The sequence below is a fragment of the Amblyomma mixtum genome, chromosome 2 (genome assembly GCF_055824585.1).
Source record: "Amblyomma mixtum isolate Tamu chromosome 2, ASM5582458v1, whole genome shotgun sequence".
In the NCBI taxonomy this organism is placed as follows: Eukaryota; Metazoa; Arthropoda; class Arachnida; order Ixodida; family Ixodidae; genus Amblyomma; species Amblyomma mixtum.
Window position 1 is genome coordinate 44,763,152 of NC_143013.1, and position 56,533 is coordinate 44,819,684.

At 50.5% G+C, this 56,533-nt stretch overlaps 1 protein-coding gene across 3 annotated transcripts; it reads right to left on the reverse strand.

Moving 5' to 3' along the window:
- Positions 1 to 8,059: 8,059 nt before the first annotated feature.
- On the reverse strand, positions 8,060 to 35,459 carry LOC149359177 (uncharacterized). 3 transcript variants are annotated; one of them, XM_089571423.1, is made up of 5 exons: positions 35,346 to 35,459; positions 17,179 to 17,291; positions 12,627 to 12,679; positions 9,546 to 12,278; positions 8,060 to 8,997 (listed from the first exon to the last, which is right to left on the reverse strand). In XM_089571423.1, the coding sequence occupies exons 2-5, from the start codon at positions 17,201 to 17,203 to the stop codon at positions 8,743 to 8,745; spliced, it is 3,066 nt and encodes a 1,021-aa protein (XP_089427549.1). In that variant the 5' UTR covers positions 17,204 to 17,291; positions 35,346 to 35,459; the 3' UTR covers positions 8,060 to 8,742. The 3 variants fall into 3 exon arrangements, with proteins under 3 accessions (XP_089427549.1, XP_089427550.1, XP_089427551.1); XM_089571424.1 differs by lacking the exon at positions 35,346 to 35,459 and adding an exon at positions 18,455 to 18,639; XM_089571425.1 differs by lacking the exon at positions 35,346 to 35,459 and adding an exon at positions 17,368 to 17,432.
- Positions 35,460 to 56,533: the final 21,074 nt, after the last annotated feature.

Consider the following 56,533-nt stretch of genomic DNA (forward strand, 5'->3'; position numbering starts at 1 on the left):
GCTTGCTTTTGGGAATTTGGTTCTCGGCCCTTGGCCACAAGTTCAGTCGGGACAAGGTTCCTGCAGCTCACCTCTGTGCATTCATGTGCCAACAACGGTGACGCAAGTTGTCTGCTTTTGCTCAGCTCATTGCAGCTTCTTTCGTTTAAGCAATATATCTACACTCAAGTTCGCTAGTTTATCAACGTACACTTTTGAGCCTTGAATCGGGGCGAAACAAGTATACGGCGATAGGAAGTCCAGCAAAGAGAAGTAGGCCTACGTCTATTAATTGCATAATGGTCATAGGGCTTGCTTTTGGGAATTTGGTTCTGGGCCCTTGGCCACAAGTTCAGTTGGGACAAGGTTCCTGCAGGTCACCTCTGTGCATTCTTGTGCCAACAACGGTGACGCAAGTTGTCTGCTTTTGCTCAGCTCATTGCAGCTTCTTTCGTTTAAGCAATATATCTACACTCAAGTTCGCTAGTTTATCAACGTACACTTTTGAGCCTTGAATCGGGGCGAAACAAGTATACGGCGATAGGAAGTCCAGCAAAGAGAAGTAGGCGTACGTCTATTAATTGCATAATGGTCATAGGGCTTGCTTTTGGGAATGTGGTTCTGTGCACTTGGCCACAAGTTCAGTCGGGACAAGGTTCCTGCAGGTCACCTCTGTGCATTCATGTGCCAACAACGGTGACGCAAGTTGTCTGCTTTTGCTCAGCTCATTACAGCTTCTTTCGTTTAAGCAATATATCTACACTGAAGTTCGCTAGTTTATCAACGTACACTTTTGAGCCGTGAATCGGGGCGAAACAAGTATACGGCGATAGGAAGTCCAGCAAAGAGAAGTAGGCCTACGTCTATTAATTGCGCCACTCCAATTCCAATACACCCGTTAGCCTGCTGTAGAGCCACTGAGCTTAAGACCGCCACGCAGCAGCCGAAATACGAGGTCTGTTAGAAAAGTATCCGACTTTATTTTTTTTTTTTTTGCGAACACCTGATGGATATGAAACAAGTGCGCTTGCGTCAGCTGACCTTGAACCTTCGTGCGCAAGCACGAATTTTTTCCCGGCTGCCGATAACGTGAGTCGCTGAGACGCAGCGTTTGAGTGAGGCAGTGCGCAGTGCTCTCGTCGGTTTTTTATTGCAAGGAAAATGGCGGAGCGACAAAAGCAGCGCTACAACCTCAAATTTTGCCAGAAACTTGGCGATAGCCAAGTGGAAACCATTAGAAATATTCAGACGGCTTTCGGTGATGATGCTATGAGCAGCACACAGATTAAGCAGTGGTACAATTGGTTTAAAGACGGCCGCACATCGGTGGAGAGAGAGCCACGCTCCGGTCGGCTATCAACATGCCGAAATGACCAGGACATTGCCGAAGTGAAAGCTGTGGTGATGCGGGACCCTAGTGTGACTATCCGAGAAATTGCGGAAGAGGTGGACATCAGCAATTTTTCTGCACATTGCATTATCACCGGAGATTTAGCCATGGAGAGAGTTGCGGCGAAATTCGTGCCGAAGCTGCTGACGGCGGAGCAAAAGCGGCTTCGTGTTGAAGTCTCGCTGGACGTGCTGGATTCCACAAACAGTGACACCGACTTCAACGACACCATAATCACTGGTGACTAGTCTTGGGTGTACGGGTACGACCCGGAAACCAAATCCCGGTCGTCACAGTGGAAGCATTTCACGTCACCAAGACCAAAGAAGGCCCGCTAAGTGCGCAGCAATGTCAGAGTGATGCTGACTGCTTTCTTTGACTCCCTCTGTGTAGCACACCACGCGTACACACCCCACAAAGTAAACATTGAACAAAAGAATACTACAGGGATGTCCTCCGTCGCCTGCGTGGTGCTGTGCGGCGCAAGAGGCCGAAGTTGAGGTCAACAGGAAATTGGCGCATCCATCACGACATTCCTCGCACTAAATTCACACTTTTTTCGCGAAAAACCAGACTGCTGTAGTTCAACAGACTCCTTACTCTCCTGATATGGCCTTCTGTGACTTCTGGCTGTTTCCCAAAGTCAAGAGGCCATTGAAAGGAGCGCGATTTCAGACAAGAGAGGACATTATGGCAGCAACGACAGCTGAGCTAAACTCCATACCGAAAGGGGCCTGTTCGGAATACTTCCATCATTGGCACCACCGCTGAGAGAGGTGTGTGGAGTCCCAAGGAGACTACTTTGAAGGTGAATAGGTTTTTAACGCTCCAGTTATGCCAGTTTTTTTTCTTCTGCCAAAGGTCGGATACTTTTCTAACAGACCTCGTATATGTGTTCCCGCCGGCCTGAAAGAAGTTTGTCGACACGGTCGCGCCGACGAGTGCTCGCGCCGAGGAGCTAGCCGGGTACGCATTACGCTAGTTACAGCGCGCCGGCAGTCTCGTCTCGGTCCCGTTGGAGGATCCCTGCCGCGGGAAACCCTAGACGTCACTTTTACCCACACCGCTTTTCGGAGGAGCGCTCCTTTTTCTTTTGTTTGTGCGCGTGTGTGCCAACTCCGCGTATTCACCGTGAGGAAAACGGCGCCGCTTCTGGGCGACGCGCGGGAAGCCGGGGACACGGATTGTGCCTGGTCGGTGTCAGTGGCGCGCTTTCCGAACGCTGGCCTTTAGGTTCCTTTTTCTTTAAGGCAACGGGCGGCTTCGGCGGCGGCATGCCATAGTTCCTGAGCTGCGCGAAAAGATATACGCCTCAGCTACGCTCATTGCCCGAACTTGCAGCCTAACGGCGGCGCCGAGACGATTTTTTTTTCTTTTGTCAATGCGTTCTTGTTGCTGCTGTCTGGCGCCGTTTCGAGGAACAGAGGGGAAATTACGGTTCTGTGTGCGTGTGCGTGTGTGTTGCTTGTTTTGTGTCTTATATCAGTCACGTGGGTCTCGCTGGAAGTACTGTGGGCCCGCCTAAATACACGGCCACAGGCAACTGCTACGTCACGAGGGGGCCGGCCCAATCAGCGATGAGCTGAGGGGTTAAGAAGAGATGTTGCGGGAATCTGGGGGTTCTCGCCAGGAGCTTTTGACCGGGAGAGCTCTGGCGGCTCCACTGTGTTGTTGCTCTCCCTTTGTTCGATTTTGTCTTCACTGTACCATCTATGCTAATCTCATATGTATAAAGTTTTTTTTTGTTTCTCCAATGAAAATCGTCGTCATCATCCTTCGCGCTAATGCCAATCAGAAGACCGGGCCGTAACGGCAACGAGACGGCCTGACCTCGCTACGCAACAGCAAGCGAGAAGAAAAGTAAAAAAAACCTCTACTCCCGCGATCATACCGTTAACTATTTTCCGCCAATTCTTTAGCACTTCAGGTGCAGGATCAGGAACTTGAAACCTTGAGAGCTTAGGCCGTTGTGCTGCTTCACGTCCATCAAAATCAGGAGCTTGCGCGTACTCGAATAGTTCTTAGAATATACGTCAAGGTAAATACGGTTACTGAAGATTAATTAAGGCCTTACTGGAGCCCATATTGTAATGAGGATTGGCGATAGTTATGACTGAGGGCTATCTCGCTTCTGAACATTTTTTCAACCCATTTCAGCTGCAATGTTGACCTCTGTCTCCACATTACGCAAAATAGCGACACGTAGAATGACAGACATTTTAGCAGTTCATCTGAAGTCAAATAATCTCGAACTCAGGTCCTAGCTATCTTTAAGGCACCTGTCTTCGTGTAAACCTATCTTGGCCCGCAAGTTATATGCACATTTCAAACATTTAAGGGGTAACTTACGTAGTTGCTCCTCTTTTCAGTTTTCCTGGCTCACTCAAGATAACCTCGTTCATTCCAACTCTTGGCTACTCTCTGGTGTATACTAATTATTGCCTAATTATATAATTATATCAATTAATTAGTATCCTAATCAATTAAGACAAGCTCAGTTAAAAAATTAAAAAATGAAAAATGGCCGCCGTTGCGGCTCAGTGGTCATGGCGCTCGGCGGCTGTCCAGAAAGATACGATCGAGTTCGATCCCGGCCGTGGCGATTGAATTTCGATGGAGGCGAAATTCTAGAGGCCCGTGCACTTTAGTGCACGTTAAAGAACCCCAGGTGGTCGAAATTTCCGGAGCCCTTCACTACGGCGTCCCTCGTAGCCTTAGTCGATTTGGGACGCCAAACCCCCATAAACCAAACCAAACCTAATTATTGCATGCTCCAATATCAAAGCGCGTAAGTAAGTTCGTGCACAACATTTGATATAGTTACTTGCGCCTATGTAGGCTATACCTGTAGGTTTACTGCATGGTCTCCGTTAAAAACTGAATTAGCAAATCGCTCACAGCTCGAATGAATTTGGCACACATTTTTCGCTTACACATATGCTGCAAAAGAAAAAAAAAACGCTACAAGGAAGAGAAAAGTTCCATTCGCTTTCGGTCCCCTCATTGCGGGCTCTCCTTGGCGGCAATCGCCTCGGGCGCGTAACAAGCCCGCATATAACATGGCAGTTTCGTCAGGCTTCGTATTTCTAGACGTAAAATGAAAAACCCACTTACTTCAAACCTCACGACCGTCAGGTTTGTTATAATTGGGCTCGACTGTATTTGGAAACATGTAGACAACGTGTAGTAAATTTTCATGAAGTGGAAATAACTAAAATGGTACTACTGAGCCTTCAAGCCCGAGATGAATTTTCACGCGGGACTTCCTGTGAGCTGTCAACAGACGAGTTTCAAAGAGGTGTCAGCATGGAACCAACATCCTGAGCGTCGCCACGGCGGCGGCGTCAACAGCGGAAGGGTCTACCTTGTTCCGGTGAAAAGAGTCCGCCCGCTGCGTTGCGTGTCCACTCGGGACTAATTGTGTCGTCGGGGGGAAGAAGCCCCCCCCCCCTCCCCCCCCCCCCCCCTCCATGCGAAACGTCGGCAGCAAATGGGCACGGTAATCCGACCTATCTGGGAACAAAACCTCCCTCTTCCCTAAGTGACTAAAGACGGCGGCAATCCCCTCTCATACCCGCGAAGCGCCGGGGTTCGAACTTGGTGGCCCTGCGGGACGCGGACTTCTAGATATACCTAGGTCAGCATTGCACACTGCCACGTTTTAGATAATACATACAGTTGTTTCCACGGATTTACCGCACGACAGCACATGTGGCATCATCCTGGTTAACATTCTTTTCACAGCTTCGCGTTCTATAAAACACCGTGATCTCACGTCAAACAGCATGGCGCTGCCTCTTGAGTTACCATAACGATTTCTTTCTGACTTTCCTTACACATTTTCTGTACTAGTCCAGAGTCTGCTTTCGTTTCATTGGAATAATCTACCTTCATCTTCTGCCTTTTTTCATCTGGCGCTAAAAGCTATTTTTTTCTCCGTCCTTGTTTCCTGCAGACTTACTGGTTAGTTTTCTAGTCTTTTCCCTCCAATCTGAGCCGCCGCTCTCTCTGTACAAGCAATTACATACTTTAAATGTTCACCTCTTTTCCTCCAGTTTCCTCGGGCGTTCTTGATACAATATTTTACCCGGTGTTTCCCGCATTTCAAACGATTCCCAGTCGATGTCCCATTGTACTGCTTCGTGGTTTTACCATAAGCACCCAATGCTAATTTGCTCACCGCTGTTTGGTTTATTTCTAGGCCCGACTGAACCTCTGCCCTTAGGCACAGCACTGCATTCCCAAAAGTAAGCCCTGGTACCATTAATCTTTTCCAAATACCTCTCAGTACTCCACACTTGTTGTTCCCCAATAATGCCCTATGCTTCATTATTGAGACGTCGGTTCGCCCTTTCACCCTGCCTGTCCATACTTTTACATGTACACCTCCTCGTTCTCCCTATAGGTATCTGGTGGCCTTTGTAAGCACCTGATCAGTGGTATCATTGAATGTCATCAATCCTGAATTATTTGCATTAGAAGTGGAGCCCAGCGTTCTCTTCGTCTCCGCAAATATTATAACCAGAGTCTGTAAATCTCACTGGCTATCAGCTAATACTACAACACCGTCCGCATAAATAAAACCCGGAAACCGCTGCTCTACGAACATTCCGCCTAATTTGTTCGGAAGATTATGCTTGGACAACTTCCTTGTATTTTTCTTTTCATATTTATAATATAAATCATGAAACGCTACGGTGATAAAGGACAACCCGGCCTTAGTTCTTTGTGTACCTCAACTGTTGTTGCACAACTCATCTACTGCCACGCAATTTCTACTCTATTATTTCATTTTCTTTATTTCTTTCTTTATTTCATTTCATTTTCTCATAACAGAGAAAAAAGGAGCAGGAGCTAAAGGCTCATAGCCTGACAGAGGCTCCTGCCCCGGGTAGCACAATTCGGCATTTCAGTGCATACTTAATAAAAAGCAAAGATAGAAAGATATCTCGATCACCTTAGTTTGTTAATTATATTAATTCATGAGCGATACCTTCACCCTCAGGTATGCTTTGAGCTCCCTAGCTGTTTACGTCGTCGTGCGCACCGCTGTTGTCAAGGAAGGCTAAATACATAGGTATGTTCTCCACCCTAGCCATTTTTATGCATTGTGTAAGCACGAAGCAGGATGTCGTCTAAGCGCCTACCACTTCTGAACCCGTTCTGAAGTTCTCCCAGTATCTTATTACTTTCAGTCCACGTCTGCATTTTATGCGATAGCATATCCCGCACCCGCCGCCGTTATCACAATTTGCCACCTGTAACGTGTCAAGTGGCACCTCGGCGGATAGCTCTCGCCACCTGCCAAGACTGGTACGCGGAAGGGCGAGCTGCCATCTTACACCTGCCACGGTTGGCAGGTGCCAAAGTGAGGAGATGGAACTTTCCCTCTCTACTTGCACGGTATATGTGGTTGTGCATGGCAGCTCACAATCAGGTTATTATGCTATTACATTCACAGCTACTCCCAATTAGTTTTTAGTAAGTTTTCTTTAAATTTTACTGCCTGCATTACCAGCCTATAAGTAACTGATGACATCGTAGTCCGTCTGAAGGATATAATGTTTGCTTCATACCCTTTACCTGTCTACATCAAATTAATTGTACTCTGTCGCCAGGGGCCCAGAATTTGCATATGGCTGTTTTAAGTTTTAACATGTTTTTAACAGCGCTTCTTTATTGTTTGGACAGGTTAACTGATTAGATTGAATGTAATTTTTTCATCCCTCCCGCTGTGCATTCGGGGATATTTGCCTCTCTTCAGTTAACATTGTTCCAATCTAAGCTCCTTTCGGTTATGTTATCTCGTGCTGCTTCTCCAATCAGGAGGATGGAGAACCTCGAAAGAAGCTCGAACAGAATCTCGAAATGGGCGCCACTGAGCGGCACCAAATGGCTGTAGTGGACGCAACAGCGGCAAAAGCAAATACACACATGGCTGCTCTTTCATAGAGCTTTTTGTGCCTCTTTGTCACTCGCTCGTATTCCCGCAAACTTCTTAATCTTATCCGCCCACCTAACCTTCTGCCGCCCATTGCCACGCTTGCCTTCTCTTGGAATCCACTCCGTTACCATTAAGGACCATCGGTTATCTTGTCTTCGCACTACATGCCCTGCCAAAGTCCATTTCTTCCTTTTTATTTCGATTAGGATGTCATTAACCTGGATCTGTTTTCTCGCCAACTCCTCCCGCTTCCGATCTCTTAACGTTACACCTATCATTTTTGCTTTCCATAGCTCGCTGGGTTGTTAAGTTTTCGTTAGCTTCCACGTTTCTGCCCCATAGGTGAGTACCGGTAAGATGCAGCTGTTGTATACTTTTCTCTTGAAGGACATTGGCAAACTGCCATTCATGATGAACCTGCCATATGCGCTCTACCCCATTCTTATTCTTCTTGTTATTTCCCTCTCATGATCCGGATCAGGATCTCATCATCTGTTAGGATCGAGGTGGTCCAGAGCAGAGACAGTCCAGAGGCGGTTCTGCTTGCTTGATTTTATGATTTGATTCCTATCGCATTATGCTTCTTTCATCTTTGCAGAACGTGCCAACTTTACCATGTATTCATGTTGGTGCCGCCTGTGCCGTGAAGCATCTCGCCGACACCTGGCAACCGATTATTAAACACTTCAGGCTTCAACCAACAAACAAAACGACAAATCTTTATTGAAGTTTCAAGCAACTGCTCTTTTTCTTTCACACGTATATCTGCTTTCAAGGTGCATGCCGCGTGCACAGTTTTCTTCCTTTATATATACCTTAACGGGTGGGGTGCCTACACGTGTTCTATCCTTCTTCGGGCGTTTCGCACCGGCTTGAACAGTCACAGAGCCCTTGGAATGACGTTGAAGTGAGATAAATGAAATGTTCATGAATTATCTAAATAATGCAATGCAGCACGTTAGAACACACCCTGAATGCGCCCAGCTATAGACAGTGACCTTCAGGTAAAAATGATGGAAAGTGGTTTCCTTGCATTGTCTTCAAGCACAGCGCGCATTCTTATCCTCGCGCATAATTGACAGATAATCTGGAGTAGTCTCGCTCGAATAAACTCTTGTGCGTCCATAGGTAGGCCATGCTTCTACGAAACCGAGTTGTCCGGAGAGCAGCCTTGTACGCATGGAGGGAAGATCTTGTATGCATGAAATCTGTTCTGTTTCTTCTTTTTGTTTCTTTTTTTTCACGGGTGACGTATTTTCTACTCAACTTTACTAGTGCTCGGTCGTCCTGCGCGCCTTTCATCCGTTTCATAGCCTGGTAAAGTCACCTGCCTCTTCAACATGCAGTCCCGACCTATATGTTTCCTTTTTCTCTGCTTTCTTTTCCGGGAATGTAAGTGATTATATAATGGCAATGACAAGAGCTAAAGCTAGAAAGACCGGGGCCGGCCAGAATCTGATCGGCTGTCGACGTCACGGCGGTCTGCGTCTAGCTGGCTGTCCCGCGTTTTGGGCCTCGGTGTGGTGGTGGTGTACATCTCCGCGTTGAGGTGGAAGTACTTGGATGACGAGTCGCAGTCCACGTTGTACCACCAGTCACACGTGAACAGCTCTTGCTTGAATATGGTTCCGTTGGGGCAGAGGAAGCTCTTCTGTCGGTTGCTGTTGTCACATGAGTGGAACACCTGGGAGTTTTAAGGACAAGGACAAAAACGGTCAGCTGGATAATGGAGGGACACATGTGAAGATGTGGCAGAATTCGGCGTGTAATAGTTTTCGCTGACATCTCGCCCGTACAAGCGCATCATTTGAAACTGTGCCACGCAAAACGTGCAAAGATAGAAAAGAACAGAAGTTCATGGCAGAGCAACGTTTTTAATAACCTGCACCGATGCGACTTCAACCAGAGCACTCGGCACGTTTTCCTTTGCGCCCTCACACTGAGTTAGGCAAGTGCTCGCGACATGTGAGTTTCTCTCTCTCTCGCTCTTTTTGTGCAGAGAAAGCTAAAGACTCCGCACTTGGGAACCACAAGCTAAGTGCTCATATAAGAGACAGACAGAAAAAACGCAATGTGCGGAACTCTTTCCGCAGGAGGTTTCCTATCCTGCATGCTGTTGAGTGCAGTGGACAAAACATTCCGGGCAAAAGTTATTACTTACATCGTTTTTCGAGCGTGCCGGCTAAACATGCTGTGTAGAAAGCTATATGAGAAAGTTCTGGCCTCACCCACCTGACAACCAGCTTCGACGTCGGCGAACATCCCGGAGGTGCTTTGCTCCGAGCACTTGAAGTTGGTGAAAGGGACCTCACTGTAGGTCGGATAGTCGGAGCCCGCTAATCCCGGGAGCTTAGACCGGTACGGGTCCGGCCGCCTTGTGGGTGTCACGCCGAAATTTCCTGGAATGAATACGACCCGGTTTGTCTTCCTCCTGGTCGCTGCGTTGGCGGACTGCGAAGACGACCGGAAGCTCTGGCTGGTTGTTGTCCTTCCACCGCTGTCATTACCATCCACGGGCGAAGCCGTCGTTGCTGAAAACGCTCTCTGTCGAAGCGCGATCTGGAAGTCGTTGCGGAATGGCTCGAGAGTATCTTGCGGGTTCGAGTTGTCGTTGCTCTGTGGGGGGGTCCTCACTGCCGGTGGAGAGGGCACCGGCGACTGCAGACGAGGCGGCGACTGCGGACGCGGCAGAGGAACGTTCTGGAAGCTGTTCTGTGGTCTTCCACGCGGAGGGTCCTGGAGGCGCTGGCTCACCTGACTCCTATCACGCGAAGACTGGTCCGCCCCCGAGAAGCTGTCCTGGGGCCTCGGCTGATTTGTGGAAAATGTGTTCTGATTGCCTTGGAAGAAGCCTGACGGCCTCTGGTTCACCGCAAACCCGTTTTGGGAGCGAGGTGCGGACTGTGTGTTAGGCTGGTTGCCAGGAAAAGGTGATGGTGGCCTTTCGTTTGACTGGAAGTTGTTCTGGCTCCTCCCGAAGCTTTGGAACCTGTTATCCTGAACCCTCGAATTGCCCTGGTCATTGTTCTGCCCTCTGGAATTGCTGTCTTGCTGTCTCGTGTTGGATGAGAGATCACTATTAGGCCTCTGGTTCGACTGGAAGCTGTTCAATGGTCTAGACGTTTGGAAATTGTTTCTCGGTGGCTGGCTAGTTTGGAAGTTTCCTCTCGGCAGGTTGTTCGCTGGCGGGAACGTACTCTGGCTTCTCGGGCTTGGCGAAAAGTTTTCCTGCGACCTTGGACTGGAAGTGAACCCGCTCTGAGGCCTCTGGTTCGAAGCAAAAGAGTTTACCGGCGGGTCGACCGGAAATACATTCTGGCGGAACGGCTGAGTAGTTCTAGGATTTGATGCAGGGAAATCGCGCGACCTGCTGTTATTATCATCCAGATTGTTTCTCAAACTCGATCGCTGTGCTTGAGGTGCCTGCGATCCTTGGAAAAACGATGTCGAGGTGGGCCGCTGGGGTGGAGGCCGCGGTGGTCTGGTCTGGAAGTTGTTGCGAAAGCTCAGCCTGGGCTCTTCTTGCTGCCTGTTTGTCCCATCTGTCAACGGCGCTGACTTCTGAGCCTGCTTTGTATCCTGATTGGTGAAGTAAGTGACGAAAGAGTTCGTCACGGGAGTCTGAACAGGTCTCGGCGGTGGGTTCGTCCTTGCTTGACTGGAATCCCTGAAGTTGAAGCGCAGTGTTTGACCAGCTGAGGAAGGTGCGTTTGTGGAATCTGTGTCAACTGCTGCAGGCGCTTGCCTCTGGTTGGAAAATGTCTGGAACGGCCTCTCGGCCCCAACGGGTTGTCGTGGCACGGGCGGAGTTGCCGGAACAGGTGGGCGTGAGGCTGGTGGAAACTGACGCAGCGCCTGGCTTGTTACCGGAGGTGTTGTCCTCTGCTCAGCGCTGTTGAAGCCAGACCTGCCGTCACTGTCTCGCTGAGCGGACGAGTCTTGGTCATGCGACGTTTCGAACTGGAAATCACCCTTGTTGAAGCTGTTGTTGCCGAAAATTGCGGGCACTGGTTGGAAGTTGAAATTGAAGCGCGTGGTTCCGAAAGTTGAGGCAGTTGGCGGAGAAGCGGTGGGTGTCGGTGGCGGCGGGGGTGGTGGCGGAGGCGGCAGTGCTGGCAGAGGAGGCCTCCTGTTGTCCTGACCTCCATTGAACGTCGGGCGTTGCTGGCTGAAGCGGTCGCCGCCACCAAACGGCACGGGATCGTCGTCGCGCGACGTCTCCCCGCCGTCGCTCTCTGTCGTCGCGAACAAGTTGCTGCTTCTGGTGCCTCCGTTGGCTGTAGAGGTGCCCGGTCCAAAAGTGAAGTACCGCGAGTTCTGGTTGCGATCCGCGAGTTCCTGCTGCCTGGCCGCGCTCAGCTCCGCAGAGCGGCCGCCAGGAGACTCCTGCAAGGCGGCTCTTCGGTTGGCGCCCACGACCGCTGCGCTGTCACCGGTTCTGCTCTGGTCGTGCTGCGAGCTGCCGCTGTCCCCGTTGCTCGGCTGCGTCGGGTCGTGGACGGTCCTTGAGCGGAACTCGATCTTCGGACCACTGAACGGCGGTAGAGGCGGCGGCGGGTGCTTGTTGACATCCAGCTCGCCGATAAGGTCTGACCTGTCGTTCTCGGCGTCGGCGCTTGCCTCGTTACTAGTGGTCTCCGAAGCCAGGAGGGAAGCGCTGCTCAGCTTGTTTGCCTTGTCGCTGAGACCGGTCGCGACGCCAGCCTGGCCACTTTCCTTGGACGAAAGTGACGGAGGGTCGCTCCTTCTGGCTATCGCCTTCGTTGGCTTGGCCGCGGCAGGCACGTAGTATTCGGTCCTGCTGGCATCCGCCGTGCCGTACATGCTCGAGAACCATGGCCGGTTTCCCATGTACACAATGACGCGCCTGCCCGGCCGTGGAGTCACCAGAGGAGATTGCGTCCCTTCTTCCGTGGCATCTTGACTAGTTGTGGAGCGATCTTCGACAAGCGCACCTGTCTTCGGCTGGGAGGCAGAAATTTTCCACAATATTAACAAGGCATCTGTTTGCAGAGAAGCCAGAAATTGATGGTAGCGATAATTTTACTTTAAATTACAACATAATTTTATTTTCAGTTCATACAGGCTGTCTGGAATGAAAGTGAAATCATGTTACTGGTAAGGACATGCATTTTTATTTGTCTTTGTCGTCTTATGTTTAAATCAGTGACATTAAGCTCAAGTTTCGAAGAAATTACCGCGAAATGAATGATGGCCATAGTCTTCTGCTGCGCTCAGTATGTTCTGTAAACATTGCACACGAAGTCACTCGCCAAAGACAACTTCGTTGGAAAAGAAAATAGCGTTACGTACTTCTCCTTGTGTGCCGGAACACTTGGTTAGCACCCACAACAGGAGCACGAGCCCTGCGCAAAGAACAACAAATGAGCTGTTCAGCAGCCTTCGGCACAGCGTGAATGATGGCATCATTACGAGTCAGTTCACATCAGTGCGTAGTGATTTGAAAAAAGTTGCTGCCGCCACGAGCCCGGTTTTTGAGAGGTGAAGGTCTTTGTATTTTTTCTCACGTGTCTTCGAAACAACTTGGCCATATCGCAATGTCACCAACAGGATTTATTTTCAGGAGACAAGTTCACTCAGTCAAATTGATCAATGTACTGATTCGCGACACCCCGAAGGAAGTATATCCTGACCTTTAAATTGTAAATGTGAGCGCATGGTTTTCTTGTTTCATATATTTGCACGCTCTCATTTAATTCACCGCTCTAATCGTCTATCAGTAGTAAGGCATTTTTTTTAATACAGTCGGCGCAGTCTACCTTCCACTGTACCGCATCTCTCGTGTAACCGTTCATTCATCGCAAATAGCTCTTGCTCATCCTGTAATGTCGGCAGTTATTCTCAAAATGAGCTTACCGATGCCAACGTTCCCTAATCTCACTCTTCAATGGACAGTCACTGTGGCATACTTCCATGGGGCCGAATATAGACTAGAAACGCTACTAATGTTCGTGTAGAGAGCACAGCGCAATAGATGCCAGTGCAGCTTTCTCGGAGCCTTCAAAGAGCGTAACAATACGTATTAGGCCCTGGAGCGATGACCGCCACACTTCGCTGTGCACTAGTGCTGAATGACGACAGCAGGCTGTCACGATGGATTGCACACGCGGGACCTGTTCGGTCGTTCCTGTCCCGATTCGCCCCGGCGCCGCTCTGCCATCAAAGGCTTCATCATTGCAGCCGGTCTCGCGTGCCATGCTGAGTCGGCCTACTGTGCCTGCCTTCGCCCGCACACCGCAACAGGAATCTATTTATGTACACGCGCTGGGAGAGGTCACGCAATATCAGACCCGGTGGGTGTCTCGGCAGTCGATCGAACTTTGTTTTCATGCGCCATCAGTGGCATCGGCTGACTGTGCACCCGACGACCTGTAATGCACGACTTCATGGCCATCACCTCTCCTCGCAATGCACGGCGACCCATTTTCCTTCTCACTTTCTCTTGTTTCTTCCTTCGCTCATATGCGTTGAAGATGCAACACTGTCGGCTAGAATTTATCTGCTGTTTCTCTTTTTTTTTGTTTCGTTTTGCATCGCCCCCTCAAAAACTTCCAGATGAAATTCACAACAACAGCGGTTTGGACAAGGTGATGAAACATAATGAGGGGTATACACAGCGCGGGTAAAGCAAAAGGCTGGGCACCCCTCATTACCCACTGATGGGCATTACTTGAAGGATGGCTCATAAGGCGGAGTGTCAGCTAAAATGGCGCATTTCACTGGAAATTTATTTTGCTAGGCAATGAGCCTATCAACTGAAAAAAATTTTAGAAAGTGAACGCAGAACTTTCCAGTATAGTACTATACGAAACTTCTCCATCCGAGGACTCGTTGAGAAATCTTCGAATGTAGCCTTCGAACAGGTACAATGGCTCTGACGTGGATGAAGTTGTTCTTCCGAGAAAATGAAATAAAAAGAATACGGCGTTCTTCTGCCGACATGGGGCTGAGTTCGACAGAAATTAAAGTCAAAATTGACGGACGATCGTACGAAGTGATCCGATGAAGTTGTAACGGCAGAGAGCTTTTGCCTTTCCCTTAACATTGGTCGCCCTCCCATTCCATGTTTGAGATTGATTTAGCTGTCACTTTTTCATTCCGCTACGTGATCTTGAGGATGAAGGCTCCTGGAGGGTGGGTGGTGGGCTCCTCTTATTGGTTTCTGGTCAGGGCGGATTTATCTATCACTCTTGTAGGGGGAGGGGCATGTGAACAAGCATTGCTTTCCTGTGTAAAAACTCTCACTCTGGGGAGGGAGGGAGGGCTCTGCTCCTGGTGATCGGTGGCATCTGGAGGGTGGAGATCGGTGGAGGCCTTCTGAAGAATGTAGGGTAGTGGGGAGCGGAGTTGGGTGGATGGGTGCATCCGTGTATGGGCCTATGGTGGGCACCTCCCATAGACTTCTGGTAGGTCTCACTCCTTTGCTCTCACGCGCCAACGGAGGTTTGACTCCAGTGCTGTCAACACCGACGCCGACATTTCGCAGAATGGCCCCACTGCTGCTGTCGCAGCAGAAACAAACATACGCTCTTACAGACCACTTCTCTGCCGTTTCTAGTAAAGCCTTAAAGGCGCGCTTAAAGGAGGATGGTGCACACGCAGGCAATATTTTCACGTGAGTCGGGGTCTAGATTTAGAGCGTGCCCTCACCCAATAATGGAACCCACGTCTTCTTGCCCCGTTTCCTTCTTCTGGCTTGCATCTGTGTTTGTCTAGCTTTAACAATCGTATTGATCTGTTTATGCTGACAGCTTTTATGCGCCTGTTTGGCGATTAACCCACGGCATGGTGACGTTCAGTGCAAGCAGAAAACTCTACTTTCCTTCATTCAGTCCCTCTTTTCGTTGACTCCCTTTATCCCCCTCTCTATGGGCTTGTCCCCTTGCATTTGTTTCCTCTCACTCACTGCGTCTGCATTTCTCTTTATGCTGCTTGGCGCCGCATTTTCATGCGTTGCGTGCTTGTCATATTTTCCAATTTCCTCTCTTTGCCTTTCCTTCTGTAATGATATATGGCCTCAGCACGGAACAAATAATTAAATAGACATGCTACGTGCCAACAATAGTATACTGCCACTGCGCGTTGATTGTTTGTACATTCGACCCGCGAACACCGAAATGATTCGGCTTTCGAAACCCGTCTCGGCATCCTTGCCGCTGACCTTAATTAGCGGCAGCTCCTCCGTTGCAACCAAGTTACGAGATAGGAGACCCGCAGCGCGCCTTGGATGAGCGCTCCGCAGATTCGTCAACTGCGGAGCAGAGCCGGAATGACAAACGAGGCGGCAGAACAGCCCCAAAACAGAAGCGCTGCTTTCGGCGTCGGCGGCAGACGAGTCTGGTGAGCTGGTCGGGCTCGTTATAGGCACCCGAAGGCGTGCCATTGTTCTGCATTTTTCTCTCCCTATCCCCGTCTAGGCGCGAGGCTCGCATTGTCCCGAGCCGCGCGGCACCGCTGCCTCGATGCGGCACCGGTGGGCTCGCTGGCGGGCTTCTTCCCTCGGAGCAGACCTGCTCGTAACGGGGCCGCCGCTTCTGTTCTGCTTTCGGCGGCTGACAACCTGTCATCGTTGCGGAGGCGGCCGACGACGTTTCGCGGTATTCGCGCGGAGCCCCGTGGTTTCGCGGACGCGAGGCGTGCCTTCCTGGTTGTTTCCCCCGCCGAGCACACAACGCGCGTGGCGCAGCGGCAGAAAGCTGCCAGGCTGGCCAGCGCGGGCGCAGCCTCTCTCGAAGCGCCTCTCAAGATGGGTCACGAAAGTGTAGCATACGCCGAAAGCTTTCAGGAGCGTTCTTGCTGCTAGAGTTTGCGCGGTGCCAATTTCGCGTTCGTGCACCGCGTAGAAGGGTGAGCTGAATCGCTGCCATTATCATCATCAGCAGCAGCCCGACTGCGCCCTCTGCAGGACGAAGGCCTCACCCACATCGTCTTAACTCTGTCCAGTGCCAGCTGCGACCAGCTCTTCTCGCCGATATCTTTTACAAGCTCATCGGCCGATGAAACGCCCATTCGCTTTACTGTACGATAAAACGCAAGCATCAGAGCCCTTCCTCACACGCGACTGCCTTGATGACCTCACACTGTGAAGGACCTGTACAATAGCGAAGAGTACATCCTGTGGTTTTCCTGTTTTTTTTTTTCTTTTGGCAAACACTGCTTAGCCAGCAGACCACAACCCTTGTACGTCGCCTGCGGAATACATGTTCTTTAGATTTCCTCGTAGTAATTCAAAATGGTGCTGAAAGTGCGCCCACGCACATCTGTTATATATACGCTTAAACCTTCATTTCATAGTCTATTTATGAAGAATTCGTTTAATGCACGTTATCACCCCAAAGAATTGTTGATTTCTAAAGATGGTTTCAATTAAACACCGTTATGATAGACGTATTCCGCAAGAAAAAACTGCCGCCAAAACACCAAGGCAACTGTGTGGCAGCTTCACCGTCACAATGGTCAGCAGCCGCCTTGCTGCGGTCTCCCTCGTGGAGCGGACAAAAGGGCTCCGCCTTTATATAAACACTCGGAAGAGGCGTCCTTTCAACCGCATCAGCGCACGGATGCGCGCGCCTCATTCTCACTTCCCCGCACGGTGGCCGCCTTTGCCCTTCCTCCGCAGACGGGCCTTTCACAGCCGGCCCTGCTCTGGAGATCGTGCGAAAGCGTCTCGCCGCGGGCGGTTTCTCTTTGTTCCCGCCACCGAAAGAAGCGCACGCGAGCTAAGTGGAACGGAGCCACTTCCTCTGTTTGGCGGGCGATCCAGGAAGCGGCCACTTCCTTCCTGCACAAGGTCGGCACCTGCCTCCGGGAGAGGGCCCGTTCGAGGACCAAGCGATCTGCTCACCTGCGACCCCCGTGGCATGGCCCATGGCGCGTGCCTGGACCGACGACGACCGCTCCTTGCTCCCGGCGATGTCCAAAGGAGGAGGCTGGCTCCCGCTGGCCCGATTGCAGCACCTGCGTGACGAGGCCAGTGGCGTTGTGTCATCAGGAGAGTGGGGGGGGGAGACGACATGTAACGACCTCCCCTGACCTTTTGGTCTCGCTTCGACCGCGGACCTACCGCACGCGTCGTCGCAATAGCGCGCAGCATGCCGCGTCGTGCCGGCATGCGGACCATGATGCGGACTGCGCGTTCCCGCTGCGCTCTCTCGCCGGTTGGGCAACGTCTTGCCTTTGCGACGCGCATTCGGTCCAGAGGGATGACAGAATGCGACAGTGCCTTAGCAGCGGTGTGGACAGGAGCATAGTGAGGTTAATTATGCGCAGATTTATAAAGTGACGCATAGGATGTAAGGAGAACTGGCCGCGCGATCCTCGTACCCTGCCTCGCTTTCTCCGCGATGGCAGCTGTATCATGTTCATGTGCTGAGAACAGCGGCTGTGCATCGTAGGAAAAACTAAAGCGTTAAGAAGAAGACAGAAATGGACAGGTCTCGCGCAGTCTTGTTTTTCGCGTCTGTTAGAGTGCAGTACAGTTTTTGTGATAATGCATCTGCACCAACTAGCCCAGCTTGCCGCTCTGCTACAGCTACTGTGCATTATTCGAAAATTCTTCAGTGCTGAAAACGAGGGGACCGTCGTAACTTCACAGCAAATAAATTGTACGTTAAGAACAGTTTCGCATAAAAACCTTTTTACTGCGACGCCTCCCCGCGAACACGGAAACGTGAAGGGCACTAATGGCAAATGTGTGTATTCACACCCATCTTACGCGCTTCATGCAAACGATGGCGTGTGTTTGATTTCCTTCAGTATAAACGTGACACGAGATTGGATACGCTTTGTTCACCTGCCGCCATGTTTGCAGCTATTCGCACGTGGGACTGAACATAAATCACTCCTATGCAGGATAACACACTCCTTCGATGCCGCACCCGCATCGTCGACGTTCAAGGGGGCGGGCCGTGTCCGTCCGGTATGTGATGAGCGCTAGAAGCCGTGGGAAAATTAATCTCGAAGCACGGACCGCGGCCCCTCGCCGACACAGAAACCCGGAAACGTCCGCTCTTTCGGGACGGAATACACTTGGCGGACAACTGGAGCGACAAGGCCCGCTGGGAAAGCTCATCCCAAGCGGCCAAGCTAGCACGTCCCGCCAGCCTCCACAACACTCCCACCTGCACACGCTCCGAAACCATCACGACGAGAACGACGTGCTGTCGCGTGTCACGGCTGATCTGCTTTCACTCAGTTCTTCTTTCTTGCAACAACAACAACAACGGAAAACAAAAAAAAAGAAGGCGAGTCTCTGGAGCCTCGGCGGCACCGTCGCTCGACGGCGAAGAGGCGGTGCCACGGACGCGATGAGCGCGTGTGTTACTACAGCGTTGAGTTACCGAGCGCTGTTGCGCGACGTCTTGATGGGGTCGCGGCATAGGCGTCGCAGCGCGCGGCGGTACTAGCGAGCCGTGCGTGCGTACCACGTGGGCGTCTGGCGCGCGCTCCGATCCATGGGTCAAACGAGGACGGAACCGGCGAGGACGAGTCGTCTGCCTCGCTCCGTCCTTCTACCGGCGGCCACTCCTCACAGTGCGGGACGCACTGCAGTCAGGAGACTCTCTCTTTTCTGTCTTCTCGGCATTCTTTGAACTGTTTCAGTCTTCCTTCTTTCGTGAATTTTGCTCTTCCTTTTCTCTCCGCTTGTCTCTCACTGCCACGGTGGGCGCGAGCAAGCGCTATTGCTTCCCAGGCGCGGATGATGCGCTCCGTTTTTTCCACAAAGCGAGGTCCAAGCGGAGGAATTCGCCGCAGAGATTTCGAAACGCCCCAGTGATGTCTCTATTCGCGCATTCCTTTTGAGTGAAACGCTGCAGCGCCGGGCTTCCACTCGGCTGTCGTCCTTCCTTTCTTTCCTTCCGCGTCGTCTTCGCCACGCGCCCACAGGCTTAGTTATTTCTCCGAGTTATTTTTGGTCTAGAAATAAGAATAAAAACGATCGGTTTTATGCATCTTCGTATGCGTTGCATTCAGGGCGCAGTACTACAGGATCTACAGCGTGAAACGTTTTTCTTACGGTCCCTCCTCTTTCAGTTTCCCCCATGCAGTTTGTCACTGGGGCTATATTTCGCTACGCTTACACAGATCGCGTTTTCGGCCTCAGCGCAGTGAGACGGGCGTTGCAGCAAAGCGTGCGAGCGGTTCTTACACACCACAGCCTTTCTTTTTTTCTTTTATGTCCCTCGCTTGCATGCAGGACTAAAAGTGGTGAAGCTAGCTTCCTCCGGAGGTGTCACGCGCCACTCATCCTCTCTTCACACGAACCTTGAGTAGGTTCAGGTGGCGATAATTTGTTGGGGTTCATGACGGGTGCGGCGGCGTGTTAACGCACTGTCTTCGGAGGTCGCGCTTGGAATGGGTGAGCGACGGGTTATGTATCCATCTGGAATGGTAAGTCAAATATGGATCGATGCCATCTGTGCTGCCCTTGTTATTTCAAGTCGCGTGATCCATGCTACCACATAGACCTCACGTAAAACATTAAGTTGATTCCTACGCAGAGTAGGCCGCGCATAGCGCTCAAGAGTGGCATGTAAACCCTTTCGTATTACAGGTACGATCCAGGCATCTGCAGTAATGTACTGAGCACCTCTGTCGCACTTCAACACGATTATGCTCTTCACCGAAGCTCGTTTCGAGGTCTCGGATCGTCCGCAAAGAAGTTCTCGCTCTCGTGAAGCATGGCATGTCTTATCTGCCGTTGCGTACTCTGCCGTTGCGTACGCTCGTCTGTCGCCACAGCCGTTACGGCATACTCCTTCATTCCTCTGTGGCGCAAATGCCACGCCCACGATGTTCACAGACAAGACGTTTCGGGCAACCCGAAGTGTTCTCCGCCTGGCTCCTCTCCGGCGGCAGCGCCTCGGGAGGTGCACATAAAGGTCGCGCACAGAGGGCTGCCTCCGGCGCACGTCCTTGTTGCATATGGATGCGCGGCCGCGTGTGGGCACGCCAGCGCGCGCGTGCTGCCTCCTCGCGGTTTTGTTTTTGCCGAGTCCAGGGAAACGCGTAGGACGCGTGGCGCGACATTTCTTCGCCATCTTGGAGCGATGTGCCGTAAGGTCAGAAGGAAACGCAAATACGGCTGCTGTGTTTTTCATCTTACTATTATTTTTTGTTGTTGTTTTGCCTGCTACTAGTAGCTACGCGACAGCGACGCTGTGCTGTCTCTGCTGCAACTTGGCTGGCCGCGATGTTTAATGCGGCGCGAAAGACAGGGATACTCGCGCAACGAGATCTTCCAGTTCGCAAGCGCTCCTTTCCGGGAAAAAAGAAAAAGAAAACCTCAAGAACGGAGCGCCGCAAAACGTTTGTGGAACATTTTGAGGTTTAACTTAACCACGACAAACTGGAACAGACTGCCGGAATATAAAGGACCTTTTAGCGCACTAATGATTGTTAAAAGTTTCCGCAGACAAAGAAGCTTGCTGCTTTATCTCTGACTAACACCCCGAAAATATACTGCATCAGAAACTTCTTTCTTCTCTCATGTTAGGACTTCACTTAAACCAGATCAGACCTATTATAGCTAGAATTCAGTTGTATGCCGTCCCATTGCGAACATGTAGCAGTTGGGGTCTTCAACCAAACGAACCTCGACTGCAATAATGTTGGACAACAATGGCAAGCCATTATTGCGCTACCACTCGTATAAACATTGCAAAAAAAACTGTTTAGTAGTACGCTTTTTGTGAACAACTATTTCGTTTTAGGGGAAAACCCAATTCTCTTCGAAAGTGAGCCTTCTGTACTGTGTTCGTTTTCCAGTTCACAAAACTGAAGACAGCGCAAGAAAAACTGCGGATATCTCGTGCTTATTCCAGAGGGGTGTCTTCGGTCGTTTATTTATTGATTTATTACAGACATCTCAAGGGCCCTCGGGTGAGGGCTTTACATGAAGGGTAACCGTAAACCTCTTTAACGCTCGTTTTCATAAGGCGGACGAAATTGAGGATAAATTCGAAAATTGCACTTTAGAAGCGAGAGGTCGAAACTTGTCTACCGTCAAGACGTCTTATCAGAGCCACTGCAGAAGCGCGACCGGCGCTGAGGACACCCTCATCCAAGGACCTTCCGTGTTTAAATCGTCGCTATGATGTGGAATGTTTTCGCAGTGTACGAATAAAGGCAGCTCGTGGTACTGCTTAACCGTGGTAATGCTTCATAAGACTCGTAAGATACGCGATGAAATATTTTTGGTTTGGTTTATGGGGTTTAACGTCCCAAAGCGACTCAGGCTATGAGAGAAGCCGTAGTGAAGGGCTCCGGAAATTTCGAACACACGGGGTTCTTTAACGCGCACTGACATCGCACAGCACACGGGCCTCTAGAATTTCTCCTCCAAAGAAAATCAACCGCCGCGGCCGGGATCGAACCCGCGTCTTTCGGGTCAGCAGCCGAGCACCATAACCACTGAGTCACCGCGGCGGCGATTAAATATTTTTAACAGATTGGAAAAAAATCTTAATTGCTAAACCATTTTTGATTGAATCCGCGATTCCCGTGCTGTTTATTAAAGAATAATTAGCCAAAAAATGTGGCATTTGATTCCTAGCAGAAAAACGACCTGTTATAGTAAACTGCCTTGTGCTGCAAAAAATGACCCGAAAAAAACCCGAACTACAGAAATTTTTCCTGAATAACCCGACTTTTACCCGAATTTGATCTTCAAAAATATCGCCCGAGTTTTATCTCCCGAATTCTGAAAAAAAAAAGAAGAAAACCCGAAACGAAGGGCCCTAACTATTCCGTGGTGCGAAGCCGTCGTTCGAGTCCTTCACCGCAGCGTTCGTAGACGCAACCAAGTGAATTAAATGTGTTTGCAAGCAGTCAGTGGGGAAAGACATCGATCATGTGTTGGTGGACTCACGATCGATGTCGTACCCGATAACGTTGACATGCCAAATGAAACAGACTGAGTCATGTACGTAAACAGTAGTGATGGGCTACAAGTTGGAAAGTTGACGATTTGATGTCAGTGGCGAAAGGACAGCCTGGGGGGGGGGGGGGGGGGGGGGGGGCCTGCACCCACTGAAAAATCGGACAGTGTGGCGGCAGTGGGGATCAAACCTCCGGCAGCATATGCGAGCGGGCGCTCAACCCGTTACGCCATCACTGCGGTTGATGGGCTACAAGTCATAAGCCAATATACTGCGTGGTGTCGTTGGCTTGGAAAATTTCTAAGGTACAAAGCGTGGGCAGCAATGGCAGTGGTAAACGGCACATGTCACCGCAGCCACCGCGCCTGGCAGGGTCCTCGTCTGTCTAAACAGCAGCCATGAATATGCAAATGGCCGCAGTTTTTAGAGACGCGTTCGAACGTCGTCGAAAGCCAATGTGTGCGTCAGGGACCATCCTCGGCACCAGACAGGCGATTTTGAGGTCGCCGCGGCGCGGTTATAAATGGAATCCTTTGTCTACGAGCGAACTCTGGGTTTGCCGCGGAAAGTGCGACGGGCGGGCGTATATATAGCGGGGCAGCTTTTGTTGTCTCTATAGACGGGACTGTCTTTGTGAGGAGGGCTCCTGTCGAGAAACGCGCGTGCGCTGCTAGTGCCCGTTCTTCACATGCAAAACCCGGCGCGCATCATTGCAGGGCACAGCAAAGCGTGGTCGCCGTCGTAATACAGTTGGGCGAGTGACGAGGCAGTGAGGAAAAAAGACTGTCAGGCGGGATCTCTTTGTGCCGACGACGAATCTGGACTAATAGCAGGCTAATTAATTACTGTCGAACATTTAGGCGCAGACATGTTATTGCCTGATAGGTGTAACGATTATTGAAAATGATATGTGTAACGTTAAGAGATCGGATGAGGGCAGAGTGGGTGAGGGAACAAATGCGGGTTAATGATATCCTAGTTGAAATCAAGAGGAAGAAATGGGCTTGGGCAGGGCATGTAATGCGAAGGCAAGATAACCGCTGGTCCTTGAGGGTAACGCAGTGGATTCCAAGAGAAGGCAAACGTAGCAGGGGACGGCAGAAAGTTAGGTGGGCGGATGAGATTAAGAAGTTTGCGGGGATACAGTGGCGGCAACTGACAAAGGACAGGGTTAATTGGAGAGACATGGGAGAGGCCTTTGCCCTGCAGTGGGTGTAGCCAGGATGATGATGATGATGATGATGATGATGTTATTGCCTAGTTGGAATCGACGTTCGCCTTTTGGAGGTTGATCCTGCTCTGCTCGTTTTGAGAGAGAGAAAACATTCTGAAACCACCGCGCCTGCTGTAGCGAGCTGGACGAGGGGTGGCTGGTTTAACTACGGTATGCTGTGCATTGGGCTCTGCAAAAGTGGTGACTACAAACTCGAGGACTGTTTTCATGTCCATGCAGTTTAATGTTTACGCTTAGGTCGCGTCGACTAATGCCATGACACTATTTTTCAGTCTCCTGATTTCCACGATATGTAATACAGGAAGCTGATGAGAAGCTTGTAAAATGAGTAAGTTCTGGGCTCATATGTGTCCTGTTTTTTTGTTGTGCTGTGTTAGATGCGCCGCCATTTCTCTAGCATCTGTCCGTTATTCAGAACTAGATCGAGTCGTGCAGTATAAGAGAGCCAATGAGTAATTACTCTCTTATTACAAATTTACTCCACCTTGGGGGATTCCCCTAAACATTTGACCAACACTGTTCCCACTTCGAGTTATTGATCAATTCGCTCTCGCCCTACCATAAGCTTGCCGTCCCGGTTAGCTCAGTTGGTAGAGCGACTGCTCCGGTGTAGCGGTGGTCCCGGGTTCGAGCCCCGGACCAGGACGAATTTTTCTTTAACTACGAAGTTTCTGAGAAAGCTGCATAGCTTTCCTTTGTAGCCGTATGGCTGCGCTTGGGTGGATGCCAATGAGTAATTACTCTCTTATTACAAATTTACTCCACCTTGGGGGATTCCCCTAAACATTTGACCAACACTGTTCCCACTTCGAGTTATTGATCAATTCGCTCTCGCCCTACCATAAGCTTGCCGTCCCGGTTAGCTCAGTTGGTAGAGCGACTGCTCCGGTGTAGCGGTGGTCCCGGGTTCGAACCCCGGACCAGGACGAATTTTTCTTTAACTACGAAGTTTCTGAGAAAGCTGTATAGCTTTCCTTTGTAGCCGTATGGCTGCGCTTGGGTGGATGCCAATGAGTAATTACTCTCTTATTATTCTTAAAACGTCACCTACGGGAAGCCCCACAACACGTGAGACTACAAGCGTACATCTCATTCGTTAGAACTAAACTTGAATACGCATCACCCATCTGGAGCCCTCATCAAGAATATTTAACACACGCTATCGAAGCTGTTCAAAACAGGGCTATCAGATTCATTCACTCCTCATACTCGTACGACGTGAGCATATCATCCCTCAAATCTCAGTCAGGTCTAGCTAATCTTTCTAGTCGCCGTCGCATAGCCAGTCTTGTCCTGTTTCACAAGTTCTTTTATTCACCACTAAAACAAGAACCATACATTTGCGCACTTCCACAACGCAGGTCCCATCGCATCGGTCATTCTCTTCAAGTTTTGCGTCCACGTGGCCGTACCACTGTTTTTGCCAACTCATTTTTTTCTCGTGCAGCAGCTGACTGGAACGGCCTTCCCCATAATATTGCTGCCATAACATGTTCATCATCATTTTCAAGCACTGTTGATACCTGCATTTTGTAAACCCCACCCCTTATGTAACACCCTGGAAAAGGGTCTTTAAGGAAAATAAAGTGAAGTGAAGTGAAGTGAAGAGAGCAAAAGCACAGTCATACCTACGCTCATCGATTATCACGTAATTTGAAGAATGTGACAAGACTGTGTTGTGTGAACGTTGCTTTTTTCGTCTCCCGCTTTTTAGTTGATTATATGCTAGGATAAGGAATTAGGTTGAGACTATAAAACGTGTTCCTTCTATAGTGCGTGACTAAACACAGGAATTGCTTTGTAGCCTGTGCCTGGGCCATGATTTATTAGGTAACTTTTTTCCTGCAAGAAAATGCATTCTGCCAAACCACTGCTGTGTAGCCAAGTCACATGGTGTGTGCTTCCCATACAGTCATCCGTCTTTATTCGACTGCTTCCTCCGTCAAACATGCGCTAACTAGCTCAGCTAGTGCATATATATATAGTTTACTTGACTGCTTAAAGGAGTATATAGCGAAGTATACGCTTCGTTAAAGGAAACATATTTATTTGACTCGACGTTTCGATCGGCAGACCGCTCTTTTTCAAGAGTGAAAAAGATCGGTCTTCCGATCAAACCGTCGAGTCAAATAAATGTTTCCTTTAACGAAGCGTATACTTCGCTATATATATATATATGACCAGAAACAGAACTACACGGGACAAGCGCTGACTCGGAACGTAGTACTTCATGCTACGACATTAAACAGGCGAGCACACACAGAATTATATGTGGATACACTGTGAAAAAACAAAGAAGTACGTATTAAGGCCGTTTTCATGGTTCCCATGTTTTAGTGTGTATCCATTTTACCTTAACGCGTAACATCTTATCGTCAGTTCCATCGATCGCAGATTTCATTAAAGAGAGTGTAATTAGCAACGCTCCTCATGAGAAAGAAATGCATGCACTCTTTCTTTTTAGTGTAAGTACTGTGGCGCACAACTGCAGCTCCTGCGAAGACAGCGTACGATAATTCGGCGGATGTTTGGCGTTTGGCTAATGAGAGCGAGAACCGTAGAGCCGAATACATGGGATACAAAACGAGAGAGAGAGAGAGAGAGAGAGAGAGCTCTTGTCACTGCGGCCGCCGATGTCCTCTGTATCTGGAGGCGTCTCGCAGGAATTTTTCAGGCGCTATTTAAGACGTGTTTCGTAACGTCTGAAACGAGGCTTGCGATTCTCTGTGAACGTTTCATCAAAAGAGCTTCGGCATCCAGACTAAATAGGCTGACATTACCCCATGCCCCTGCCCCCTTCGGGTGTCTTTCTCCGGGCGAAAATTGATTGCACGCCCCCGCCCCGGTGGCTCAGTGGTTACGGCGCTCGGCTGCTGACCCGAAAGACGCGGATTCGATCCCGGCCTTGGCGGCCGAATTTTGATGAAGGCGAGATTCTAGAGGCCCGTGTACTGTGCGATGTCAGTGCACGTTAAAGAACCCCAGGTGGTCGAAATTTCCGGAGCCCTCCACTACGGCGTCCCTCATGTAGCGTGAGTTGCTTCGGGACGTTAAACCCCAACAAACCAATAAACCAATTGATTACATGCAGGGTGTTGTCCAGCTCCGTAAGCAGTGCGGACAGCAGCATCAGAACGCGACACCCGGATGCAACTGAAGGCACCATCGTTACCGCGCACTCCCACTACAAAGGCTGCTCATTAGTCAGAGCAGGGAAAGGTGCAATATAGCCCCGCATTCCCATACACGCGATGCCTGTCCGACAGCATGACGTCCTTCGAGTCCGGCCGACTGATCGCCCGTCTGGGCTGGTACGCGTGCCTCCTGGCAGAGCAGGGGCTATCCGGTCGACCCTCGAGGCGTCAAGGATGCGCTCCTGCGGCGGCAGCTGAGGTCGCGTCGCCGCTCGTGACGCGAGATGCGCGAGAGGACTCCGGCCCCCCGACGGCGTGCCCTCCCGGCGTCTCGTGTCGGGACCGGGCACGCGTGGCTCGCTCTCGTTCGATGTGGGACAAGGTCTGGCCCGCCTCTGGCTCTAATGGAGGTCGCCATTGTCCAGTCATTTGTTAACTAGCTGCCTACCCCGCGAGCTTGCAGAACTCGTGCCTCGTTAAGCATATATATAACGACTACGTCGCGTTCCCCTCCGGCGCCTAATTTCGCGCTAAGGGCCTTCTGTGCACAACTTGAATAAAGATGCGTGGGATGCGAGAGTCGGCAGCAGAGTTGAACTTCTTCCTCCTAGGGCGCGACGTGGACAGCCTGTCTGACAGGGAGACGCGACGAAGATGCGGGGCACCGAGCGAGGGCTTTCGCGTCGTCTCGAAGCCCTCACAACCAGACGCACGCGTCAAGCAGCTTTGCGTCTCGGTGAGAGATAGCTCTTAGAGAGGCCACGTATACCGCCTGTATATATACCGGGTGTTTCAAATTATTCTGTACAGATTTTTAATTAAAAACCGGAAAAGATACTTCATTGCAGTCTCAGCAGGTTGATTCTGCGGCAGGGCGGACATTATTTACTTGGTAGAGTGCAACGAAAAGTAGATATAATTAACTAGAATAAGCTGAACAACTTTCTTACTTTTGGTTTTAGGGTACAGCTTTAAATTGGGAAACAGAAGGCAGTCAAAATCGAAGTCGAGCCCAGTTTTTAATATCTAGGAATGGGCATCGTGGCTCCCGATACCGAACGCGAAATAAGCGCGTTTGAAAACTCTTCAGGTTGGCTTTTCCACATTGCAAATTGATAAAATGGCGTCGCTTGAATCCAATACACACTCAGTTTACGCCTTCTATGACGTGGATGACGATGACGTGATTCCTGTGACGATACCAAGCCCAGGAACGCCATTTCAGCGATCTGCAATTCGGCAAAGCCAGCCTGCGTGCTATCAAAAGCGAATTTTTTCGTTTACTATTTCGAACCACGATGCCGATTAAGAAATTTTATAAACTGTGCTCGCCTTCGATGTCGGAGGCCTTGAATTCCGCAATACAATTTAAGCAGCACCCTACAACAAATTAAAAATTTGGTTCTTAATTATTCGCCTTTTGATATTACTTCATCGCGCAAAAAAATGTCTGCCTTGCCGTACAATCAACCTGCACAGACAGCACCGACGTATCTTTCATAGTTTTTTTTAAGGAAAAATTTGTATTGAATAATTTGTAACACACAGTATAGTATAACTATGGGATCCCCGCGTGCCCTCTATGCAAAGCGTTCGTCTCTCAGACGCGAGCGCGTACGGGCTGCTACATTACGAAGCAACACACGTATGCATTAGCGTTTCTGCGTTCGTTAAATGAACTACACTTCTGCAACTGTCATGATGAATAGACTGTAGTTACGTCCCAATAAACTTATAATCATGTGTCTGTATCTATTAGGTAACTGGTCCCGAACATGAAACTAGAGCCCGTGACAGGAAAATCGGGCGATTCTATTAAATTGTGTGCATACGTCACCGCGTTTGCACGCCCTCGGCGAACAGGACCTGTGAGCCTGTACTGCGAGGTAAAATACTATTAAAATGCGAACAGCGCAACACGCACCCCGCTCGAGACTCGTCTGCCTCCGGGGAATTCGAAGCTGGGCATTGCACAACACTAACGGCACGCCTCGTGGCATGGACGAAGACAGAAAGTGTGATAAAGCCCGCGTAATTCCCCCAGGCCGGTGCTTTCAAGTCGTGCGCGTCGGCGCAAAGACGGCCCAGCTTCCCCCTAGCTCCTTAGCAAACACGTCCGAAGCACGTAAATCGTCTCGACGGAGGACAAACAAGCCGCTTTCGCTTTTCCCGAAGCGTTAACCCCGCGACACGAGTAGGGTGCCTCGATGCCAGCGCTGCTAGACACGAGTGTTTCGGCGCGACCGCACGGAGGCCAGTCGAACGAGCGCGTGCGGCAGTTGCCATAAATTCCTGCGCGCACGCGTCCCTACGTGAAGCCACGGGAATAAATTATGCGCCACGCACCGTCTTCGCGGTGAGCAAGCCTCGTGCCTTGCCGGCTGGGAAGCCTGGGAGGAGAGCAAAATGGATGGACGCATACAGGGAAAGGGCTAAACGATCACCGTGTTACTACGATACTGCTCGTCTGACCCACTTGTGTCGGTGCGAGTGCTTCTCCCGTTCAAAGCCCCGTGTTCCGGTTCTGCACCATCCGTCTCTCCTCGCCACTCAGCGGGCTGTCGCATTACCTTGTAGGCCTGCTTGGAGCTGAACTGGTGGCGCTGGCGTTTGTTGTACAATTTCATTGCCCATCTTTCATGCTCTTAAGGCGTTATCCGAAAATACGCAATGATTTGACAAGGAAGCTGAATGTTCTTGAGATCTGTCTTCCCCGCTCGTAGGCGTTTTGTAGAGCTGCACGGTGGACGGGAAAAGCCCCGTGAATACTAGAAGAGGCTCCCAAAGAAAGTAGCGTTGCACAGCGTTCGCCATTTTTATCCTCACAACGGACTTAAATTTTTTTTTCTTTGCGAGAACCTATCAACAGGGAAGTAGAATTATACGCTACCTCTGAGGACCGTGAGTTCATAGATTAACGCCTGTACACGATTTCCCGTGACTATATCGAGACTACCTCGCACCCAGGTTTGGAGCTTCTAAGGGGAGTAACTCGATATGCAGAGCACGTTGGTTGATTAGTGCGCCGGACTGCGTGTAAGCTGAATTCTCGTTCCAAAACACCACCAGACTTCAGGCAATACTTGCAGCTGTACCGTTAGCGACAGAGCGGCAATTCTGCAGCAGTTCCCGAGTTTAAGAGTTCCAAGCCAGTAGATTGTGATGCGGGGCGCAAACATGGCACAAAGAGCTAGTGCTCTCAGCGAAAAAATTGTTTGCTGCTGTTCACACCGTGCTTTCAACCCCGTCGCAGAGTGAGTCGGAGAGGATACTTCAGCCCATTCTATCCGGTTGCATTACCCGTCTCACAAGAAGCGCAAGCCACAGGGAAAGCCTCTGCACTGCTTGGCTTTCATCCAGCATTGTTCTAACGTGGCCCTCTATGCGTTCAAGTCTCAAGATAGGAGCCACTGTTAAGCTTTGTTTCCGACGACCTCAGGTGACCCCTGCTTGAGATATGGTCGCGTGCCTGATGTGATCTTACGCGGGTTGCGTTCAACAGGTTAGACCCGAAAGTCCTGTGCGCTACGCAATGCATGCGTACGCGCTGTGTCGCAAGCGATGTGTGCGGCGGGCAGAAACTACAAGCAACACGTGACTTCGAGCGAAGCGTATACTTCAAGCAACGATGCACAAAAACCGACCAAATGCCTTTAACCATGCGGCAGAATACACCGAAGAAATAAGGAAAACCATGTGGAACCTGAGGAGACAAAATCTAAAGACATCCGGACAGACGCCTAAGTCGGAGATAAATTACGTCCGAGGCTGAAGGTTACAGCAAAGGAGCTCAGTATGCCGATGTCCCATAAAGGCTTACAGAACGTGCAGTCTCTTGTGGCGCTCACTTTAACCCTTTAAAGCACATGGCGCACAATGCGAAACAATGCGAGCTGCTCCCTTACTCCCTAGAAGCTGTGCTTGGTTAGCGCGGCAAATTATTGCGGTTATTTCTGTCAGTTTGATGTAGTCCCAAACCCGATCGTCCATAACGGCCCACCTAAACTTTGCTTCTCGAGAAAGAGATTCAGAGAAAATCAACTATCGCGAAGCCCACTGAGCCCAAAGTAATGCGCAAATTTCTTTTTTTTTTTTCATTATTCCCACCATTATATATTGTGTATCGTTTCCCTCGAGTATACGACTACTGAAGGCAAGTATTTGCCTTAACGGCAACAACTTGGCAACAAGACCGCCATGAAATAAAAGGCGAGAAATTTTGACACCCGGCTGTTAACTAATACGGCCGAGCTTGCATGCTGCCAGTATTAGTGCTTTCCTCGCTTGAGCGGTAACAAAAGCGTCCTGGCATGTGCTTGCAGAAAAGCGCAAGTGAAGAAAATACGTATTCGTCTGCTTCCTCTCTGGTGTGGCACCATAACAGGCGAAGAGTTCGAACCGCGCCACAGAGTCCACTGTTCCAATTTGGCCAAGCGAGTCTGCGTTTGGGAAAACTTCATTTCAGTCGCCACGGTACATCGCCACAGAACTGCACCCGGACGGCGCCATAGGCGACACCTCTGTTGTAAAGGAATACTGAGGGCAGTTCCATTTAATTATTGTTATCAATAAAAATCGATGCTCTAGCTGGCTCTTTCTGGTTGCTTTGACGTCTGTCCGGCAACAAAATACGCGTTTATGGCCGAGAAAATTAATTTAAAAAGCATCCCACCAGTCAATTCAGACTCTTGACGTTACGGTTCGGCTGCTGGCCTGAAGGACGCGGGTTCGATCCCTGTCACGACGGTCGCATTTCGATGGAGAGGCTCATGTAATGTGTGATGTCGGTGCACGTTAAAGGACCCAAGGTGGTTGAAATTTCAGGAGGCCTTCACTACAGCGTCCCACATACCCATGGTGGTTGAAATTTCCGGAGCCCTCCACTACGGCGTCCCACATAGCCTGAGTCGCTTTGGGACGTTAAACCCTGTAAGCCTAAACCTAAATCTGATGCCCGTAAGCGAGAAAGATGGGTTTCCACAGTCTTGAAGTGAATGGCGGTGAAGCGTAGCCTCTGAGATCAGCGACAAAGCAGTGCCGACGCTCGCCTTTTAATGTCGATATCGGCCGGCGATGATGGATCGCGTATTTTGTTTTCTTTTTCGTTTTTTTCCGCCAAATTAAAGCTCCGTTTTCGATGAGAGTGGTCTCACTGGGATTCGAACACGGTCGGACACTTCTGTTTCGGACTACACTTCTGTTTCGGTCGGACTACTTCTGTTTGTCCCCCGCGACCCTTTAAAGAACGACCGCAGGAGTAATCTTTCCCATGTAGCGTAGTTCAGAGATGTCTCCAGGTTGTCCTTACTCATTCATCTGTGCTACTGTCCACCAGTGTACGCCGTCACAGTTACTCGTGCCTGTTCTGGCAGCCATGGTAAATGACTCTTACAGACATTTATAGGCTAACTACAGCAGGAGAGACGAAGACTTCGTTAAGTAAACATAATTAAGAAGTATACATTCCTTGAAACCAAATGAAAACATAAGAAAATGGCGAAATCATTGTAATCTCTCTCTCGCGCGCGCTTTCTTTTTATCCCAGTGCACTTGACAAATGTGTAACCTAGATTACAGATGAATGGGCTGAAGCCATAGAACAATACAACACGATATCGGTCCATCAGCGGGGAACGAACCACAACGTCTGCACGTTTGACGCGGTGCTTGACCAATTAATCCAGCCACGAGGATTGCTCCTCCAACTTCCGAATGCGCCTGTGTTGGTGAATGCCTACACCAAAGTTGCATGCCACACGTACCCTAAGGGCCCGGACGTAGAGCGTCTAATCAGACCGCAAGGTTCACGAGGAATAAATTCCTTATCAAGTACTCTTAAATGAATAATGAAGTAAATAAACAAATAAAAATGCCTGGTGAGAAGTCCTCACCAAAGCTCGTGACTCTGTTAGAGATAAGAAAAAGCCAGCCCTAGCATAAATAGACTCCGTAGCCACATTTCGTAGTTATACAAGCCGTACTGTCACGTGCGCGTTAAGTGCGGCAAGAAGCCGGGAAAGAAGGAAGGAAATTCGTCATGGTCCACGTTTCACGACGCGAGAGAAGCTCAGAAACAATAGGAACTGGGACAACAGAGAGCGATCAACGCGATGCTGTACAAAGCCCTTCTCCTCGCGGCGCCCAAGTTCCGGAAACCGCGGAAATGTCTCCGAGCAGCGCAACGCGTTTAATTTTACCGAGGGCCCCGATCTGTCGCGCGCGTAATCGCGCACGAGGAAGTCTAACGAGCCTGCCGTATGCGCCCGTGGCGGAAGTCATTCGGAAATCCGATACGAGATAAAAAAAATATAGAATACAATTTTGACATGAACTTAAATACCACTATGTTTCGAAATCGCACTCCCTAGATAGGTTGGAGGGTACGGGAAGCGCTGACTGCTCACTTTCGGGACATTTTTGTCTTTTTCAGCAGTGGTTATAAAATGAGGATGCCGAGGCCGAGATCTCTTTGAGTTGCGAGGTGGTCAGGTTCCAGGCAGTTTGCGGTAAATGACGGGAACGTGGCGACGGCGGCACGACGGTCGGTTTTCCACCATCGCTGCTGGTGTTGCACCACCCTCGGGTGTATGCGTTCGCATATCCTGAAAAAATGAACCTACCGATATGGCGCCAGCAAGCAGTCGTGATCCCATTAAGTTGCGCGGAAGGTTCAGTAATTGGCAGTGAGAACGGACGGTTTGACTGAAGAGTTCCTTCGATAAAAAGTGACGTCACGAAGATGAGAATTTCCTTTCTGTTATTTTTAACCTTTCCCGTGACTGGAAGATTGCATCCGGAATATCCAATTCGTTGTTCCTCTTTTTTTCGTCCTCAGCTCAAACGTGCCGCTTACAAGGTTAACACCAGACTCTTCGAGGAAGCCTTCGTCTCCTCAATGTACTCGTTTCTTAGACAAATTTCTAGAGACGGAGGCAAGTCGAGAACGAAGCACTGACGAATTCCCCTCAAAGAAGGCCCTCCAGCCAATGGCGTCGACCGATTTTCGTGACGTCGCGGCTAATTACCTATCAGGCTAGGGTAATCCGGAGTTAATCCACATCCACGCTAGCATGACCGGGGATTAAACACGGATTGACCAGGGCGTGATGACAATTGGCAGACGCCATTGGCCGCAGGGCCTTCGTTGAAAGCAATCTGCAGGTTCGTTCTAGAGCACTAATAGAATGGTTATATCCGGCATTTCGAACTCCTCTGGCGATTTTCTGTGAAAGAAAGTCAGCGAGCTCATATATTTTTCGTCAGCACACGGGTTAAGCCAGCCGTATTTCGGTTTGCTGTGGAATTCTGCTTCCCTATAGCGTGTCATCGAGTAGGAAGGGCATGGCTGAAGTGAGTGACGGAGCTTACACGAGGGTCTGCAGCGACCATCAGCCAGTTATACTTTCTCACGCTTTTTCTGAAAACTACAATCTGTTCTTTCCTCTTGTGCACATCTAACTTGTTTTTCTTTTTTTCATGGAAGTCTCAAGCAGATTGCTTTCGTTCACTCTACGTAAGGTTACGTTCGGTAGCTCGCCAAGCGCCGAGATAAATGCAAACTACATAGTCTGGCGACTTCTTGGCTTATCTCGTTTCTGTTGGCACCGGACACAAAATGGCGACAGTGTGTATGTTAATGATGCAGTGTTACAAGTGCGTCATAAGCCGTTCAGGAATGTGGATCTTTCTCCTTTTACTCCAGCTGTATTGGAAACAAGGCTTAAGGAAGAAAACAAAGGGAAAACCAGCGTGTATCGCCGGCCAACCACCACCTTGGCACCGCGAGTACTTCCAGCGCGACTTAGTTCCGCATTCAGCGGCTTCCAAACGCACCTTCGGTTGCCTTGCGTAACGCTGACCCCGAGGTTATCGCGTGCTCCGTGCACGGAGCGATTAATCGGTTCCCGCTACGCATTCTGCGCGTGGGAAACCAGATCGCTCGCGCCGCCTCGTCCCGCCGCGCGCGTATCGGAGGATGACCGTCGTAGCGCGCGCACAGCGATGCAAGGACGCCCGGGCGCTTAGCCGAGTCCAGCGAGGGTGTCCGGAGGGCCCGTTGCAACCGGTAGCCGCGGCTGCCTGCTGCACGCCCGCGCGTTCTCTGCCGACAGTTAGAAAACCTTCCATAGTGCGGGGAACGTCGTTTTCACTGGGGCTGGAGCTGGGGCCGAGGCGCATCTAGAACTGCCTCTCAGAGAGGGAGCCGAGAGAGCATCCCCAGTGCTCTTCGAAGGTGGCCAGCGTGCCAATAGCAACGTTCAGGGAAACTCCAGTGTACTAGAGACACAAACGTCACCTCGCTGATTGCTTAGAGGGCAAACGCTTCGCAATAACAACGTCTTCCATCACCTGCACGCTTGCATTCGGAGCTGAGTATGGGCTTTGTCAAAAGTAAAGAGGCCAAGGGGGTTTGCTTCTGGGCCATAATGTGTGGGCCTCGTTAAGCATCGGCACTGTTGTAAATCCCCTAAAGGTGAGTTTCGCGCAACTACCATGTCTGAAGTATTGTACCAACTAGCCCGACAGCACGTGCTACTTAGTGAAAGCGTTGTGCTCACCGGACCGAAAGCAGACACTTCCACGGATGCTACTCATTACACTGTTTGGAAGCAAAGCCCTTGGGTTTTGATGAAGGCCCTACGGCCCACGTCATCCTCGGTTGGCACGATTCAGACCTCCCGGTGCTCTAACACCGGCCCGGTCCGCTAGGGAAGGCGCAGTATCCATCGCTTCGGGGCCGTCGTTGCTGGAAGCGAGCGCTCACCTGTGTGTCTCGGCTGCCGCAGCGCCTCCTCCGCAAGCAGGAGCAGGAAGAGATGATGAGCGAAGAGAGCACAGTCACCGCTCCGCCGAAAGCTGGCTCGAGTCCGCCGACGCAACCGTCAGACTGGTTTCTTATAACGAGCAGGCCGGCGAAAGACGCGCTATGTAGGTCGGTGGGCTGGCCGCCGGGGGAGCCTTCTTCCCGCACTTTTCTCGCCGGGCGAGGAGCACCCTTCTCTTCTTCGCACGCGCGTCCACTTTCCCTTGCGTTGCTGCTGCCCCCGCCACCGACGGTCATCCCGAGCCTCAACCTTCCCACGAGACGCGCCTGCGCTAAACCCGCCGCGGTCACTGCCTGGCTCCTTGGCCAGAGGGGCAACGCGTGCGTCCAGAGGACAGCAGTGACGTTGTCGAGAAAATTAATTAGGAGAGGGGGTAAAGGTATTTTGGATCGCGTAGGGCACCTGACACAGATAGTGCGCCGAGACGTATTGTCAGACCGTAACGCGTAGGTATGAAATTGGTTGAAGAATAGAACAGTAGTATTAAAACGGTGAGAGAAACAGATGAGGCCTTAGTGGCTGGTATAGGCGGAGGCGATAGCGCCTAATAAGGCAATGGAAAGTGGCTGCGGCTTGAAGGTGTATCATGTGTTGTGTCTGCGTCGTCGGAACAGCTCCGGACGAAATAATACACGGATGCCAGACCTTACGCCTTATTAGTCGAGTCGATGACGGGACATCGGTGCGCGAAGGGTTGTGTAGTTCTAATTCATTCGTTTGCACTGAATTAGGGCGTGACTTCTGCGGCTGTATATGGTGCGACGCTTAAACAACACCTCGCATGAAATGTCTGAATACGCAGAGGTGTCCGAAAAGTTCGGCACGGACGGGGGTAGCCGACTTATGACACTGCCTTGCAGTGTGTTGATCGCCGTGTTTCACCAACGATGTGTTAGAGTCTCTCGTGTCTGTTGCGTACTACGTTTTAGGGACAAAGCTGCTATAGCGTTGTGAGCATCAACGTTTCAAGGTTAGCCCGGTTTTGTTGGTTTATGCATAAGTCTAACTGTTTCTTTCTTTAAAAAAAAGAAGCCTTGATCAGAAAATGCAAATTACTTCGCTACATATAACAGGACGGTAATTCTAAGCGCAAGTGCAAGACCTCGCGTTGTTTTGTCAGCACTTGTAAGTTCAAGTTTACTCCGCACCGAATAGCAGCCTTAGAAACGCGAATCAGTTCATTACAAGATACGTATGAGGCACGTTCCAAAAAAACAGGAAGCCACGTATAGTACGTTAGGGTCCCGACACTGAGACGCATTTTGGTCGGCAGTGCCAGCTAAACTAGCGAAACGCTGACCGTATGGTACTCGTTACCTCCTTGCAGCATTACAGTGGTACACAGGGTACAGGAGTAATAACAATGAATGCGCCGTTACTCTGGCCCCTCAACACTGTTGAGCGGAAGACGGTTAGTATGGTCGCAGTTCGCGGGAAAAATTGCTGCCTCTGACTCTCCAGATTAACCCTTTAGTACCCAGTGTCGTGAATTCACTACATACCGTTCTCACTCCCCGCATTCATTACGACGTGGATCGAGCTTGGATACAAAGCTTGATGTGCACATGTCCTCAGCAGCCAGTGCCTTCCGGTTAAAATGTTTAAGGTCAATGTGAGCAAGCTGTGTGAAGAACAAGGTGGCGCGAATGTGCAACTTTCAGGCAGCGTCTAAAATTCTTCATATCTCATTTTCAGACAAAGGCGGAAAAGGAAATAGAAGATATTTTCTGGATAAAGAAAGTTCGACTGCCTCTGTGCCTTCGAGTTGGTTCGATGCCTTCAATTTGGCATATTTCAGAACTATAAAACTAGCTGCACGAAATGGAGCAAATGCTAAACATTGTTAATAGGCGACGTATGGTTTTCTGAAAATTTATTTGCACTAATAAAATTTTACACTGGCTTTTCAACATGCGATACGTTGCCTAGCATAACATGGAGGTAATAAATGATTTTTTGACACCTTTGACAGCAAGAGGATAGATACTCAATTAATAGACAACTGGTTTATTAACCCTTCAGCATGATTCCAGGAGGACGCGTAGAGCTTGGTCTTGCTGAATTTACTGGCGCGCCTCGATCCGGCCGCATTTCTCGGTGGCGTCGTTCGAGCCTTGGCGCCTACGCAGCTCGTCCTCGGTGGCTCAAGTAAGTGATCCTTCTTCTGCATCCGCGTGATGCCGTTTCCGTGGAAGGTTGAGGCTCCGAGTGCGAGGCCGCTGAGTGGCGCATAGGATGCTGATTTTTTTTGTTTGGTTTGGTTTATGGGGTTTAACGTCCCAAAGCGACTTATGAGGGACGCCGTAGTGGAGGGCTCCGGAAATTTCGACCACCTGGGGTTCTTTGACGTGCACTGTCGCAGGAATGGGCAGCTGACGCCTTCATGATTTGGGCTTGCACACTTGTAACGTTCGGTGGCAAACAAGAACAAAACCGCCGGGTTATTTCGCAATTCCCTTATTTCTCACTATCTCACTTTTATCGCTTCTTTTCTTACATTTTATCGCACGCATATTTATCGTAGGATCTGCGGCCTGACCACGCTCTCATCATCGACCGTCTATAAAAGGCCAAGAGGCTTGTCTCGCCCTTGTACGATGTGCGTACGAGAGAGGGGGGGGGGGGGGGGGGGGAGCTTTCCCCACGGGGCAAACAGCGTGGTGGTAACGGCGTCGTAATATGTCGTAGCCGCGAACCACCGTGCTCACGGCTGGCGAATGAAAATGTGTGGGCGACCTCAGAAACGAGCCTTCTGTGGTCACGTGATCACATTGGGGGCCTTGCAGCTGACCTCTTTCGTGGGAGCAGGATACAGCTATTCTTGCGACTCCTGCGCCCTGGAGGCGAAGGACAAGTCCGGGTGTTTTGTGACCCTCTCTTTACGTTAGCCAGCGGCGCAGACGCAGTTTGTTAGAGTGACTGGGGGAGTTCAGTTATGACCGGGCCCTGCTGCCGGTGCCAGGGCCGCGTGTTTTCGCAGAGCGCGCGGTGGGCGCGCTGTCAAGTGGCAGGTCGGAAGGCGCTCCGGGAAAGGTTCCGCGGCGGCAGCGCGCGGAACGAGCACGCCGTGTCGTGTGCGGGGCAGCTCACTTCACGGTGCACGGCGTGAGCGTGCACGGACAACACTTCCGAGACAGCTCGTCCGTCCTCCTGCCTCCGGGGTTACATTTTGCTCTTCTCCACTGTCGGCATTGCTTGCATTCTTCTGTTTTGTTCTCGCTTTGCAGTCGCATCGTGCACTCCCCGCTCCATTAGGAAAGGATTCTCTTCCTGCTACCTCACTGCGCCCGCATGTTTGTTTTGCTCAACGCGGTTTCATGCAGGACGTATTTGCTGTCATAGAAGAGCCACAGAGCGCGTTACAGAATGGATGGAAATGAAAACGCTCTCCAACTTATTCTCTGCGCCGCTTGATGTCCGGAAAGTTCCGTCTATCGGCTGTAGCTTTGAAGAAATCCAAGTCATTTTCGCAACACTGCGCCTCAGAGTTCAGCTCGTGCTTCAGGCTCTCAAACCGCGGTTCGGGTATACTTTTACTTTTTTTAGTCCCTGCACACAAAGCCTAGCCCTTCGATTTTCCTATCTGTCAACCATGAGGACAAACGGAATGTTAGCAAGTTTGTCAAGTAAATTGAATCACTCCCCTCTCTCTCTCTCTCTCTCCCAGGAATCTCTCGCAAGAATGTCACCAGGTTGCCCGGCAAGAATATGAGGTTGGCGTTCATTCGCACCATCTTTATCACTCCTGTCCCGCATGTGGTGCGTGCGTTGCAAAAGCAGCTGTTTAAACCCCGAGGGAGCCCTTTAGCGGCGGAGCGCACGCATACACCAGCGAAATAAACTTTTTATAGTCGAGTACAGCTTAAGTCTGCAGTGAAGCTCCGCCCACATTCAGGACCGGCGCACTGAATTCCTCCACGACGAAAAAGTAGTCCCTTGATAAAACTTCTCTTGTCACCTAAACAAGAAGCTAATCACAAGAAAAAAAATATAAGATCTAGAATTTTGAAACCTGACTTGTTTAATAAAGTCAAACATCGAAAAGATGATTTTGCTTACTTTTGTGACTGGCTAGCAGAGTAATACAATGCGCCACGGACCGTGGCCCAGTGTTAACAACTGCTGTTTTTTTACGTTGTATCCTACTATAGACGCCTTTCTTGCGCGTATGTACGAGTCGAATATACTTCACGGTCACGATCAACTGCGTCGCCCGGACTGTTGTTCCGTGTGCACTCTTAGAGCAAGCCCACTGAGTGTTCACCATTGGGTCAAGCTGCTTAGGTGCTGCGGCACATACCCACCTTGGCCGCACTACAGCCAGGCACCACAGTCGGGAAATAGGAAACACGCATATATTCAACCGGCCAGAAAATGAAGATATTCAAGCCACTACCTTTGATATCAGAATCAGTGTATTGAAATAAAAAAGAAAATGTATGGTGGACAAATTTATACAGGAGGAGGTCCCGTAGTCGATGACTGTACTGGGGCCACCTATATCATTAAGTAAAACAGTGGTAATTGGTGAAACAGCAACTTCAATAAAAACTCAATGATCATTTGTGCCGTTCTCGGTATCGGCAGCGGTGCAGTTAATATGTGGATTCAAACAAACATAGGCATATACAAGTAGTACATAGCTAAAGAAGTTAGTTATCATTCCGAAGGAGGAAATAATGGCTTGGTACTTGGAAGCCACTACTTCGTCCCCGTCACTTCAGCGTCAAGTCCTAGCGAAAGGTTTGTATAAAGAGCAGAGAGCTAGGTCTCAACCCCTCAGTCATCTCAACCCCTCACAGTACTGCGTATGCACCAAAGCACTGCAGCTCTATGCACGTAGCGACTGCACTTAGAATCGTAAAGTTAGGCGGCAGAGTTGAACTCTGCGCGGCTGTTTTAAAACAGTGGCAATGACTTCAAAAACAAAGCTCGTTACCCTGCCGCGCTTCTTGATCGCACACCGCGAGCAGTTCACGCTATTTTTGAGAGGAGGGATCGCGCAGTATCGCAGCTGAGCTGCGTATGAGCGCTCGCCTTATCGAGCGAATCGCGCACGCAGTCTGCCATGCGCAAAGCAATACAGTGCTCCACTACGCTGCCGCGCTGCACAAGCAGGGCGTTTCTACTGCCGCAACCATCGTCGGCGCGCAGTCGTGAGTCACGGCCGCCCACCGGACGCCAACGCCCTTCGAAATCGTCCGAGGAAGCCAAGATCGAACTCACGACCTTCTGTGGGCCACGTCAAAACAACTCGCCCGTCCGCACCGAGCGTGCGTTTATGCGAGTGGACGCTCGGTGCGACGGCATGAGAACGCGGGCGGCGGCGACCGTCGAAATTGACGCTTGCACAAGCGCGTGCGCAGCGGTGGCCCATTGACCGAGGTGCGCGCGAGACGAATAGCGTCGATCGGACGCTGGCCCGCCGCTCTTCATTAGGGGCCGGGACGGCAACGCATCGGTGCCGTGGCATCACAGATTGCGCCGTTGGACAGGGTGTGCGCGAGGTTTCGCCGCATTTTCACTGGATAAGTTACCGCGACACTGTGCGGTCCTTGCTGACCCTCGTACCAGAGAGCCACGTCCATTACTCTGACTGCCGTAGATACACACATACATTCTAATACAGACTAGCCTCCGATTTCAAGCAAGCCAGTGAGCAGCGAGTACCGAGGGCCAAACGCATTGACAAACCCTTTCCTGGGTGAGATCGGGTCGCTCGCTGCCGGTGTTGTTATTGGACGTCGTGGTTAGCTTCGGCGCGCACCCCGCGCTGTTGGTGATGCGCATCGCGGCTCACTCGATTGCACCAAACCGTGACTGGAAGAATGGTCACCGCCGACGCCACGTTGCAGGTTATGTTGGGCGCGATTGTACAGTGGGCAGAACCGGCGCCGAGCTCCGCAGTTCACTGCAGGTTAGAGAGTTTCACCTCAACAATTTCTCATAGCTGCAACGGCAGCGCGTAATTTTCGTCAGAAGCGCACGTCAAAAAGAACTGTTGATTCCTTGACATACTCAAGTACGGGCATATGCTATAAAGATGAGTATTCATGGCGCGTGCCTTCCGTTTGTATAATACGCGATGAACGCTAATTAATACCCTTTTCCCCGTTCGGAGGAAAAGTGTGCACACTGGCGCCTAAGTCTTAATCAAGCTCGCTACTTGCCAGACAAGTCCTTCGCGCAATCCTGAAGGAAAACGTGAATGCGCAAGATAGATCAACGCGCTTCGAGTGATTGCACGTACGCGTATGTGGGTGCACCTTCGCGGGCGCATGCCCTCTCACGGCTGCGCCCTTCGGCCAAACAAAGCGACGTAATTGCACTCTCACGGGGCACATCCTTCCCCCCGCGGTATCCTTGACTCGGGTGCTGCCCAGATTAGAGCCCGGACGAAGCCGCGCGGAGAGGCGAGCGAACGCACTCATTACGCCACCTTGCATCACCGCGTGCACCCCAGCGGAACCCGTGGGCCAGGGATAGCGGAAAGGAAGGGACGCGGAATGCAGCCGCAAACGACCGAGGCGGCCTCGGCGGCGAAGATGTATCGCTCCCTGCTACCTCTTCCGTCCTTTCTTCGAGTGTGTTTATACGAAGGCGCCCGGTCGCGCAGACGGGTCTGCCCGCCGGGGATTAGCCTCGATGAGTCTTGGATTAGGCTCACGTCAGCGCCGCAAGACTCGCACTTTATTTACTTAATCTTTGCTTGGCACAGCCACAGCACCAGCTGGACAGAGAACCGCAGGAGAGTGCCAGAACGACTGGTTGGGACGTGACTTGACAAAAACTATAGTGCAAAGCTGACTTTTATTATAATAAAGAGTAGCATAAGGGTGCACTGGCTAAATTTTTTGGATGCCTCAAAACTGAGACGAGCAACCACTACAAGAAGTGGTATGTGTCTGCGCATAATGCCCGCTGGTGCGTACAAACTTCCTGGCCTGTCATCACAGAAAATTCTGCATGTAATGCTGGAACGTCACCGCCTTCCAGTGCTGCCGGCGTCCGTTCACTGCTAAGGGAAGCTATAGGGGAACGTGTTGTCATGCTTATTGCAGAGTAGCAATTCCCCTTCTGCGGATGTGCTTACGGAGGAACGAGTATACGACTTGAGCAAAAGCCGTCGCCTCCACCTTCACTAGCAATGCTTGGGCCGCACCAAGCTGGACCCAGCGGCGTGGCCTCCTCTACCGTCGAGTTCGTTCGCATGTGCGTCAGCCAGGAGAGGTGACAGCAGGCGACCAAATCAAATCGACGCTCGATCAACTGATGGGTCCTCTGCGGCTGGTTGCTGCCGAATTACAGTCTTTGTCAAAAGTAACCAGGCTGCATGGTTTGCTTCTAGCTCGTACAGTGGAGCCCTTACAGCTTCCCTAACGCTGAAATGCTTGTTAAAGGTAAGGACTGGGGGTCTTCTTACCTTCCAACAACCTTTGATGTTTAGGAAAGTCACAAGGGCTCCACTATACAAGCTAGAAGCAAACCATGCAGCCTGGTTACTTTTGACAAAGACTGTACATCTGTGCTGCAGTGCTAATCTCAGATGTCCCGTGCTTGCTACTCATGAACAGTGAAACAATAATCACGCCTCTCTACTTTACTACGAGTGCAGCTCACTACTTCGCCTCTAATCTTCACTTCCTTCCTGTTTCTGACCTTTTCCCTTTCCCCTTTATCCCGGTGTGGAGCAGCAGGCAAGAGATTGTTATTCCACTCTTCCACGCATCAAAGACCCCCTCCCTCCCCTTTTTTTCTCTCTCTTTGGAGCTATCGGAGCCAGGCTATTCCGAAACTTGTTTTAATACTGTAATTTGAAGTACAAAGAATTAGAAGTGACCAGTGCTTGAAACTTTCGTACGAGAGAGCGTATTTCTCCTCCTCATCACCATTATGACTTTCTCGATCGAAGCAAGTGCACGTCGTACACCTCCACTCAGATGTAACCGGTGCAGTGCCTGAGCAGTACCTCGCTACCTCGATTTTCCCTTCCTATAGTTTCTACACGTTTTACGTTTTCTGGTGCGTTTCATTTGGTCGTCTCAATGTATGTTCCCATCTCTTATGTCACACTCGTCACAGGGCCTTTAAGGAAATAAAATGAAATGAAATGCAGGACACAGTTAAGAACGCGCGTGTCATACCACTACAGCTACAGCCGTTTCCAGGAGCGGACAAATGTCATTTATCTGATGATGAAGTAAACACAATACGCCCTGCAGATAAATGATCTGGCTTCAAGCGCGGCGAAATGTTTTCGGGATATATGAAGAGAACTAACGCTGAGAACTCGCTGTACCATGAGTATATTGTTTTTACAAGCGTGCTATGAAATCTACGGGGTATAACAACAAAAAGGAGTTTGCAGACTCGAATGTTTCCTTTCTTTCAATAACGTTCTCCCGCTTCCATTATCACCTGCGTTCGTAGCGTTCATGTGTGCATTGTAGATTCGCCGGGCCCCTTATTGCACTTAAACTAAAAAGACAGTATCCCAGCGTCAAAGGTGTCATCTGGCATGTTGTAGAGCTCGTATCGAAACGAACATAGTTGGGCCCTGAGATCAATAATTAGGAGCACGCTTAAGCTTTGTCTTAGGAGCAGACGCCATAGCGCCTTCTCCTCCTTTTTCCTCTTTTCAATGCTTTTCTTTCTCATTTGTCACCGATCACCAATCCACAATCACATAAGCAATTACCGATCACAATAACTGATTACACATCACCAATCACTATCTTCGTTACACTGCAAGACATACTACGCCACTACATTGTCATACACATGCATGACATTTGTTTCAGTACAATGAAGCACCGTAACACTCCTTTTCATTCCGCGCAATTTCTGACGCTGATTTAGTATATTTATATTTGTCTTTTTTAATTACTATGGGACCAGCACACGTCCCAAACACACGTTACCAACGACCTTTCGTGACCTATGCGTTGCGGGCCGGCCTGGCACTCAGAGGCCCTGGGTTCGAACCCCATTGCAGCATGCTTGGATTTCTTCCGACTGTCACCGGGCGTCGCCGGGTTTTCAGCAGAACGAGCGCCTTGCGCTATCGCCTAAAATGTCCTGACGCGCGGCCATGTGCAGTTAGCGGGCGTACTGTGTGCATGCTTCATCATCTCAGTGCGCACAAGCAGACTGCGCCTCAGTGTTCCATGTGCGCCTGTGCAGTTAGATGGCATCGCTGTGTTCTGTAAATTTAGCGCTGAGTCCAGCCGCATGTCTGCAGCAGCGTAAGCTGTAGCATTAAGTAGGGCAATGCTAATTTGTGTTCTGAGATCTTTTACTGACACTGTTCGACCTCAGCGGCAAGCCAAGCCGCTTGCTTCAAGCGGAAGGGGATAGAATGTCGTTAGTTACATGATAATTAAGCTATCAGTAATCAACTCTAAAGATATTTCTAAGATGTGGTTAGGGTAACTGCTAGTTGGGGCATGCTGTCTCAACTTAGCTCCTTCCGGCGGAAAAATTTGCACCTGGTATAGGCAGTTTTCAAGTGGAAATCAGGCCTGACAGAATTTAAAACAGAAGGCATTTCTCTGAGGTAAATACACGATGGCAGAAAGATGACACAAACGCTTGTGTTTGCGCTGTCTGTTCACGGTGGCGGTCTAATTTTACACCGCAACCAAAAAAACCCAACTTCATTGTCTAAATGCGTTGACCTGATTGCTTTAAAAATGTCTCGGGTTACAGAAATCGTGGGAAATCGCGCTTTGCGCCAGAGAACGAAGGGGTCTAGCCCAATAATATACGGCACAGAACACAGGGTTAGATCGTACACGGTGGGACATATAACTGCGCCGTTGATGCCAAATACGAAGCAGCGCTAAAAAGTCTCCCTCTCGCCTCGCTGTAATTGACGAATGAGGGGCTCGTTATAAATAAGAGAGAAGCCAACAGCCACAGAAACCAAGGGGCACAGGGGATTTTTTTTTAATTTATTTTAATTATTTTGGGCTGTAGTTCAATTTAGAATACTACTGAATATGTTACCGCTTAAAGCTAATTGATTAGAAAAGTAGAAGGAAAAACAACCACATGCCGCCCGTGGGATCCGAACCCACGACCTCCGAATTACGCGTCCGGTGCTCTACCTCTGAGGTATACGGCGACGGCTGCAAATCTTCTGCTTTCGGGGGTATTTATGTTTACAAATAACCTAACCTTGAGAGTGTTCGCCAGCGCCACCCACGTTCTTAAGCCGTGGACGCGTAATTCGGAGGTCGTGGGTTCGGATCCCACCGGCGGCATGTGGCGGCAGCGGCGGCAGCGCTGCAATTTGGTAGCGCACGAGCGCAGTCACGTGGTACTTTTTCATAATTCCCGGGCTTTCTTTAAATGCCGGAAAAAAGGACACCGTAGGAGATACGATGCTGCAATAAACGGGATCGGTTGTTTATAAACCTCCTCTACAACCTAACGTAACGGTCTTGGCACTGAAATTAATATTTGAAATTTTGAATAATTAATCACAGTTAATTAACTAATTAAGCGCAATTAAAAAAATATGCTGAGGAGCGCCACATGATGGCGAACAATGTGTCGTTGGTTTCAGCGGGCTGCGGTTTATCGCTTTTTTAAATCCTTGGTTCAAGTTACGTGAAACACCCTGTATATCGAGGACTGTGAGGTGGTCGATGTGGACGCAGCGGAAAATACGACAGGCTCCCGTATGGCCCTGGCGGTAGCCGACAATAATGCAAAGCTTCTAACCTCCAGCTCAGTCATTACCAATTCGACCACAGAGGCAGAAGAGGCAGCCATCGCGCTTGCTCTCATTTCTATACACCTGCCGCAAAAATTATCTCTGTTTTCAAATCTGCCATTTTAAATTATGCCAAGGGCTACATATCCAGCACCGCTGCGCGTTTACTACGCTTCTGGCAACCGCGGCGCCCCATAACCCTCATATGGACGCCAGCACATGCTGGCCTCTCTGGCAACGAGGAGACTCATTCCCAAATCGAGGCCTCACATTCCGGGCAGGAGGAGTCGAGCCCCCTCTTCGGGCCTCGGAGCGCCTGCTTTCCTTCCGTGGTATTCTGTCATACTAGCGGGACAAACGAAGGGAATACGCACCCCTAGCACCATCCCTCACCATAGAGCAGGCTGCACACTGGCGACGACTACAAACCCGGACTGCTCCATACCCCTAACTAGTGCAGGCTCGGTACCCAGACCAATTCCCGTCCTCATGCAAACTTTGCGCCAAACCAGGAGACTTCCTACACACCCTCCTCACATGCCCCACCTTCCCTCATCCCCCATCACCGACCGTGGCGGAGTCTTACTGGGAGCCTCTTCTGACCAGCTCGTCCGCTCAAGACCAGCGCCGGATCACCTCCAGCGCTCGCAGATGGATTGCGCCCCGGGGGCTATCATTCGCGTCGTAAGGGTGCCTCCTCACATTCATGGGGCATCCAAGTGCCATGTAGGGGGCTTCGCTCCCACTATTTACATCACTGGCAATAAACGTTTTCACCAACACCTCACCCATGATCACGCGTAGCCATTCCACGCGATCTCGTGACCACCCCGAGCTTCGCGCCTCGTGTGACATTTGTCATCGGGAGGGACATGCGGGACTGACACGCCGCCAAACGCTTCGAAACGCCCCTCGGGTGCTCCGTGAGCGTCTGTGCGTAGGGGTTATGGGTAGTCACCAAAAAAAGTGCTGCAGCAACACAGCGGGTGGACAACTGGAAGGTATTGCGAACGAAGGGATTAAGTGTCATGGGCAGAGATTTGAAAAAGAGACAATGTTTGCGAATGATCTCGCTGGCTATAGAGACTAAATTTTTCGCTTCATGTCTGCGTTACAAGCCGCTTAAGCTGCGCGCCTATCCCAATAAAATGGCAAGAGGAACCTTTTCAGCTATCAGGATTCAAGCGCGTGTGAAGGGATAGGCGCTTCGCAGCGTCTCAGCCAACGTCATCAGATTTCTTTCTTTCCATCAATGGTAAAGGGATATAGGGTAATCTGCTTAGCACGCCTACAGAGGCACCCCAGCGAAGATTTGAAGATATACGGTAATTTGGGGACACTTAAGCTACGCCTTTAAAGAACTCAATAGAGTTATCGGGTTCCGTTCGCATCGCCAACTTAATTACCTAATTCCTAATTACCATACTCATAACTATTCATATACGCATCGCTGCATGTCTCTAAGACACTTCAGTAAGCCAAAGGCCACAACGCATTCAGTATGCCCACCTTTATGCAGCTCCATCCAACGATCGAGTCTTCGTGGCCTATGGGTAGCATGTTCATCTCGCAATCCTCAGGTTCTGGTCTCGATTCGTACCCGAACCCAAAAGTTAACCGAATTTTCTTTTCAGCTCAGTTTTATTACTTCTATGCCTCCATCTGGATTTTTCGCTCATGCCCAACAACGCCGACGACGGCACCGGCCTTTCTGCATGCGACCCTTCACGCTATCGCGTTGAAAGAGAATACCGGATTTACCGCTCATTGCAGATCTCTTAAATCACCATCCCATAATTATATCTATTATAAATGAAAGCAAGTCTGTAGGTACATTCAAAAAGAGTATTCACAAGTATGTATTGTCTCTACTTGAGACATCTTGTAATGTCCCAAGTGCTCGTATTTAAAAGTTTTGTCTGCAGTTCATATGTTTACGGTAAAATGAAATGTACACCCCCGTCAAAAATATACAGCCCAAGGGATTTGCTTCGAAGCTGTTCAGCGTGGCTCCCTGGCGCATCAAGCAGTCCAAACATTAAGAGGATTGAGGACGCAATGCATTTTCTCTTTTGAGAGATCACGGTTGCTGAGGATGCATAAAGAGCCATGCTGGAGACCTCACAATCAAACCCCTTGGGCTGTATACTTTTGACGGGGGGGTGTACGTCCTTTATGTAGCGAATATGCATTCTACATTGTATTCTTTGTATTGAAACTGCCCTTCTTGCCATGCTGTGTATGATGTGTCACAAGTTGCAGGAGGTTGACACCTAGTCAGGCATGCTGTTGCCTTTTTGTCAACCTCCTTGACAACTGTATTGCTGTCAAAATAAACTTCAGACTTCAAACGGTGGACTACCCAACGGTTCTTGTGTCGTCCCGAGCGGATCCACCGCTTCGCTGCGCCGGGCAGCGCGCACCAGCGGCGCACGGTGCCCACGCGTGCAGGAAGAGCTCGGCTTCCGATTCGAGGAGCGAGCGCCCAGTGATTAACCTTCCGCCGACGCCAACGACGGCGTGAGCGTGAAACCCGAAAACAAACGCCCGCGGCGCCGCGCTCTACGCGCAAGAGCGGCGGCTCGTCGGCTTCGGGCCAACCGGCGGGGTCGCCAGGGAAATGGGCGACTTCAGGAAGATGCTACTTTGGGAAATCGCACGACGCGTCGCCTAGCTCACGCCTCCGCCGCTACTTTCACTAGTCCTCACGCTCCCCGTGCTGGCAGGGGCGTCCTGTGGGCGCTGAGTGTCTGCCACCTTCTTTAGCGCTCTTTCGTGATTCACTTTCGGCTCCACTCCTTGCTTTTTATCTCGCAGAACCTTTTTGTCCGCTTTCGGTTTCTCTCCTCTTTTATTCCGCCGGTGTCTCGGCGCCCGCTGTGCGCTCTTACGCGGCAGGTTGCACGCCACCGATCCCGGAGGCGTCCCGAGCACGCCTGCTCTGCGGGTTATTTCACGAGGAAGCACCCGTGGTGCGGATGTGCCGGGTGCGAAAGACGCCTGCGGAGAATGAACGGGTCAGCGGCGGATGAAGCCTCGCTGCTTCGAGTGACGAGAAAGGGCGCATCCGTGTGCACGCGCTGTGTCAGCCGTATCGGCTCCCGCCGTCGGCGCTCGCAGACGGCCGCTGTTCGCGCCGCGGGAGCTGAAAATAGAGCACAATCCTCACCCCAGCGAAGCCACGACAGGGCTGAGGAACGGACAAGAGACGCTGAAGATCGTGAGCGTCGTTTTTTTTGCTGAGCAGCACGTAGTTTTGTCTAGTACAAACTATTTTCCCTTGATAGTAAACAAAAATTAGAGTTTGATTTGAAGCAGCGCAAGATCGAAAGCCAAAGAAGAGAGCAGAGAAAGAACCGGACGACACAGCGCTCTATCCGAGACACAGCGCTCTGCTCTCTTCTTTGGCTTTCGGCCTTGCGCTGCTTCAAATCAAACAATGAATAACCAACTCGCCCATCACCTTGTGCTTTCAAAAATCACAGGGAACAGGCATAACTATTGAAAAAAGAAAAAATGCTCCGTAACATCCATGCAGAAGCAGCTTCAACTCTTTCAGGCGCCGCTCGTAATTTCGACTGCAAACGAATGTATCTCCTCCTCAACTACATATCCTCAAGAAATGCAATTCGTTAGTTTTCCAACGCGAAACACGAACATGTAATTTTTTGCAGGCCTGTATAAAATTTCGAGAAAAGTCAAAGAACGCCTAAAAATTTAACAATGAAGTGCCAGAATTTGTCAGACAGGCACCCCAGGGATCGTGGAATCATTATTAGCTTCAAAGATGCACATGACGCTTGCGCGTTCACCTGGCTGCACCTCTCGGATAAGGTATGTTGCCGGGTTAAGGCCCGACATACGTCATCATCATCATCAGCCTGACTACGCCCACTGCACGGCAAATGCCTCTCCCATGTATCTCTGTCCTTGTCTCGTTCTTTGCGTCGTCTGTTTTTGGCCTCATTCATTATTAGCTTCAAAGACGCACATGACGCTTGCGCGTTCACCTGGCTGACCTCTCGGATAAGGTATGTTGCCGGGTTAAGGCTCGACATACTTCATCATCATCATCATCAGCCTGACTACGCCCACTGCACGGCAAATGCCTCTCCCATGTATCTCTGTCCTTGTCTCGTTCTTTGCGCCGTCTATTTTTGGCTTCATTCATTATTAGCTTCAAAGATGCACATGACGCTTGCGCGTTCACCTGGCTGACCTCTCGGATAAGGTATGTTGCCGGGTTAAGGCTCGACATACGTCATCATCATCATCATCAGCCTGACTACGCCCACTGCAGGGCAAATGCATCTCCCATGTATCTCTGTCCTTGTCTCGTTCTTTGCGTCGTCTATTTTTGGTCTCATTCTAATTAAGCCTCTCCAAATCTTGCATAAGAAACCCCATCCCCTCTCTCTCAATCAGGGAAGAAGGAAAAATTGTGTCAATCTGACATCTTTTATTGCAAAAACAGGGCGTGGCAGCGACCACTGCGCCACCACGCGACCCGGCGCGCCACTCCGGGTTCGGAAACTCATGCATCACATTATTGCGCTATAGAACAGCGATCGGGTTTTGCGGTGCGTTTTCCACCGTCCGTTTGAAAGCTTTCACAACTGTAGATCCGAAAGCCAATAAACTTGGCGCGCACGGAAATACCTCCAGAAAGCAGCCGACATATGTTACTTAGACATTTTATTTTTTATATGCCTATAAGACGGTTTACGTATTACAAAAAGTCTTACGAATTTCGTGGGTGTCTTGAGTTGGCTACTAAATGTCCACTAAAAACATCTTGTAGCTCAAATAGGTGGAGCATTACCTGAGCTAGAGGACATTTACAGAACGTCTGAAAGGTATCTGGAAAGATCTTGCAAGCCATTTATTAGATGTCTTGCCAAGACATTTTCTAAACGTTTACAAACTGTTTAAAGAACGCTTAGGACGTCTTCAAGACAGGTTGGACATCTTGCCAAGATTATTTCCAGTCGTCTGAAAGATGACACAGAGTTCAGTGGGAAAGGTTAGGCTTGCGCTTGATATACGGCGTGTTTAGAGCCGCCATCCTTCTCGTGCAGATTGCAACGCTTCGCCCCTATGCGGGCTCAGAGGAAGCACAGTCATGGATCCTATATTCGTTGCCCAACCCTCCGGTGGCCGCTCATATTCTCAGCTCTCATTCTATATATATCTTTAACTTAATGCGCGGTTTGTTTTTGACGCTCGGGTCCACGCGGCTGAGTTGCAGGAGAACAGAAAGGCGGGTAACCTGCGTCGCCGTGTTTTTCCTGCGCCAAAACACCTCAGCGGATGAGGAGACTGCCCGCTGAACGCTGTTTCATTGTTCTTTTTTTCATTGCTTCCCCAGTCTCCGAACTGACAGTGCAGTCCGTCCGTGACCGCGGTTGGGCCTCCTAACTTCACGCAGCGTCGGCCACAGGGAAAGCCCAGTCTGTTTTGGGATGAGCATAGCAGCCATTCGAGATTCCAGCCGCTCGCGCTTACTGCACGAACAGGTCCCTGTCAGAGGAGGCGGGGAGCAGCTTTTCTTTCTCTTCACACCTGTTGGCAATGTTTACCCTCTGAAAAGATCGGGCAAACAAAAAAAAAAACAAGTCACTTTGAATATGGCCTGCAACTCACCAGCTTGCATGGTCGGTGGTGATTTGCATGCGTCTTCGTTTAACTGTGCCGTCGGGTCTCGGAGCGAGGCCTCCCACCTGTCATCCTTGTAGGCTTCTGTGGCCAGAAGACTTGAAAATAATTCGCATTAATAAGGGGACACCGAGGAGTAGTAGTATAAGTAGTATAAAACTTTATTCCGCAAAATGGGACGGGGTTTAGGGGTTGGGGTCTGGAGCAGCAGGTGGTGTTCCTAGGTACAGGATCCCATTGGTTCTCGCTGCCTCCTCGGCCCGCTCAACCAGCGCAAGCTGATCTTGCGGGTCAGACCTGGACAAAAGCTCCTCCCACTGCTCGACTGACGGGTTTGTAATTTTGGGCTCTATCGGGCTCGCCCGAAAGCCCCATGTGGAGTGGTAGAGGGTGGCTATCTCTCCGCACCACACGCATTCTGGAGTGTATTGCGTAGGCCAAATCTTACTGTATATGTAGCGACTTGGGTACGAGTTTGTTTGTAGCCGTCTCCATGTTGCCTGATGTCTTGTGAGTGTCTTGTGGGGAAGCGGGTATTTACGGCGTCCTAACTTCCAAAACATGGTGAGCTCTCCGTAGCTGTTCGGAGTAGTGGTTTCCCCCTTGTAGTCGCTCGCTAGGTCTGTGTAATCTCGAACTATCGCGTCGACTTTAAGGTTTCCCTCCACTCCTCCCTGCCCAGCTGCCCATACCATATTCTGCTTGTTTTTGAGTTTTGTCGCCTCCCTGACACCGAGGAAAATTCCATCCAATTTTCGCTCCGGTGCCTTTTTACAAATTTGTTGGTGTTTGTCCAGAAATCTCAGGGATCCGCGCTCAGTCTCAGGCGTAGATCAGCGCTCAGCAGGGATCCGAGCGAAAATACCTATCTTTACGCACTGCAGATTGGTTGCAAGAACGGCCGATGGTGGCGACACCTATACTTCATTTCTCGACCACTTTTGGCCTATAAAAGATCTGTGCAACCTATTTGTCATTAAAATACAGTGACACTGGCCAACTACAGATGGCCCCAAGGGTCCCTTCCGTTCCAATGGAAGAAAACGAGCTTTGAAAACCACATTTTATTTGTCCAGACAAAGCGCTTAATTAGACGTTCAAAAGCTTAATTCTCACAGCTGAGTTTCCTTTTATACTTATGGTAGTTTATTTTGAAGGTGGGATCAAGCGCCATAAAAATAAGCTCGAGGTGAAATAAACTGCCCACATGGCTCTTTGCGTTCAGAGAGACGCCAGGAGAGGATATATACTTATATTACGCTCACGTTATCGCAAGCTGCACATGATGTCTACCGCAGCCCAGTCCACGTGCTACATTGTAGTCGTGTTAATTAGAAACCTGCGGGGCAGGAAAGTTCTGTGTAGCCAGACAGGTTTACGGTCTGCAAGTCTGGATAGATCTGCAGGCGCACCGTTATATCGGTAAGTTCGATATATGGAGTCCTGCGATACCAAGGTTCGTAGTGCGTTCATTTCTTTTCGAGTCCGCTGCAGGCGCGAAACAGTGCTCACCTGGAGTTCAGCTGCGCTTCGCTGAAGCTAGTTACATTACCAGGACCTCCGCAACCCCCTCGCAATTTTCGAGCAAAACGCACTAACGCAGCAGCGTGCCCTGTTTCGCTGTAGGGAGGGCACGAAGCATCGGGCTGTGGTTGGCAGCGCTTGGATTGCCTGTATTTTTTCGCTGCTAGGCTTCTGCACTCACATTCCAGTTTGCACGAGCCGGAATGACAAGCACGATGGCTGCGAGGAGCGACGCGCACCAAGAGAACGAGGACGAGCTCCTCTTTCTTTCTTTCCGCCGCCTCTTCTCGCCTCGTGCACTTTGTCGCGAAGGCCGGCCTGTGGGAAGTGCTCTCGTTGGGGCCATTCACGTTACGGGACCACCTGCAATGAAATGCGTGCCCTTCCTCCTCCTTCCCCCGAAGACCGCTTGTCTTGTTTTTAGCCGAACGGCGCGGCGTCAAGCATTTTGGGGTCGGCTCATTCTCTTCTTCACTCTCGCTTTTTTTTATTTCTTGCGCCTATTTGTCTCTCTGCACGAGCGGTCGCAAGCCTTCTCGTCTGCTCATTTATTTTGTCGCTGAGGTCATCTCCATACATAAGCGTGTGCCGCTTGAGGACAAAACAGCGCGTCGCCTGCGACGAACCCCTCGGTGCTTTCGTGATTTTCTCCAAACTTCTTCTTTTCTTTCCCTTCGGCTACCCTAATGAATAAAAGCAAGCGTCACTGGATTCTTGTTTACGCAAGCTATAAACCATTACTCCTCCATTCAGCGCGAACGTCGTCCATTCAGGATGCGACAGCCGCCTGACGTCCGCATTTTTGCAGGTTTCGAGAAAACGCGTCGGGCTACTTCCCCTCTTTCTCTGCGCAGGCGTCCGTTTGGCAACAGGGTTCACTGTATGACGTAAACGTCGCTGTGCAGGTATCAGCGCCTTCTGAGGAGCTCGTCCGTGTCGTTCGGTGAACACGACGGTGTTAAAGAGATTTTGTTGCCTAACTGTTACGATAAAGCCAAGCGCGGCCTTATTATGCGGCACACCGGCCGTTACAATATTCCAGCTCTGGGGTAGTCTTTGGACGAGGCCGTCTTTATTCACGTCACTTGTGTTTTATCCCCATTTTGCTATTCTCCTTGTATTCGTGGCTACAGATTTTGCTATGGGTGCTTCAGTTGAACGGAAAATCGATCGTTGTCGTCCGAAGCTTCGACAGAACACGTAGACGGGCTTCGATGGAGGCAGAACGAAAAAGGCGGCCGCATGTAGCGCGATGTCAGCGCGCGTTGAAGAACGCAAGGCGGCAGATGTTACGACCTCCCTCATAGCCCACGGGTCCCTGCTTTGGGAGGTTCAGAACACGAGAGGGAATGTTTTATAAGCTCAGGCATTGACAGGAGAGAACGGTTACGAGCAGAGGGAAGGCATGCACGTTAACGCTCAGATGATCTCACTGAGCGTTATGACTCGCACGCACAGCAAGCACACTAGGGTAAAAACCATGTCGAAACACGTGAGACTGTCGTCAATACACGTATTGGCACACATGGCTGCGAACGCTCCATCTCACCTCTGTGCACTCCCTTACTCGATCCTTCCGCAGGCTTAATTTTAGTGCGAAAGCAGGTCTCACCGGCTCACCGTTTTTGTGTCAAGACAGACCTTGATGGTGACCTTGGCCCAACCATAAATAAATTAACTGGGCGATTAACTGGGCGCGGCAAGGATTCGAAACCGCGACGGCGCGAAAAGATCAGCTTCGTTGGCCACTGCACGAGAACACTATAGTCACCGCAGCCGATCACGCCTCTTGTTAAACTGCAACACACTCTCGTGCTGTGCATTGCACATCGTCGTCGTCTTCATCAACTTCCCTCTGCGGCGCGAACAGATTAGCCTCGATCAGTGCTTAACGTACCCGAGTTATATTATCGATCGTCGCCAAACCCAAAAAAGCAAAACCATGAGCCAAGCAGGTTAAACACATGCTCGCGCACGTCTACTATAGGTTTATACCAATTTTATTCCCGAATTCCTCGAGTAGTCAGGCTTCTCTCAACAACGCGACCAGCACGTGCGAGGGTTCAAGGCTGCTTGAGGTGGTGCGGCAACTCAGGAGCGCACTGGGTGCAGTCAAAGACGAAGCTTCGTCTTTGACTGCACCTTCCTCTATTCGCATTCTTCGTCGTGCATTGCTTCATGGCGTGCGTATTCCTCCTGTATACGTATATACACGTGCGTGGCGCGAGGGTGGAGGAGTGCAAGGTCCTTAATTACTGGCCCCGTGCGCTACCCGACGCAGGGATATTTTTGGTTCATTGGAAACGCAGTCAGTTCGTGGCACAGCGCGCGCTTGCAAAATGGAGAAAACTAATAAGGGGAGGCTCATCAGCAGCAGCCGCGAATCGCTTTTCGCCCACCTCTGGCACCAGCTAAAATAGGCACCCGCTCTCGGCACTTCTTCCCGACTACTCGGCTTCTAAACGCGCGGAGGAAAAGGGCCCCCCGCCGTTCGCCGCCCCCGCCGAGGGTACAGTACGAAGCCGCTCGCCGCGCCCGGCAGAGGCGACCTCCCTGTTTTTAGCATGCTAATGGGCATCGGAGAAGCAAAGCCGTGAACTTGCTCCGCTCTAAGCGGCGCTTTTCGATCACTGCCCCAGAACTTTGCTCTGGGGCAGTGAAATCCTGCGCTCCGGTCTCGCACGCCTTCTTTAAAACGGAGTTGCGCTCCGCCCTTGATTTGCGTATTCATTATAGGTAGTTTGCTATCCCAAATCGGTGTTGACTCCAGGGAGGCATAAAAACTTGCACGAATGTGCAAAATGAAAAAAAAAAATCGCACAAGCGATCACGCCAGCCACTCGAAGAATCAAGAGAGCCCGACCTGAAAAGGCCACGAGTTCCAGTCGGCAAGAGCCGGCTACCCTGCGGCTCATTGGAAGGGAGAGTAAAATTGCAGTGGGCTCCATGTCCGCGAAAAACAGCGACGCGACGAGGCGGCGCGGCGACGTTCGCTCTGTCGCTTAGTAACCTCCATGAGAGCGAAGGCGGCAGGCGACGTTTCCGTGCGTGTTTGCGTTGGGTCAATTAGAGTCGCCACGTGTTCCGGCTTGACATTTGCCGCGCGGCCTTATTGCATCGGCCACCCAGTTGGGGTCGGCAAGTTGGGCCTACTCAGCTGCTCGTTGAGTGAGCTTTCAGGGCAACACAACTCAGCTGGCGCACAAGCTCCGGGACCAGTACTTGTGC

Excerpts from the sequence above, each read along its gene's own strand:
- LOC149359177 (XM_089571423.1), bottom strand. The coding sequence starts at position 17,203 with ATGGGCCATGCCACGGGGGTCGCAG. Across the intron at positions 12,680-17,178 it reads CCATGCCACGGGGGTCGCAG|GGCTCGTGCTCCTGTTGTGG; the intron begins GTGAGCAGATCG and ends TTCTTTGCGCAG. Across the intron at positions 12,279-12,626 it reads GTTCCGGCACACAAGGAGAA|CCGAAGACAGGTGCGCTTGT; the intron begins GTACGTAACGCT and ends TCTGCCTCCCAG.